This window comes from Bufo gargarizans, unplaced genomic scaffold (assembly GCF_014858855.1).
Source record: "Bufo gargarizans isolate SCDJY-AF-19 unplaced genomic scaffold, ASM1485885v1 fragScaff_scaffold_281_pilon, whole genome shotgun sequence".
NCBI lineage: Eukaryota > Metazoa > Chordata > Amphibia > Anura > Bufonidae > Bufo > Bufo gargarizans.
In genome coordinates this window covers 182296-254384 of record NW_025334079.1, presented here as the reverse complement: position 1 = coordinate 254384, position 72089 = coordinate 182296, and the positions used below count along the sequence as shown (strand labels likewise).

Below are 72089 nucleotides of genomic sequence, written 5' to 3'. Positions count from 1 at the left end.
GTTGTTCTAGAGATGTGTCTGCTGCTAGAACTCTGGGTGGCATTGACCTGGTCTCTGATCTGAGCTGCTGTTAACCTGCGATTTCTGAGGCTGGTGACTCGGAGGAACTTCTCCTCCGCAGCAGAGGTGACTCGTGGTCTTCCTTTCCTGGGGCGGTCCGCATGTGAGCCAGTTTCTTTGTAGCGCTTGATGGTTTTTGTGACTGCACTTGGGGACACTTTCAAAGTTTTCCCAATTTTCCAGACTGACCTTCATTTCTTAAAGTAATGAAGGCCACTCGTTTTTCTTTACTTAGCTGCTTTTTTGTCTATTCAGTAGGACTATCAGCTGTGCATCCACCTGACTTCTCCACAACGCAACTGATGGTCCCAACCCCATTTATAAGGCAAGAAATCCCACTTATTAAACCTGACAGGGCACACCTGTGAAGTGAAGACCATTTCAGGTGACTAGCTGTGGAAGCTCATCAAGAGAATGCCAAGAGTGTGCAAAGCAGTAATCAAAGCAAAAGGCGGCTACTGTGAAGAACCTAGAATATGACATATTTTCAGTTGTTTCACACTTTTTTGTTATGTATATAATTCCACATGTGATAATTGATAGTGTTGATGCCTTCAGTGTGAATCTACAATTGTCATAGTCATGAAAATAAAGAAAACTCTTTGAATGAGAAGGTGCGTCCAAACTTTTGGTCTGTACGGTATCTATGTATAATAGAACGTATACACCCTAAAATCTGTATTATCAGGCCGCAATTTTACCCCAATAAGACAACCAAGGATTAACGGATTGAATTATATATAAAAGAACATGAACACCCTAAAATCTGTAGTATCAGTCCTCAGTTTCCCCCCAATAACAGAATCATAGATTACTGGAATTACTTATGTATTAAATAATGCAAGCAACCTAAAATCTGTAGTACTAGAACACATTTCAACCCCAATCTTTGCAGCTCAGGTGTAATAGTATTGCTCCGATTAGCCTGGCTTTACACTCTTATTGGTCCCTGCTCTCTTCCCAATAGTGTGGATAATGGCTCTCTATTATATCCCTACACTATCTCTAAGCTGTCCCTGCACTCTCCCTATACTGTGGATAAAGCCTTCCTATTATATCTCTACACTATCGCTAAGCTGTCCCTGCACTCTCACTATACTGTGGATAAAGCCTTCCTATTATATCCCTACACTATCTCTAAGCTGTCCCTGCTGTCTCCCTATACTGTGGATAAAGCCTTCCTATTATATCCCTACACTATCTCTAAGCTGTCCATGCTGTCTCCCTATACTGTGGATAAAGCCTTCCTATTATATCCCTACACTATCTCTAAGCTGTCACTGCTCTCTTCCCAATAGTGTGGATAAAGCCTCCCTATTATATCTCTACACTATCTCTAAGCTGTCCATGCTGTCTCCCTATACTGTGGATAAAGCCTTCCTATTATATCCCTACACTATCTCTAAGCTGTCACTGCTCTCTTCCCAATAGTGTGGATAAAGCCTCCCTATTATATCTCTACACTATCTCTAAGCTGTCCCTGCTCTCTCCCTACAGTGTGGATAAAGCCTGCCTATTATATCCCTACAATATCTCTAAGCTGTCCCTGCACTCTCCCTATACTGTGGATAAAGCCTTCCTATTATATCCCTACACTATCTCTAAGCTGTCCCTGCTCTCTCCCTATACTGTGGATAAAGCCTTCCTATTATATCCCTACACTATCTCTAAGCTGTCCCTGCACTCTCCCTATACTGTGGAGAAAGCCTCCCTATTATATATCTACACTATCTCTAAGCTGTCCCTGCACTCTCCTTATAGTGTGGATAAAGCCTGCCTATTATATCCCTACAATATCTCTAAGCTGTCCCTGCACTCTCCCTATACTGTGGATAAAGCCTTAATATTATATCCCTACACTATCTCTAAGCTGTCACTGCTCTCTTCCCAATAGTGTGGATAAAGCATCCCTATTATATCTCTACACTATCTCTGCACTCTCCCTATACTGTGGAGGAAGCCTCCCTATTATATCCCTACACTATCTCTAAGCTGTCCCTGCTCTTTCCCTATAGTGTGGATAATGGCTCTCTATTATATATCTACACTATCTCTAAGCTGTCCCTGCACTCTCTTTATAGTGTGGATAAAGCCTGCCTATTATATCCCTACAATATCTCTAAGCTGTCCCTGCACTCTCCCTATACTGTGGATAAAGCCTTAATATTATATCCCTACACTATCTCTAAGCTGTCACTGCTCTCTTCCCAATAGTGTGGATAAAGCATCCCTATTATATCTCTACACTATCTCTGCACTCTCCCTATACTGTGGATAAAGCCTCCCTATTATATCTCTACACTATCTCTGCACTCTCCCTATACTGTGGATGAAGCCTCCCTATTATATCTCTACAGTTTCTCTTAGTTGTCCCTGAACTGCTCAATAGTAATATTTTGTGAATAACGTTTTTTCTGATCACGGTCCCTAGGGCCTGTAACGTCTCTCCCTGCACTAAATTCACTGGAAAATGACGGAGGTGGGGCAGGAGGAGAATTTTCCTAGGGCTCTGACATCACAGGGGCTGGATAGCTGCTGATTGGCTGTCTGCGTGGCATAATGGGTGCTCCCTCGTTCCCAGGCTTCTTATTTCCTTGTTCTAACATGTGCAGCAGCAATTTTAGAAAAAAATATGATTCTTTAACACGAAGGAAATTCAACTTTGGGACAAATCAAAATGTTCCTGATATTTTCCTGCCAACTTTGATTCGCTCATCTCTAATTAGGAGTGAAGCGCCCAGCGAGTGGTTCTCCAGTGTCTGGGCGGCTGCTGTCTTACCGACTGTCCAGCAATTCTCATGTTTTCAGCACAAACCTCTTCAATTCATTATTTCCAGCGTTAATCTGATTAACTGGAGATCGGATTCTGCATTCCTCTAATTCTCTATTAATGTCCAGTGTAAGCCATAGGAGAGTTAACCCTTTCTAACATTAACTTCTGGATGTCACGAACCAGAGGGTGTGAACCCACTGTGCCACGTGTCCTACCTCCTATAAGGGCGTTGTCTAAGTGAACCCCTCGATTCTTCACAGTACCCCTGATGGTGGGGGATAGACTTTCCCGAGGGCAACACCAGGTCGCTACCTCTTGAGGAGGATAGGCACACAAGGCGTGGGTACCAGGGAAAGGTACCAGAAGTACAGGCGTAGTCAGCAGGTGGAGTCGCTACCAGGAGCAACAGTGCAGGAATGAAGGATGAGGCAGAGGCGTAGTCAGACAGGCGATAGGTCAGGGCAGGCGGCACAGGTACAGGTTAGGCCAGATCAGCAGCAGGAGAGTCAAGGCAAGCGGCCAGGGATCAGACGGGTAGCAAAATCCAATAACACAAATACGAGTCAGGAACACAAGTGGTTTTCAGAAGCCTTAGGGACCTTGACACTGAGGCATCTGGGAAGGGGGCTGAGCCACTTATATATGCATAGGAGAGCTAGGATAGGTCAGCAAGGTCACATGACCTAAGCCACAAAGCCCAGGAAGTGACACGCGTCGGCCACAGGAACAAACAGCAAGCATGCTGTGGCCAGGGCTGAGAGAAAACTGTGGAGCGGATCCCAGAACAACAGCACCTGCATCGGTGCTGCCGCCACCGCATGGCATCCGCATCGGTGCTGCCGCCACCGCATGGCATCAGCATCGGTGCTGCCGCCACCGCATGGCATCCGCATCGGTGCTGCCACCACATGACATCTGCATCAGTGCTGCCACCACATGACATCTGCATCAGTGCTGCCACCACATGACATCTGCATCAGTGCTGCCACCACATGACATCTGCATCAGTGCTGCCCCCGCAAGACATCTGCATCAGTGCTGCCCCCGCATGACATCCGCATCAGTGCTGCCGCCCCCGCATGACATCCGCATCAGTGCTGCCCCATGACATCTGCATCAGTGCTGCCACCGCATGACATCCGCATCGGTGCTGCCACCACATGACATCTGCATCGGTGCTGCCACATGACATCTGCATCAGTGCTGCCACCACATGACATCTGCATCAGTGCTGCCCCCGCAAGACATCTGCATCAGTGCTGCCCCCGCATGACATCCGCATCAGTGCTGCCGCCCCCGCATGACATCCGCATCAGTGCTGCCGCCCCCGCATGACATCCGCATCAGTGCTGCCCCATGACATCTGCATCAGTGCTGCCACCGCATGACATCCGCATCAGTGCTGCCGCCCCCGCATGACATCCGCATCAGTGCTGCCGCCCCCGCATGACATCCGCATCAGTGCTGCCCTCGCATGACATCTGCATCAGTGCTGCCCCCCGCATGACATCTGCATCAGTGCTGCCACCGCATGACATCTGCATCAGTGCTGCCACCGCATGACATCTGCATCAGTGCTGCCACCGCATGACATCCGCATCAGTGCTGCCGCCCCCGCATGACATCCGCATCAGTGCTGCCCTCGCATGACATCTGCATCAGTGCTGCCCCCCGCATGACATCTGCATCAGTGCTGCCCCATGACATCTGCATCAGTGCTGCCCCATGACATCTGCATCAGTGCTGCCCCATGACATCTGCATCAGTGCTGCCCCATGACATCTGCATCAGTGCTGCCCCATGACATCTGCATCAGTGCTGCCCCATGACATCTGCATCAGTGCTGCACCCGCATGGCATCAATCGGGCTGATTAGCTCTTGGATCTGAGTTTTTGTACTTTTTGCTGTTTTCTCTCCTCCAGAGCTCCACGTGAGTCATCTGCATCCTGCAGCAGCGAGAGGTCAGGGTGAGGAAATTCACAAGTTCTTTACCGCAGACAATCAGCATTGGCGGATGGTGGTCACGCAGCAGAGGACACGTGCCACCAGAGCCACTTGACATTTTTAGAACAAAAAAGTTGTTAGCAAAAAACAGAGACACGTGCCAGGCGACATCATGTACAAAGACGCTGCTCGACTTATTATGGCGATTACATTTCAGGAAGACGCAGCTCAATGGTTTCACCTTGGAGTCAAGGCTGCCTGCTGTGTGCTCGTTACTTAAAGGGACAGTACACATAACACTGTACAGTCTACTGTCTGTCACCGGCCAGAGACCGACTGTCATATGGTCCCCAGTGTAAATGGACATTAGGTGGCGGAATACTATGTAAGTAAATGGTCATTATGTGGCGGAATACTATGTAACTAAATGGACATTAGGTGGCGGAATACTATGTAAGTAAATGGACATTATGTGGCGGAATACTATGTAAGTAAATGGACATTAGGTGGCGGAATACTATGTAAGTAAATGGACATTAGGTGGCGGAATACTATGTAAGTAAATGGACATTATGTGGCGGAATACTATGTAAGTAAATGGACATTAGGTGGCAGAATACTATGTAAGTAAATGGACATTAGGTGGCGGAATACTATGTAAGTAAATGGACATTAGGTGGCGGAATACTATGTAAGTAAATGGACATTAGGTGGCGGAATACTATGTAAGTAAATGGACATTAGGTGGCGGAATACTATGTAAGTAAATGGACATTAGGTGGCGGAATACTATGTAAGTAAATGGACATTAGGTGGCGGAATACTATGTAAGTAAATGGACATTAGGTGGCGGAATACTATGTAAGTAAATGGACATTAGGTGGCGGAATACTATGTAAGTAAATGGACATTAGGTGGCGGAATACTATGTAAGTAAATGGACATTAGGTGGCGGAATACTATGTAAGTAAATGGACATTAGGTGGCGGAATACTATGTAAGTAAATGGACATTAGGTGGCGGAATACTATGTAAGTAAATGGACATTAGGTGGCAGAATACTATGTAAGTAAATGGACATTATGTGGCGGAATACTATGTAAGTAAATGGACATTATGTGGCGGAATACTATGTAAGTAAATGGACATTAGGTGGCGGAATACTATGTAAGTAAATGGACATTAGGTGGCGGAATACTATGCAAGTAAATGGACATTAGGTGGCGGAATACTATGCAAGTAAATGGACATTAGGTGGCGGAATACTATGTAAGTAGGGTTTCCCAAATGGCAAAAATAGTTCTTTTTTGTAATCTATACAATGAATGTGAGATTTCCAGGAGTTTTATTTCGGAAAGGGGATAAAGGATATGTTAGCAGCAGCATTGACGGGGCAGCTGAGGCCTCTTTCACACGAATGATACGGATTGGCTCCGGATGCGTTCAATGAAAGTTCAGTCAGTTTTGTCTGCGATTGTGTTCAGTTTTTTACACACTGGTGCAAGACTTTTTTGCATGCGTTATTTACGCGCGTGATAAAAAACTGAAGGTTTACAAACATCTCTTAGCAACCATCCGGACTTGCTTGCGGATGCTATGCGTTTTTCACTGAAGCCCCATTCACTTCTATGGGGCCAGGGCTGCGTGTGTGAAAAACGCAGAATATAGAACATGCTGCTTTTTTCACGCAGAACTGATGTGTGAAAAAAACGGTCATGTACACAATGGTCCGGATTCAGTGCAGGTGCTATGCGTTCTCTTCACGCATTGCATCCACGCGGAAAACTCGCTTGTGTTAAAGAGGCCTAACTGTTGCGTGGGGAACTGAAACACAATGCATTCAGACATCTGCAGACCCTTTCACTGGTTCACATTTAGTTTTCTTGCTCCTTGTGATAAAATTAGAACAGTTCCAGTTTTCCCCATCATTCTGCACCCATTCCACATAAAGGGGTGCTCTCACTTCAGGAAATAGCATTTATCCTGTAGATGTGTGAGAGGGTGAGGATGTACCCTTAGGTGGACCTTCATGTGAACTGGGATTATTTGCAGGGTGCTCCTCTGAAACCCACATCTGCATCAGTTCAGTGTTAGGAACTTCTAGGCTGTTATTGCCAGTAGTACTAACTCCAGCCACCAGATGCCGCTGTGTCCATGGTGAGCTGGCTGGACGGTGTTCTGAGGCTGCAGGAAGTAAAGGACTCTGTGCTGCAGGAGTCAGAGAGATTATTCAGTGAAACGGATTGTTTTCTGAGGTGCTGTGCTGGAGTTCTGGATGCGTACAGCAATGGATACCAGTAGCAGGAGCTTCCCTCTTCAGGAAGGAAGAGTTCCGCTGGCACCGTGAGCCATAGCAGATCCGGATCTGGGGAGTCGTAAACAGCGTGTAAGCTAAAGGTAGCGGATCAAAGTATAGACTTGTAGGCTCTGCTGTGCACGCCACGCGTTAGGTTCGTCCGGTCGGACATGAACAGTGACTTCGCGTCTGGAGTGTAAGGTACTCTGTGTATCTCTGTATTGCTGTGTGGTGTTTTGGTCGATAGAGGTTTCGGCAGGTCTGGGTCTGATACTCTGCTGGGTTTGTGAACCCTGTGTTGTGCCCCCGGTGGATGGCTCTGCAGATGCTACAGCGGATCTATAACGCTAAAGGGAGATCATATAGTTCTGGCAGTCGTGCACACCATGTTGCCTATAGTTAAAGGGGTTGTTTTAGACATTATTATCTGCATAAACCTTTTCTATTTAACCCTGTAAGCTCCATTCAATACACTGACCTCCATCTCCCACAGATTGCAGGGGGGTTGTAACCATGGAAATGAGCAGTGTATAATGTGATGGAAAAAATGAATCCAGCCAGCAAAGGAAGCAACATGGAGGATCACAATACATTATTAAAGGGATTCTGTCATCAGAATTTAGGCCTATAACCTAAACATATGGCGAGGCCCCTACTAATACATGACCTTATCAAATGCGCCTGTGGCTCTGTAATCATATAAAACAGGTTTATATAACCTGTCACTCACATCGTGATGCAGGGTGCCCGGCTGCAGCCATCTCCTTTCTGTGCCCAGCGCCGCCTTCTGAATTGAAATCGCCGCTCTCCCTTTCATTAGAGCCGCCTACCTCAGTTCATCGCCGCCTCTCTAACGTCCGCTCTCCTCAGCCAGATCCCGTGCGTGCGCACTAGGTATAACCTAAGGAGAGCGGACGATTTCAGAGGCGGCTCTGACGTTAGAAAGGCGGCGATGAACTGAGGTAGGCGGCTCTAATGAAAGGGAGGGCAACTAATTCAATTCAGAAGGCGGCGCTGGGCACCTAAACGAGATGGCTGCAGCCGGGCACCCTACATCATGACGCGAGTGACAGGTTATATAAACCTGTTTTATATATTATAGAGCCACAGGCGCATTTGATATGTGTCAGTTTCCCCGAGCGCTCGTATTCCTTTAATTTGGATTCCAACAATCGTAGGGTGAAGGGCTATTTCCCTAACAAAATCTTGGCGCCCAACATGGGGCTCAACTAAAGGACACTTCATCTGGTCTTTGACAAATTGGACATTCCGGTCCAGGATTTTCAGATATAAGAAATGGAGCTAGAAGTTAAGAGACTTTATCTTACGCTATATCTGTATCTCCCCAAGTGCTTTGTCTGGTTCGAGGATCTGGTGATTGAATGTATGTATAATTCCTTTTATAGTTGAGCCTATTTTTGGTAAGAACCTGAAAATAACTATGACTGTTGGATTTTGAGACCTAAGAGATGGACAGTTTTCAATTGGGAAGTCTTTGGTTTAGTTTTGGTATATGCCTTATTTGTTCTTTATTGTAAGTGGAAAATCTTGGAGAAGTACAGGAAGGGCAATCAAAGCCCTTGGACTCCAATGTCTGGTTTGAGAGGGTTTGATTGGTTAAGAAACTCAGGACTAAGGACTGTCTGGGCCGACATACGTTGGGATCAAACTGGAAACATGGGAGAAAAACTGTTGACATGTGCATTCATGGAGGGGCTTCGACCCACCCTCCAGGCTAAGCTGAAAGCTTGTAAACCTGAAGGGCGTGTGACCCCTTTAACCCAATTATTGCTGCAGCCAAAGGGTTAGAACTAGACATGAAGAAAAACCTACTCCGGTTAAATACCTGGGGCAGGGCATATTGCAATATGTCGATGACTTACTTTTGTGTGCTGAAACAGAGACCAGCTAAGCCGCCACTCTGTCACTCCTAGAAAATAGGTGTAAAGCTTCTAGGCATAAACTGCAGTTTAGTAAAGACAAGGTGATATTTCTTGGACACTGCCTGTACACAGTGCCCGGCACCTCACTCCCGAACGAAAAGAGGTAGTGGAAAAGATATAGGTGCCCAAAGGAGAACAGAACTTGAGAGTATTTTGGGGTCTCGTCTCATACTGCCGCCCCTGGATACGGCACGCATCTATGTTAATGCCGCCCTTCTATGATGGTTTGTCCTCTGATCCCTTTTTATCAATAAAAGCACACAGAGCTATGGGGACTGGGTATTGCGGATGTGCTAGCGGCCATCTAGCAGCCCATGTCCTCAGCTCTATACACAAAATCCAGGTGACAGGTTCCCTTTAAGTCCATCTCTCCACCAGCTGAAGCTCATCAGAAGATGGGTGTTGCAACAGGACAACGACCCAAAGCATAGAAGTAAATCAACAACAGAATGGCTTAAACAGAAGGAAATCTGCCTTCTGGAGCGGCCCAGTCAGAGTCCTGACCTCAACCCGATGGAGATGCTGTGGCAGGACCTCAAGAAAGCGATTCACACCAGACATCCCAAGAATATTGCTGAACTGAAACAGTTCTGTAAAGAGGAATGGTGAAGAATTACTCCTGACCGTTGTGCCCGTCTGATCTGCAACTACAGGAAACGTCTGGTGGAAGTTATTGCTGCCAAAGGAGGTTCAACCAGTTATTACATCCAAGGGTTCACATACTTTTCCCACCGACACGGTGAATGTTTACATGGTGTGTTCAATAAAAACATGGTGACATGTAACTCTTTGTGTGTTATTAGGTTAAGCCGACTGTGATTGTCTATTGTTGTGACTTAGATGAAGATCAGATCACATTTTATGACCAATTTGTGCAGAAATCCATATCATTCCAAAGGGTCCACATACTTTTTCTTGCAACTGTATGTATAAACGCTGTACCTAAACATGCTCTATATTGAAGGGCCAAGGACAATAAATCCAGACCAAATGGTAAACCTCACGTAGTAGAGATGAGCATCTCCAATAAGATTTTCAGCACCTTGTTCTTGTACCCCATGGTTCGGAGGGTGGTTCACGGGAAATCTCCAAGCGATTGTCCAAGTCGCCATAGTTATCCTCATAGTATATGTATGGCTCAGGCTACTGTTTATGTGCACAAAGTCTGTACCAAGAGAAGAGCTTAGAGAGACTATTGAGAAAATCCTCTGTCCGACTGCAGAACTGCAGCGATCTCAAAATGGGGGGAATTGTGGGAGGTGGAGGTCAGTGTATTGAATGGAGCTTAGGCGGAGTGATCCGGCGGGCAGTTCTGTCGCCAACTGATCAGGATCCTGATCCGTCTTACAAAGGCATTGAAATACCGGATCAGTCTTTCCGATGTCATCCAGAAAAACGGATCCGGCATTTATTTTTTTCATCTTATTTTTGGTCTGTGCATGTGCAGACCGGAAGGACAGGTCCGGCAATCCGGTATTTTGAATGCTGGATCCGGCACTAATACATTCCTATGGAAAAAAATGCCGGATCCTGCATTCAGGCAAGTCTTCAGTTTGCCGGAGATAAAACCGTAGGATAATGGAATCAACACCTGTGACCACATGCTGGGTATAATGACCTCTGAGCCCATGCTGGGTATAATGACCTCTGAGCCCATGCTGGGTATAATGACCTCCGAGCCCATGCTGGGTATAATGACCTCCGAGCCCATGCTGGGTATAATGACCTCCGAGGCCATGCTGGGTATAATGACCTCCGAGCCCATGCTGGGTATAATGACCTCCGACCCCATGCTGGGTATAATGACCTGTGACCCCATGCTGGGTATAATGACCTGTGACCACATGCTGGGTATAATGACCTCTGACCCCATGCTGGGTATAATGACCTCTGACCCCATGCTGGGTATAATGACCTCTGACCCCATGCTGGGTATAATGACCTCTGACCCCATGCTGGGTATAATGACCTCCGACCCCATGCTGGGTATAATGACCTCCGACCCCATGCTGGGTATAATGACCTCCGACCCCATGCTGGGTATAATGACCTCCGACCCCATGCTGGGTATAATGACCTCCGACCCCATGCTGGGTATAATGACCTCAGACCCCATGCTGGGTATAATGACCTCCGACCCCATGCTGGGTATAATGACCTCTGACCCCATGCTGGGTATAATGACCTGTGACCCCATGCTGGGTATAATGACCTCTGACCCCATGCTGGGTATAATGACCTCTGAGCCCATGCTGGGTATAATGACCTCTGACGCCATGCTGGGTATAATGACCTCCGAGCCCATGCTGGGTATAATGACCTCTGACCCCATGCTGGGTATAATGACCTCTGAGCCCATGCTGGGTATAATGACCTCTGACGCCATGCTGGGTATAATGACCTCCGAGCCCATGCTGGGTATAATGACCTGTGACCCCATGCTGGGTATAATGACCTGTGACCCCATGCTGGGTATAATGACCTCTGACCCCATGCTGGGTATAATGACCTCTGACCCCATGCTGGGTATAATGACCTGTGACCCCATGCTGGGTATAATGACCTCTGACCACATGCTGGGTATAATTACCTGTGACCACATGCTGGGTATAATGACCTCTGACCTCATGCTGGGTATAATGACCTGTGACCCCATGCTGGGTATAATGACCTCTGACCCCATGCTGGGTATAATGACCTCTGACCCCATGCTGGGTATAATGACCTCTGACCCCATGCTGGGTATAATTGCCAGATATGGATTCAGTTACATATTTATTCCCAGAGAATTCGTGTACAGTCACTCAGAATTGAGAAAGCTCGTTGGAAGAACGAGTGAAACGTTTACAAGAAATCTACAGGACGTCCAGTTGCCTTGATGTATTCTTTACAGATTCCATGGGGCTATGCCTGATCAGTTCTTTTCCAGTATTGAGCCCCTAGGACGGAACTCCGTGCTGGAAAAGAAACCCGCCAGTGTGAAAGTGCCCTAACAGGGTAAAATAGAAGAGGATGTATGAAGATGATAATGACTAAAGACAAGGTCAGTTTATGTGTGCTGAACCCTGCTGATCGCAGACATGTCCCCGACACAGTATTTATACAGTCTGTGAAAACTAGTTTCAGTTTGAGCACTGTATACACTCTATATAATATATGGGCACGGGGTAGCAATATTTATCTGGGCAATGTATGGCCCTATTTATTTGGGAAACTATCTGTAAATCACTGCGAAAAGTGCCCCACAATGATATGCAACTGTGACCACACGGCTAATCCCTCAGGCTGATGTTAAGAACTGAGACTTTAGCCAATGTCATCCTGTCAGGAACACATCGGAGCCCTTTTGCACCACCGTCAAGGTATCTCAGCGTGGCAAGGGTCCTACCAATAGACTACCTATGGTGTGTGAGCACGGTCTGAGAGGTGCCAAGATACAACTTACAGCCAAGCTCCCACACACCTCCATAGTGACATCACTCAGACAGTGGGAGAGATAAGGCTGTAACAGGCCACGTGACACAGGCTACCACACATTATCCCATCTTGTGTAGGATGCCATTGTGGTACATGTGGTCCGCTGCCGACATCCTCCATTGTACGCATTTTTTGCTCGGGATTGCCGTTAGCAATGGATCACATGCGGAGGAATTGCTCCCCCAGTTATAAATACGCCACAGGGTTTGGGGTTTTTGATCATTTCCTCCCATTTAGGCCACTTTATTTCAGTTATTCTTCTCCAACTATTTATCTGGTCACAGTATAGCACCATTTATCTGGTCACAGTATAGTACCATTTATCTGGTCACAGTATAGTACCATTTATCTGGTCACAGTATAGTACCATTTATCTGGTCACAGTATAGCACCATTTATCTGGTCACAGTATAGTACCATTTATCTGGTCACAGTATAGTACCATTTATCTGGTCACAGTATAGCACCATTTATCTGGTCACAGTATAGTACCAGTTATCTGGTCACAGTATAGCACCATTTATCTGGTCACAGTATAGCACCATTTATCTGGTCACAGTATAGCACCATTTATCTGGTCACAGTATAGTACCATTTATCTGGTCACAGTATAGTACCATTTATCTGGTCACAGTATAGCACCATTTATCTGGTCACAGTATAGCACCATTTATCTGGTCACAGTATAGCACCATTTATCTGGTCACAGTATACTACTATTTATCTGGTCACAGTATAGTACCATTTATCTGGTCACAGTATAGTACCATTTATCTGGTCACAGTATAGCACCATTTATCTGGTCACAGTATAGCACCATTATCTGGTCACAGTATAGCACCATTTATCTGGTCACAGTATACTACTATTTATCTGGTCACAGTATAGTACCATTTATCTGGTCACAGTATAGCACCATTTATCTGGTCACAGTATAGCACCATTTATCTGGTCACAGTATAGTACTATGTATCTGGTCACAGTATACTGCTATGTATCTGGTCACAGTATACTACTATGTATCTGGTCACAGTATACTGCTATGTATCTGGTCACAGTATACTACTATGTATCTGGTCACAGTATACTACTATTTATCTGGTCACAGTATACTACTATGTATCTGGTCACAGTATACTACTATGTATCTGGTCACAGTATACTACTATGTATCTGGTCACAGTATACTACTATGTATCTGGTCACAGTATACTACTATGTATCTGGTCACAGTATACTACTATGTATCTGGTCACAGTATACTACTATGTATCTGGTCACAGTATACTACTATGTATCTGGTCACAGTATACTACTATGTATCTGGTCACAGTATACTACTATGTATCTGGTCACAGTATACTACTATGTATCTGGTCACAGTATACTACTATGTATCTGGTCACAGTATACTACTATGTATCTGGTCACAGTATACTACTATGTATCTGGTCACAGTATACTACTATGCATCTGGTCACAGTATACTACTATGCATCTGGTCACAGTATACTACTATGCATCTGGTCACAGTATACTACTATTTATCTGGTCACAGTATACTACTATGTATCTGGTCACAGTATACTACTATGTATCTGGTCACAGTATACTACCATGTATCTGGTCACAGTATACTACCATGTATCTGGTCACAGTATACTACCATGTATCTGGTCACAGTATACTACCATGTATCTGGTCACAGTATACTACTATGTATCTGGTCACAGTATACTACCATTTATCTGGTCACAGTATACTACCATTTATCTGGTCACAGTATACTACCATTTATCTGGTCACAGTATACTACCATTTATCTGGTCACAGTATACTACTACTATGTATCTGGTCACAGTATACTACTATGTATCTGGTCACAGTATACTACTATGTATCTGGTCACAGTATACTACCATGTATCTGGTCACAGTATACTACCATGTATCTGGTCACAGTATACTACCATGTATCTGGTCACAGTATACTACCATGTATCTGGTCACAGTATACTACCATGTATCTGGTCACAGTATACTACCATGTATCTGGTCACAGTATACTACCATGTATCTGGTCACAGTATACTACTATGTATCTGGTCACAGTATACTACCATTTATCTGGTCACAGTATACTACCATTTATCTGGTCACAGTATACTACCATTTATCTGGTCACAGTATACTACTACTATGTATCTGGTCACAGTATACTACTATTTATCTGGTCACAGTATACTACTATGTATCTGGTCACAGTATACTACTATGTATCTGGTCACAGTATACTACTATGTATCTGGTCACAGTATACTACTATTTATCTGGTCACAGTATGGCAATGTTTCGCTGCTGCACTAATTCTATACATATTTCACTGCACTATTTATAGCACTACTGATTGCTACTAAAGTAGTTCACATTTCTTGTGGTATGTAAATGCTTACCAAGTCTTGATGCTCTCAAAAAGAGAAACAGTATAAAATATTGTAATTTGATACCTTTTAAGGGATAACTAAAATACCTCATGTTACAAGTCGAGCCTCAGACCCTGAGGTCCCTTCTTCAGGCCAAAAATGATAAACCTCTAAAGAAACATGAATATAACAGGAAAAAAACCGAGAGGTGGAGGAATGAATAGCAAAACACCAGGAGGAGTCCTTAACTAGTTTACGGATGAGCTTACCATTCTAAGGGCCCTATTACACACTCCCTAGTGGAGGAGATGGCTGCTATTACATGCAGCGATTTCCTCCTCAGTATAGGAACGTACGATCGCTAATGCATCGCTCGTCCCTGTACTACCTCATTGCGGGCAGCAGAGTGTCTATTACACGACGCGATCTGCCGCTGGCACAACAGGGTTTATTAACATATTTAACAAGATCCCGATTTTCGGATGGACGAGCGTTTGCTCACTCATCGTGTAATTGGCGACAGTATTACACTGCCAGATGATCGCTAACGAGTGTATCATCTTAACAATACTCTGCCCGTGTAATAGGGCCTTTACCATTCATGTTACAATTCGCCCCTAAACGCTGCTCTTAAAGGGATTCGGTCACCTCGTTTTAGCCTAGAGAGCTGTGGAAATGCACGGCTAGATTGCCGCTAGCATGTCCGCAGTATACCTGACCCATATCTCTGAGTGGTTTTATTGGGTTTAAAATATGATTTTATAGATATGTAAATGAGCCTGTGAAGGAGCCTAAGGGGCTGTACTAACAGTTCTGGGGCCCAGCCGAGCCCCCCTGTGAAGGAGCCCAAGGGGCAGTACTAACCATTCTGGAGCCTAGCCACGCCCCCTGGTAAGGATCCCAAGGGGCTGTACTAACAGGGGGCGTGGCTGGGCTCCAGAACGGTTAGTGCAGCCCCTTGGGTTTCTTCACAGGGGGTGTGGCTGGGCTCCAGAACGGTTAGTGCAGCCCCTTGGGCTCCTTCACAGGGGGGTGTGGCTGGGCTCCACAATGGTTAGTGCAGCCCCCTGGGCTCCTTCACAGGGGGGCGTGGCTGGGCTCCAGAACGGTTAGTGCAGCCCCTTGGGCTCCTTCACAGGGGGTGTGGCTGGGCTCCAGAACGGTTAGTGCAGCCCCTTGAGCTCCTTCACAGGGGGGCGTGGCTGGGCTCCAGAACGGTTTGTGCAGCCCCTTGGGCTCCATCACAGGGGGGCGTGGCTGGGCTCCAGAACGGTTTGTGCAGCCCCTTGGGCTCCTTCACAGGGGGGCGTGGCTGGGCTCCAGAACGGTTTGTGCAGCCCCTTGGGCTCCTTCACAGGGGGTGTGGCTGGGCTCCAGAACGGTTAGTTCTTACCAGGCTGACTTACATATCTATAAAATTATTTTTTACACTCAATAAAAGGACACAGCGCTATGGGACAGGACATGCTAGCGGCGATCTAGCTGTGCATGTCCACAGCTCTACAGGGTAAAAAGAGATGACAGAATCCCTTTAATACAGCATGAAGGCTTTCTTAATGAACCTGATCCAGATCTTTGCTCGTCAGCTGCTTACGGACACTAGTGAGTGTGGCAATTGAGCAAGCACTGCCAGAATATCTGCTGGCCAGTAACCTCGTCCAGGCAGTCGCAGTTCACACTGTGAACTTTCCAAATGGTTATTAATAAACCTCATTCTGCAACATCTGATCTGTTCCTCTGAGTTGGGCGCTGAACGTCACTATGAAATCTATTTGAACCCATTATAAAATATGTGTCCACGTGTCAATGCCGCACACTCGGGGACATGTTGTAAGCTCACCTGCTGCGGATCTATTCTCTCAACTAGCCTTACAGTAAATTCCCGATAGAGATGGGAGCAGATGGCTGGAATACTGCCGAGCTGGCGGGAAACGATGAAGGAATATTTCAGCTGGATCCAGAGTCTGGATTTTTATGTACTCTCAAGCCCTATGATCGGAAGACAAGGGATCGTACACCGTAACGGTAACAAACCCAAGATGTATACGGCATGGCGGTCACGTGTGTACTAACTGAGATTTATGCAAACATACTGTATGTGGAGATGAGCGTCTCAGGAACAGATTAACCAAAAATAATCAATTCTCATATTCTGTGTAACATCGAAAGGCAGTATTACAGTAGTTATATTCCTGTCCATAGGAGGCAGTATTATAGTAGTTATATTCTTATATATAGGAGCAGTATTATAGTAGTTATATTCCTGTCCATAGGAGGAGTATTATAGTAGTTATATTCTTGTACATAGTAGGCAGTATTATAGTAGTTATATTCTTGTACATAGGAGGCAGTATTATAGCAGTTATATTCTTGTACATAGGAGCAGTATTATAGTAGTTATATTCTTGTACATAGGAGCAGTATTATAGTAGTTATATTCCTGTCCATAGGAGGAGTATTATAGTAGTTATATTCTTGTCCATAGTAGGCAGTATTATAGTAGTTATATTCTTGTACATAGGAGGCAGTATTATAGCAGTTATATTCTTGTACATAGGAGCAGTATTATAGTAGTTATATTCTTGTACATAGGAGCAGTATTATAGTAGTTATATTCTTGTACATAGGAGGCAGTATTATAGTAGTTATATTCTTGTACATAGGAGCAGTATTACAGTAGTTATATTCTTGTACATAGGAGGCAGTATTACAGTAGTTATATTCCTGTCCATAGGAGGCAGTATTATAGTAGTTATATTCCTGTACATAGGAGCAGTATTATAGTAGTTATATTCCTGTACATAGGAGCAGTATTATAGTAGTTATATTCTTGTACATAGGAGCAGTATTATAGTAGTTATATTCTTGTACATAGGAGCAGTATTATAGTAGTTATATTCTTGTACATAGGAGCAGTATTATAGTAGTTATATTCTTGTACATAGGAGGCAGTATTATAGTAGTTATATTCTTGTATATAGGAGCAGTATTATAGCAGTTATATTCCTGTACATAGGAGCAGTATTATAGCAGTTATATTCTTGTACATAGGAGCAGTATTATAGCAGTTATATTCTTGTACATAGGAGCAGTATTATAGCAGTTATATTCTTGTCCATAGGAGCAGTATTATAGCAGTTATATTCTTGTCCATAGGAGCAGTATTATAGTAGTTATATTCTTGTCCATAGGAGCAGTATTATAGTAGTTATATTCTTGTCCATAGGAGCAGTATTATAGTAGTTATATTCCTGTACATAGGAGCAGTATTATAGCAGTTATATTCTTGTACATAGGAGCAGTATTATAGCAGTTATATTCTTGTACATAGGAGCAGTATTATAGTAGTTATATTCTTGTATATAGGAGCAGTATTATAGTAGTTATATTCTTGTACATAGGAGGGAGTATTATAGTAGTTATATTCTTGTACATAGGAGCAGTATTATAGTAGTTATATTCTTGTCCATAGGAGCAGTATTATAGTAGTTATATTCTTGTACATAGGAGGCAGTATTATAGTAGTTATATTCTTGTATATAGGAGCAGTATTATAGTAGTTATATTCTTGTACATAGCAGGCAGTATTATAGTAGTTATATTCTTGTACATAGGAGCAGTATTATAGTAGTTATATTCTTGTACATAGGAGGCAGTATTATAGTAGTTATATTCTTGTACATAGGAGGCAGTATTATAGTAGTTATATTCTTGTACATAGGAGCAGTATTATAGTAGTTATATTCTCGTACATGGGAGGCAGTATTATAGTAGTTATATTCCTGTACATAGGAGGCAGTATTATAGTAGTTATATTCTTGTACATAGGAGCAGTATTATAGTAGTTATATTCTTGTACATTGGAGCAGTATTATAGTAGTTATATTCTTGTATATATAGGAGCAGTATTATAGTAGTTATATTCTTGTACATAGGAGGCAATTTTTATTGTAAAAAACAAAACAAGTACAATTTAAATTAAACACAAATTTCAGTTTAAAACAAAAATCACATTCAGGGCTCGTACAATAATTACTGTACTATAGAAAACACAAAGGAAGTTTTAACTTAAAGAGTCCATGCCTTTTAGAGAAAAATAATAAGATAATCATTTCTAATCCAGATGTACATTCCTCCACAATTTGTTGTTATGGTTCCTACTCATCTCCAATGACTTTATCCACCTGAGCTTAGACATTATTTGTCTGACTGCGGTCATATATTGAAAGGCCTCGCTGTGCAGGGACACCCGGGTTCCTGCATGCCAATGATAATACTTAAGGGTGGATATTATCAGATAGTGTACACCTGTCTATATTACCATTAGTAGATGGAACACCTTAGATGATGTCAGGATATTTCAGGGACTGCAACCACGAGATCTTTAAGCTGTCAGACACTTCCCTCCATATTTTCCTACCTCCCCTGCACTCCGTTATGAAATGTTTCATGGTCTCTTCTTGTGGACATCCCAGGGGACACTTGCTATCTGACTGAGACAAGTACTTTAAAATTACCTCTGACAAAGAGCCTCCCATGTAGTGACAGCCAGGCAATATCATAGAGTTTAGCGGGGAGTCGCTTCCCATTGAGGAACCTCAGACTTTCCTGCATAGTGGTGGTCGGACAATCTCTCAGAGCATATGGAGAGCTAAAGAAATCCCTACATATCTTAATGTACAGTCCTTTCCTTGTCTTACTCACAATGAAATACTTCTCTAGCCTCCACTTTCTGACACATTTCAGGGCATAGTCGGGGTACTGGGGGAGGTAGTCCTGCGTCCATCTCCTCCTCCCCGAGACTGCCGCCTCGCACCCAAGACTCTGCAAAAGGCAATATCCAGTCCCGGAAACTGTTCACCCACAGGGAGGTCTTCTGAGTCCAGGCAACCAAAATTAAACTTTTAAAAACATGGATTCAAACACCACCCTTGGATTTATCACATCCAGCCCACCCTCTCTCCTCTGCAGGTAGGTGATCCCTCTTTATCAGGTTCAACCTGTTCCGCCAAAGAAGCTGGAAGAACAGGCTAAAGAGCCTAGCCGAGAAAGATTCTGGCAAAGGAAAAATGACAGATATGTACAGGAAGAAAGGGACCAGGTAAGTCTTCAGCATTTTAACCCTTTCTCTATAGGTCAGCCTCCAGTTCTGAACCTTTGCATTTCTGGCTTCCAATTTATCCTGGCGTTATCATCCCTCCCAGATTTAACCCCTAAGATCTTAATATAGATGGAGACTTTCGCAAATTGTGGCAGATCAAAGTCTGGTTCAGAATTCAGTGTCCAGAAAGCTTGACTCTTCAAGATTGACCAGAGACCCTGAGGCCTCCGAGTAGCTTCCGATGGCTGCCGACAACATCTACACCTCACGAGGCTCAGATATCACCACAGTAACATCATCCGCATAAGCAACAACACTCAGAGGCAATCAGTGGGGGACCGGCACCCCCTGAAAAATCACACTCCTGCAGTGACCTCAGAAACGGGTCTAAGGCAAACACATACAGCAGTGGAATCAATGGGCAACGTTGTCTCACCCCTACCTCAACCCTGAACGTGTCACCCTGCCAACCATTGATCAGAGGAAAGCTCTCTGCCTCTCTATACAAGGTTTTCAGCCAATCAATAAATTGTCTCGGAATACCGTACTTTGACAAAGTGGCCCATAGATACTCGTGGTCTACTCTGTCAAAGGCTTTAGCCTGGTCAAGACCAACAACATATCTCCCACACCTCAGAGCTTTACATCTCTCAAACATCTCCCTTATCGAGATGACTGCTCCAGAGATGTTCCGCCCTTTCACTGTGCCAAACTGACAGCCTGCCAACAGTGCCCAGGACAAACAGACTAATCTACAAAACAGGATTTTTGCCAGGATCTTCCTGTCGACATTCAAGAGGGCAATCGGCCTCCAGTTCTTGATGTCACTAGGCTCCTTACCTTTAGACAGCAGAATTAATGAGGACACCCTCATGGATGGAGGCATCAGGTGATTTTCTAGACAATTTTTGTACACGTCCACAAGGATTGGAGCCAAGTGGTCTCTGAATTTCTTATAGAATTCTGCGGTAATACCGTCCGGACCTGGTGCCTTCTCCAGATGTAGCTGATCAATGGCCACTTTAACCTCCTCCACCATCAATTCTGCTTTTAAAGAAGAAAAGTCCACATTATTAGTATCAGGGCCTGGAGTTGCATCAAGTTTAAGTCATCTTATCTTTATCCAAAGCCTTCCTCTGAAATAAGTCAGCATAGTAAAATCTCACCACCCCCAGGATACCCTCCTGAGATTTCTGCAAAACACCCTGGGAGTCAGTGAGACCTGTGACCACCTTGTTTACTACACGCTCCCGGCAGTTCTCAAAGGGATCAGGTGACCCTAAGGACCCATAATCCCGTTCAAGAACCAGGGAGGTGTACCTGCTGTACTGATACTGCCTTATCTCAGATTTCAGTCGGTTTATCTTTTGTTGGTCCCCCCCATCTGCCAAATACAGTGACTCCAATTCTTTCCGCAGCTTGAGATACTGGCTGTACTTACTCTTCCCTTTCTTAAATGACAGTCTCCTTAAGAGGGATCTGATCTCCTCCTTGACGTCCTCCCACCAGTCAGCCATGCTATCATAAAAGTCCACTCTCTCTAGTTGTTGCTGAAAAAGAGAGTGGACACAATCCTGGGCATAAGGATCCTCCAGGAGACTGGAGTTAAGTCTCCATAGCCCTCTACCAACATCTGGATGCTCAGTGGCCCCTAAACAGAAAGACAAGGCCAAGCGGTCAGAGAACGGGACAATTTTCTCACACATCCCACTAACCACTTCTGAAGGGTTTACAAAAGCCATATCAATGCGACTACTTCTGTCTGCACAGGAATATGTACATTTTGGCTTCCTACCACCCTGTGTGAACACATCGCTGAGGCCTGCCTGCTGGATCATGCTATTTAGGACCTTGGAGTCCCGGGTCACTGCTCGGCCAGAGGATCTGTCATCCGATGTCCCAGTGACATTGAAATCTCCAGCCAACACCGCTGGGACAAAGGTAAAAATATACTGCTTAACCTCAATAAATAACTGGACCCTTTCCGCCACTGACTGTGGGCCATAGATATTAATGAGCCGGAGTCTTCTACCATGGATTGTGACCTCCTGGACAAGACGCCGACCCATAATAACTTCTGTCAGTCTGTGTACAGTCACATCATTGGTGGAAAACAATATAGCAACCCCGGCATAAGGCTCCACAGCCAGCGACCAGAAAGAAGGACCAGACCTCCATTCCCCCTCAGCCTCACGTAGAAGTCCTGATGTGGTCAGATGCGTCTCCTGTAAGAAGATGACATCTGCATCAAGAGATCTCAGGTGGTCATACACTATGTGCCTTGTCTTTCTTACTTTAATACTATTGACATTGCTGGAAAGCAATTTTAAAGAGAACCCGGCCATCATCACACAGCACAGGAAGAGCAGCGAGGTAATACCCATCATCATAGGTCGGACTCGCCCTGCTTACCACCTGTCTCCATGTCCGATTCTACAACATAGGGTTTCCTTTTGTTGGGGGTGTGTTGGAGCTGAAGCGTTTAGCCTGGGTTTCTTTTGTGATGTTTTTTCTTTCTTTCCTCCTCCCCTGATCATTCAATGAATTCACTTGATTCACATGACCATGGCAAGAGGAGACATTTAAAAAACCCCAGAGCTAGTCGCACCTTGAGGTTATGACTAAGACCTTAAGTTCGAAACATGTAAACCTGACCGGAGGTGGTGGGAGGTGATATCCACTGATTGTTTCCTATGATTATGAACATCAAATTAAAGACAAGCTACAAAAGATACTATCCAGTGCTGGAACCCCATTTATTCTTTCATATGCGAAAAAAGCCGACCTTGACTCGTTCCCTGCACGGACATTGGTGGGTGAGCTGGACTTATTCTATTTAGTTTGAATCCAATCTGGGAGGTCTTTTTTTGGCACCTTAATGTTTGAATCTTACTACAGTCCTCCTTTTAAAGGCCTGACCTGTATAGCGAGTGCCAGAGGAAAAAAATTCAGTGCCGCAGCTCCAGACATTACCGGGGGGGGGGGGGGGGGGGGGGACCTGGCGGGGTTCAGGGCCTTGACTTATTGGGGGGGGGTGACTGCACTAGAGGTGCCACTCACACCTTCTGTGCTTGAGGGTAAAGGTGGAAAATCACCCTCATTACTCTGCGGAGATTCCTCCCGCTCGTCCACCTCTATGCCATCCTCAGATATCTCCAATACAGACTGTACATTCCCCCCAGACACTGACCCCTCGGGTACATGTCCACCATCACCCCCAGTCTCTGCCCCCAGCAGTAGAGATCTGCTCTGCCACCCCATCACCTGTATGTACAGATAGATGTCCATTGTCCTGCTGCTTCTGCACTGTGCCTCCTGGGACTTAGTAGTAGTTATATTCTTGTACATAGGAGCAGTATTATAGTAGTTATATTCCTGTACATAGGAGGCAGTATTATAGTAGTTATATTCTTGTACATAGGAACAGTATTATAGTAGTTATAGTCTTGTACATAGGAGCAGTATTATAGTAGTTATATTCTTGTACATAGGAGCAGTATTATAGTAGTTATATTCTTGTACATAGGAGGCAGTATTATAGTAGTTATATTCCTGTCACCACCAGACATCTGAGAAGCTCTGACAGACGTCTAGAACATCCTCCTTGAGGTTCCTTTGTTTTGCTTTCATTTTCTCATCTCGTTAGCCTCTCTCAGCTGTCATGTAGTTGCACTGATTTCATCCCTTTAAATCCTTTTCCCATAGTGCATCACTTTGCAGTTTATACAACTTCCTGGAGTGTGTGCATGCTGTTCCTACTTCTCAGTCTTCTACATGATAAGTTTTGTTTTTCTGTTTGCTGGATCCCAGGTGACCCTGATTCCCTCCGTATCTAGTGTAGGGAGCCGGTGGTCGTGTCCCGTCACTATTATAGGGTGTTCAGGTGTTATACAGTCGAGGTACGAGGATATGCGATCATCTACCATTGGGATTTTCGCATAGGCTGAGCAGTCAGGGAGAGAGCCAGGTCTGATGCAGGACTCTCCCTTTTTGTTCCTTAGTTTTGGATCCAGTCAGTCGTATATTCATTTTGTGTTTTCTAGTTTCCTGCACACCTTCCGTGACAATTCCTGTACATAGGAGCAGTATTATAGTAGTTATATTCTTGTACATAGGAGCAGTATTATAGTAGTTATATTCTTGTACATAGGAGCAGTATTATAGTAGATATATTCTTGTACATAGGAGGCAGTATTATAGTAGATATATTCTTGTACATAGGAGGCAGTATTATAGTAGATATATTCTTGTACATAGGAGGCAGTATTATAGTAGTTATATTCTTGTACATAGGAGCAGTATTATAGTAGTTATATTCTTGTACATAGGAGCAGTATTATAGTAGTTATATTCTTGTACATAGGAGCAGTATTATAGTAGTTATATTCCTGTACATAGGAGCAGTATTATAGTAGTTATATTCCTGTACATAGGAGCAGTATTATAGTAGATATATTCTTGTACATAGGAGGCAGTATTATAGTAGATATATTCTTGTACATAGGAGCAGTATTATAGTAGTTATATTCCTGTACATAGGAGCAGTATTATAGTAGTTATATTCTTGTACATAGGAGCAGTATTATAGTAGTTATATTCTTGTACATAGGAGGCAGTATTATAGTAGATATATTCTTGTACATAGGAGGCAGTATTATAGTAGTTATATTCTTGTACATAGGAGCAGTATTATAGTAGTTATATTCTTGTACATAGGAGGCAGTATTATAGCAGTTATATTCCAGTACATAGGAGGCAGTATTATAGTAGTTATATTCCTGTACATAGGGGCAGTATTATAGTAGTTATATTCCTGTACATAGGAGCAGTATTATAGCAGTTATATTCCTGTACATAGGAGCAGTATTATAGCAGTTATATTCCTGTACATAGGAGCAGTATTATAGTAGTTATATTCCTGTACATAGGAGCAGTATTATAGTAGTTATATTCCTGTACATAGGAGGCAGTATTATAGTAGTTATATTCTTGTACATAGGAGGCAGTATTATAGCAGTTATATTCCAGTACATAGGAGGCAGTATTATAGTAGTTATATTCCTGTACATAGGAGCAGTATTATAGTAGTTATATTCCTGTACATAGGAGCAGTATTATAGTAGTTATATTCCTGTACATAGGAGCAGTATTATAGCAGTTATATTCCTGTACATAGGAGCAGTATTATAGTAGTTATATTCCTGTACATAGGAGCAGTATTATAGTAGTTATATTCTTGTACATAGGAGGCAGTATTATAGCAGTTATATTCCAGTACATAGGAGGCAGTATTATAGTAGTTATATTCCTGTACATAGGGGCAGTATTATAGTAGTTATATTCCTGTACATAGGAGCAGTATTATAGTAGTTATATTCCTGTACATAGGAGCAGTATTATAGTAGTTATATTCCTGTACATAGGAGCAGTATTATAGCAGTTATATTCCTGTACATAGGAGCAGTATTATAGTAGTTATATTCCTGTACATAGGAGCAGTATTATAGCAGTTATATTCCTGTACATAGGAGCAGTATTATAGTAGTTATATTCCTGTACATAGGAGCAGTATTATAGTAGTTATATTCCTGTACATAGGAGGCAGTATTATAGTAGTTATATTCCTGTACATAGGAGGCAGTATTATAGTAGTTATATTCCTGTACATAGGAGGCAGTATTATGCTAGTCATATCATTGTACATAGGAGGCAGTATTATAGTAGTTATATTCCTGTACATAGGGGCAGTATTATAGCAGTTATATTCCTGTACATAGGAGCAGTATTATAGCAGTTATATTCCTGTACATAGGAGCAGTATTATAGTAGTTATATTCCTGTACATATGAGCAGTATTATAGCAGTTATATTCCTCAGTGTACTGCTGGGGCAGAAGGCGCCGTCTTCTCAGTTTACTGCTCGGAGATCTCAGTTTGCATAGTGTGTGTGCGGTGAGATTAACTGACTGACCCTTTAGAGATGACATTTTGGAGATGAATGAATGAAAATACAGCGAGCATGTGACTGTTTGTTCCACGTCCTCTACTGGAAGTGCCGCTACGGATCTGCTCTTAGATGTCAGTACAAAACTTCCCACACCCTAAGGCTGGCAGCTAAAATGTCAGGCTCAAGATATAGGACCATTATAGCCTGCTAATCTCAAAGGCCGGCCTGTTTCATCAGTAGGTGATAGATACAGAGCACCATGTGTGCTGAGAGGTCTGCGGGGCCCCACAAGGCTCCACACCGGGATACTGAGGCCGAAGTATTGATTCCAAATTCCCACTGGTCAAAGGAAGGGTAAGGTCTAGATTTCCTCTGATTGCGGCCTGTGAATTGAGGACTGTGACCATCGTTCTCATTTATTCTTTAGGGTTAGATTGGAGACACGTCTGACGTCACAACCCTCGCAGCAGCAGTTGTTATCCAGATTTTCCTAAATTCGAGGACAGCAAATAATTTACACTAATGCACCTTGTATACCGCTGTATGACGCAGTAGAAGCCGGAGGGTATGTGTGACCTTGGATTCCTCTGACCATTTGTATCAGTTTGGAATCCTCCCGTGTCTTAACCCCATTCTATAGACCACGCACCCACTAATGGCACGTTTTTACCCATTGAAAACAATGCTGAGATCAGACAAATACAGAAAGAGCCCAAAATCATCAGTTGTCATCATTTGCACAATTTAGGGCACAGTACGTGAAGTTGTGCTTTATTGTCAATGGATGCACATCATCAATCTGACTATCCTGCATGTGGCGGTGGTTTCCGGCCGCTTTGCACTTGCTGCATGTCCTACCCCCATAGTGTTAGAAGATGACTGCAGAGCATTTCATAATTCTATGCATTTTCTCTATCACGTGCAGGCGTTGCTTTCATGCAGATGATCCGTTCCCAGAGAATGCAGATTTATGTTGCACAATCCTGGACAGTGAGAAGAACGTCTTCCAGATAGACAGGAGTCTGGAGCAGCGTCCCTACCAGACGGAGGCGACACCAGGACTGGAGCTGCCAGACGCAGGGAGTAGTGCAGCCCTGGAGGGAACCTGTTGAGGGCAGCATACATTGGTGCGATGCCCTGAGCCCCGGTCAGTAATATCTCTACTGGGCAGCCCAGGAATAAGAGGACGCCCCGTGCACTGAGTGGACTGCAGCGCGCGGCTGACTCCGGAGTCGCTCCATACAGATTTCCGCAGAGCGACTGGGTTAGTTCATGTGATCCAGGGTTCTGCTAAGAGAATCTCTCTCCAGTTTATACTCAGCGCGTAATATTGGTGAAAGGTTCGCCTTATAAAATGCAGATTTACTAATAAGATTGCACCTTGTGATAAACTGCACCAAAATCTGATGCAAATTGGCGCACCTTATTTTAAGAAAATCTTCTGCGTCTAGCTTGACAAGAGGGAGTGGCATCGTGGGAAAGGGGGCACTGCCAACGATGCAACGTGAAGGAAAGGAATTTGTAAAGAAGACTTTAGTTGCTACGGGTGCTTTCACACTAGCGTTATTCTTTTCCGGTGCAGAGTTCCGTCACAGGGGCTCAATACCGGAAAAAAACGCTTCAGTTTAATCCTAATGCATTCTGAATGGAGAGCGATCGTTTCAGGATGCAGCAGGACGTCTTCAGTTCAGCCCCTGCTGCGGTATTTTCTCCGGCCAAAATTGCAGAACACTTGCTGGAATGCTGGATCCGGCATGAATTTCCATTAAAATGTATTAGTGCCGGATCCAGTACCAGAAAAAAGCATCCAGTTACCCAGACTGCGCATGCACAGACCTTTAAAATGCAAAAAAATAATAATACCGGATCCGTTTTTTCTGGATGGCACCAGAGAGACGGATCTGGAATTTCAATGCATTTGTCAGACTGATCCACATCTGGATCCGTCTACAAACGCTATCTGGATTTCCGGATCCGGCAGGCAGTTCTGGCAATAGAACTGTCTTCCGGATCCTCACAACCCAAGTGTGAAATTAGCCTTAAAGGGGTTGTCCAAGTTATATTTATTGATGACCTATCCTCAGGATAGGTCATCAATATCAGATCGGCGGGGGTCCGACACCCGGCACCCCCTCCGATCAGTTGTTTGAAGAGAAGGCGTGCGCGGTGTCAGCGCTGCCTCCTCCTCACGGTTTACCTTCTAGCCGTTGTATCTGCAGTGGTGAGCAGGTGTAATTACACCCAAGCCGCCCCATTCATTTCAATAGGAAGGCTTGGGTGTAATTACACCTGCTCACCACTGCAGGTGCAACGGCTAGAAGGTAAACAGTGACGAGGAGGCAGCGCTGACACCGTGCGAGTCTCCTCTTCAAACAGCTGATCGGAAGGGGTGCCGGGTGTCGGACCCCAGCCAATCTGATATTGATGACCTATCCTGGGGATAGGTCATCAATAAATATAACTTGGACAACCCCTTTAATTTACATTTAGGAAGTGAGTAAGGCTACTTTCACATTAGCGCTTTTCTTTTCCGGCATAGAGTTCCGTCACAGGGGCTCTATACCGGAAAAGAACTGATCAGGCATATCCCCATGCATTCTGAATGGAGAGTAATCCGTTCAGGATGCATCAGGACGTCTTCAGTTCAGTCATTTTGACTGATCAGGCAAAAGAGAAAACCGCAGCATGCTACGGTTCTCTCTCCGGTGAAAAAAACTGAAGACTTGCCTGAACGCCGGATCAGTCTTTCCGGTCTGCACATGCTCAGACCTTTAAAAATGAGAAAATAAATAAATACCGGATCCGTTTTGCCTGATGACACCGGAAAAACGGATCCGGTATTGCCATGCTTTTTTCTGACTGATCAGAATCCTGATCAGTCTGAAAAATGCCTTATCAGTCAGAAAAAATGCCATGCGTCTGCATACAGTCTGCCTGCCGGAATCAAACACCGCAAGTGTGGAAGTACCCTGAGCGATAAAAAAGTGTTTAATGACAAGTTCTGCCACTTTCTACCATGCTCATTATATTCTCACTGTTTTCCATACCTCAGCTTCCTGTCAGTAGATGCGCATTCAATTTTACATCCAGCGGTTGAAAACGTATCTTAATCACATGTAAGGGATTGCTACAATTGTATCTGTCTGGACAACGCTCTCCTGCACTGTGATACATTGTAACAAACCGGGGTTATATCAGCAAGGCGTGGTCCGGACCCGGGATGGAAACCCAAAAGTTTCCATTCACTCACAACAAGCAGACATTTTGAAAATGGAACACACAGTATATTAGAAGAGTTACATAGCTTTCATTTTACATTGGTGACATTTACATAGGACTGGGCACCGGCCCTTCGAGCCCGAGTAAGAATCTTCGTAGAGCGAGCGTTTCTACCACAATTTACATAGGACTGGGCACCGGCCCTTCGAGCCTGAGTAAGATTCTTCGTAGAGCGAGCGTTTCTACCGCAATTTACATAGGACTGGGCACCGGCCCTTCGAGCCCGAGTAAGAATCTTCGTAGAGCGAGCGTTTCTACCACAATTTACATAGGACTGGGCACCGGCCCTTCGAGCCCGAGTAAGAATCTTCGCAGAGCGAGCGTTTCTACCGCAATTTACATAGGACTGGGCACCGGCCCTTCAAGCCTGTGTAAGAATCTTCGTAGAGCGAGCGTTTCTACCGCAATTTACATAGGACTGGGCACCGGCCCTTCGAGCCCGAGTAAGATTCTTCGTAGAGCGAGCGTTTCTACCACAATTTACATAGGACTGGGCACCGGCCCTTCGAGCCTGAGTAAGAATCTTCGTAGAGCGAGCGTTTCTACCGCAATTTACATAGGACTGGGCACCGGCCCTTCGAGCCCGAGTAAGAATCTTCGTAGAGCGAGCGTTTCTACCCCATTGCTGTGCGGTGACACAGACATCCATCAGGCTTTACGTGATGCAGAAAAGCAATGGACGAGTCCAAGCTCTGTCTCCGTCACAATCCGATCGCTGACCGCTTGTGAAGTCCCTTATTGTGGTACGCCCCCAAAACAATATGGAGAAAGGGGGTACTCACTGATCCTCTCTTTCACATGAGTGAGTTTTCCGTATGGGTGCAATGTGTGAAGCATCATTCCGTCCTATATTCTGCGTTATTCACGTATCTCTCGTTACATAGAAGTGAAAGGGGCTTCAGTGGAAAACGGATTGAATCACTTATGGCTGCTAGGAGATGTCGATTATTTTTCTTCAGTTTCTTTTAATGCACTCAAAAAACGCATCAAAAACTGAGTGCATCTGGGTGGAAAAAACTGAAACACTGAACGCAATCGCAGACAAAACTGGCTGAACCTGCACGCAAAACCATCCGTTTTTTTCAATCAGTAACGCAGTGTGAAGGAGGCCATACTGGGTCCTCGCTGGTCTCTGCTTCCTGGTCTGCTCGGAGATGCCTGCTCCACCAATCAGCTACGTCAAGGCTGGACCTGGACGGAAAGACCGGCCCGACCCGGGAAGCGCCACTTCTAATTTCTGACTTACGGGCAGATTATCATCTCTCTGAGGTTTCTTAAGGCTGGAATCACACGTTCCGTTTTTGGTGCGGCTTTTATGACTTTTTTTTTGTGCCAAAACCAGGAGTTAATTTGAAGGAAGGGAGAATATAATGGAAGGATTCACTTCAGATTATCCTCAAAATACCGTCCGTGTCATTCAAGCCTAAAGGCTGCGCGCACCTTTGGGGACAATTTTTATTTATTTATTTTTTGATTGCATTTGACTCATCTTGGGCTCAAAATCATTTTTTCAATTGGCCTTTAATAAAAATATTAATCCATTCTGTCACAAAGGGTTAACAGTTTTTAGCTGTGTGAATTCACTACAGTGTCCTATGGCCACAAACGCCCCAAAAGTCGCTCATGTACTTTTTGGAGCGTCGGGCGTTTTACAGCGCGATCGTACGCGCTGTAAAACGCCCAAGTGTGAACCATTCCCATAGGGAATCATTGGTTTCTCCTTGTTGAGCGTTTTACAGCGCGTAGGAACGCGCTGTAAAACGCTCAGGTGTGAACCCAGCCTAAGAGTCAGAAACACTTATTTCAGAGCGGAACCCGGACATACCCGTATTTTCCCCCAGGCAGCCCCCCTGGGGCTATGCTCGGAGCAGCTCATGCTCCGATGCACTCCCTTGCCCTGGGCTAAATTGCGCAGGGCACAGGCTCTTTTGTTTTTCAATAACACTTCCGCCCGGCAGTGTGTTCGGTGACGTCACCGGCTCTGAAGGGCGGGCTTTAGCGCTGTCCTAGCTGATTTACTGGCATTTACTGACATCAGAGCCAGTGATGTCACCAGGGTTCCTGGCAGCCCCATGGAGAGCCCGATACGTCACCGGATCTCCAAAAAATGCCTTTGCCCTGCGCGATTTAGCACAGGGCAAAGGAGAGCATCAGAGCTGCCGCGGTTGAACTAGAGGGATGTCCGGGTGCAGCTCTGAATCCAGACAACCCCTTTAAGTCACATTCTTAGGCCTCGTGCACACGACCTAAAAACGGGGTCCGTAGGTCCGTGATCCGTGACCGTTTTTTCGTCCGTTGGTCTTCCTTGTTTTTGGGGGATCCACGGACATGAAAAATGAAAAAAAAAATCTAAGTCAAGTTTGCCATTGAAATGATAGGAAAAAATGGACACGGAGCACGGATGCGGATGACAATCTTGTGTGCATCCGTGATTTTTCATGGACCCGTTGACTTGAATGTGTTCGTGAACCGCTGGCCGTGAAAAAAATAGGACAGGTCCTATTTTTTTCACAGCCAGGAAACACGGATCACGGATGCGGCTGCCAAACGGTGCATTTTTCAATTTTTGAAAGTCAATGGGTCCGCAAAAAAAAAACGGAAGACGGCACAATGGCCACGGATGCACACAACGGTCGTGTGCATGAGGCCTTAGTAAGATAAAGATTGAGCTTTAGGGCTGTTTCACACGATCGGATGCTGTGCGTGACATCCGCTGCGTGAATGACATGGCTTTTTTTTTTACAGCCAAATGTGACATTACAGTCTGGATTGCAATATAAAAAACACTGCAAACAATGGCTTTCTCATGTCGGCTTTTTTCGGCTGTTTTCACCACAGAACTAGAAAAGCACCAGAAAAAATCTATGTGCAAATTGTAATAAAACAAAAAAAAAATACATCAAAAAAAATTTTTTTTTTTTAAATGTGTGGAGTCCTGAAGGTTTTGGGTTAAATTTGGCGAATTCTCAGCGTACTACATCCCCCCCCAGCGACCCGCATTAATCATTGACAGTATTGCTGCAGAAGCCTTACGTTTGGCGCTAATGCGTCCAGAACGTCCGTGGATTCTCAGACGGGTGCGAGGCCTTTATTCCGCCTTTTCATTCGATCTGAATAAACTGCCAAAGCTCAGCCCTTTGCGCCACTCCAGGAAGGTCATTGCACTGCGCCCAGGACCAGCAGCTCACAGAGCAGCGTCCGCTAATGGTCCGCTCTGTATGAACGCCGTCCGACCATCTCCTGTGGCGCTAGAGATGAGGAGGAGGAATACGGGATTCGTTGTGATGGGAATCAGGAACTTGTCCAGTGGCTCTGATGGGGAAAGCATTCATTCTCTGGCATCGGAGAGAGGACCAGATCCCAGACGGAATGCGAATCGCTGCAATGGGTCCACAATCCGCATGACACGGAGAGGAAGCCCACAGAAGGACTAGCTCTACGGATCGCTTCTGTGGGATTTCGCTCTGTGCCTCCGCACCGCAGAGAGGACTGAGCCTTGCAGATCGTGGACCCATTCAAGTGAATGGGTCTGCAAACAGCGGGCAAACGGATGGTGCCCGTGCGCTGTGGACCGAGTGCAGCCAGCCAGTGGCACAGGGGCAACACGTGAGGTGCACGGTGGACGGATGAGGGGCCAAATAATATAACACACAGTTCATCAGTTACTCACGGTTAGCAGATAGCCCCCCTGGGCCGGCAGCGCAGTGTGAGGTGGACAGCACAAAATCCTCCGGGGCATGCTCTGTGGTAGGGAGCACCAGCCAAGATGGAGGTTGAGGAGCCCTTGATGTTAGGGGGGCTTAGGGTGCTTGTGGCGGCTGAGTCCCTTGGTGGTATTTGTCGTGACGCCAGTACCGTTAATGGTGGTACAACCAGTGGTGGTAATAGTGAGGTGGACAGTGGCAGGACACAGCTCACAGCTTCTACTGATGTTGGCTCCAGGGACCCTGCTGAGCCACTGTTAATAGGTTTGGCTGAGCTCGTGGCTCTGTATCGGTGCGATTTGGTGAGGTTGCCGGTGGCTATGGTGTCCTTCACCTGGATTCTGTAAGGCCTGGTGTGTGGCTTTTATCCTTTGGATGTTAATCTTGTCTTTTCTGGGCTAGACTTTATCCGAGCAGCGGATCTAGGTCTGCAGACTGACTACTAATCAGCATCCCCTGGTCTCACTAGGCCTGACCTAAGTATTCACCTAAGTGCTATCCCCCTCTAGTGGTGGGATGTATAAATGACACCCGACCAGCCTATGAACAGGGACACCGCAGGTCTTGTAATACAATATAACATGCCATACCGTAATGCCGTTCCCACGTGTCCTGAGGGGGCGCTGCACAAGGTACGCAAATTCATGTGCATGAGCCCTAACATTGCAATGGTTGTGAAGACGCAGAGCTCTGCTGAGGGTGAACCCCAGACCCAGCACCGCTCCCAGTCAGTTACTAGCTGGGGACCTGCTTCATGGAAAGGGACCCCACGTCCTTCTAACGTGTCATTAAATCGATCGGACCTGAGATTCTGGGAAGGACAAGTTATCGCTTTCTTCTTAAAGTGACAGGTCAGGGAGTAGCAGAAGGTGCAGGGCCCGGGCCCCCGAGTCACTCAGAGGACACATGGGGGTCCTGTTACTGATCAGCGAGGGGAGAGGACTCCACGCAATGTCTCATGATGTCTCTTTATTACACAGGGGTCTCTTACCTGTCACTAGTTGATGACAGACGCTTCAAACTGGTAGTTCAGGTGAAAGACATGGGCGACGATCCGAAGGGTTACGTAGCATCCGGAAGCCTGGACGTTGTCGTTGCAGGAAATACTTGGGTCCATCCAGGTCCGGCGTCCACTCCTGAGAACCAGAAAGGAAGTTGCCCTCATACGACTTCTAAAGTAAGTGAACAGAAAAGTCTCCGTAAAGTGTTTACAAAGTTTAGGCGCCCATACACGTCAAATGACCAGACCGGGGTTGTCAACCGTCCAGAAGTTTCCGGACAGTCCTCAAATACAGGAGAAATAGCTGTGTCCGCGCTGTTTGAGGCAGGCGCTTCTAGATGGTTTTGCTGGGGATCCTCAGTATTTTACAGCTCCCAGTAAATGCTGGTAACGAGTTCTTATCCGTATACCGCGCTCTACACCTGTGTTACCTGCATCATTCGTTATGCTTTACTATTTGTCCGTAAAATATATAAAAAATATTGACTGTTCGTGATTTTGGGATAAGTTGTCCATAAAAAAGAAAAATTCTGGTTGGGATCCCTGGACCATACCATCATGTGTATGGGGGTGTCCCGACTCTCAGCCTCAGTGCATATCAGGGGAAGAGGATTGGGCATGTCGCACGTCTCACCTGAGATTAGCCAGAGGTGGCGGCCAAGTTTGTATTGACCTGGAGCAGTAGATGTCGGCCAAACCCACTGATTCCATCTGGATTGGCCAACCATCTAACGCCTGTGGGGGTTTCCCAAATGATGTTGGTAGATAAAATATGGCAGGGTGGACAGCACACCAAATCAGCGGTGGGTGCGCGTCTCCCGGGAAAGTGGCAAGCGTCCCCCGTGCCAGGTAGGGTAATCCACATGTAAGGAGAAGAAGGAGGATGGAGACAGCACGTCAACACTTCAGCTGAGGAGCCTTTGTCAACTGTGCACCAAGTGGTGTGGGGTTTACAGTATCTCACAAAAGTAAGTGCACCCCTAACAAGTCTGTAAATATTTTCTTCTATCTTTTCCTGGGACAACACTGAAGATCTGACCCTGTGATACAATGTAACGTAGTCAGTGGACGGCTCGTATAACAGTGCAAATTGTGCGTGTCCTCAAAATAACTCAAACCCCAGCCATTAACTGTGCAAACCGCTGGCAACAAAAGTGAGGACACCCCTAAGTGAGCCTGTCAGTGCTCAGCGTCATATCCAGAGGCTGTATGAGTGCTGCCAGCATTGCTGCAGAGGTTACAGGGGTGGGAGGTCAGCCTGTCAGTGCTCAGCGTCATATCCAGAGGCTGTATGAGTGCTGCCAGCATTGCTGCAGAGGTTACAGGGGTGGGAGGTCAGCCTGTCAGTGCTCAGCGTCATATCCAGAGGCTGTATGAGTGCTGCCAGCATTGCTGCAGAGGTTACAGGGGTGGGGATCAGCCTGTCAGTGCTCAGCGTCATATCCAGAGGTTGTATGAGTGCTGCCAGCATTGCTGCAGAGGTTACAGGGGTGGGGGGTCAGCCTGTCAGTGCTCAGTGTCATATCCAGAGGTTGTATGAGTGCTGCCAGCATTGCTGCAGAGGTTACAGGGGTGGGGGTTCAGCCTGTCAGTGCTCAGCGTCATATCCAGAGGTTGTATGAGTGCTGCCAGCATTGCTGCAGAGGTTACAGGAGTGGGGGTTCAGCCTGTCAGTGCTCAGCGTCATATCCAGAGGTTGTATGAGTGCTGCCAGCATTGCTGCAGAGGTTACAGGAGTGGGGGTCAGCCTGTCAGTGCTCAGCGTCATAGCCAGAGGTTGTATGAGTGCTGCCAGCATTGCTGCAGAGGTTACAGGGGTGGGGGGGTCAGCCTGTCAGTGCTCAGCGTCATATCCAGAGGTTGTATGAGTGCTGCCAGCATTGCTGCAGAGGTTACAGGGGTGGGGGGTCAGCCTGTCAGTGCTCAGCTTCATATCCAGAGGTTGTATGAGTGCTGCCAGCATTGCTGCAGAGGTTACAGGGGTGGGAGGGTCAGCCTGTCAGTGCTCAGCGTCATATCCAGAGGCTGTATGAGTGCTGCCAGCATTGCTGCAGAGGTTACAGGGGTGGGAGGTCAGCCTGTCAGTGCTCAGCGTCATATCCAGAGGCTGTATGAGTGCTGCCAGCATTGCTGCAGAGGTTACAGGGGTGGGGGGTCAGCCTGTCAGTGCTCAGCGTCATATCCAGAGGCTGTATGAGTGCTGCCAGCATTGCTGCAGAGGTTACAGGGGTGGAGGGGTCAGCCTGTCAGTGCTCAGCGTCATATCCAGAGGCTGTATGAGTGCTGCCAGCATTGCTGCAGAGGTTACAGGGGTGGGGGGTCAGCCTGTCAGTGCTCAGCGTCATATCCAGAGGTTGTATGAGTGCTGCTAGCATTGCTGCAGAGGTTACAGGGGTGGGGGGTCAGCCTGTCAGTGCTCAGCGTCATATCCAGAGGCTGTATGAGTGCTGCCAGCATTGCTGCAGAGGTTACAGGGGTGGGGGTCAGCCTGTCAGTGCTCAGCGTCATATCCAGAGGCTGTATGAGTGCTGCCAGCATTGCTGCAGAGGTTACAGGGGTGGGGGTTCAGCCTGTCAGTGCTCAGCGTCATATCCAGAGGTTGTATGAGTGCTGCCAGCATTGCTGCAGAGGTTACAGGGGTGGGGGTCAGCCTGTCAGTGCTCAGCAGTCATATCCAGAGGCTGTATGAGTGCTGCCAGCATTGCTGCAGAGGTTACAGGGGTGAGGGGTCAGCCTGTCAGTGCTCAGTGTCATATCCAGAGGCTGTATGAGTGCTGCCAGCATTGCTGCAGAGGTTACAGGGGTGAGGGGTCAGCCTGTCAGTGCTCAGCGTCATATCCAGAGGCTGTATGAGTGCTGCCAGCATTGCTGCAGAGGTTACAGGGGTGGGGGGTCAGCCTGTCAGTGCTCAGCGTCATATCCAGAGGCTGTATGAGTGCTGCCAGCATTGCTGCAGAGGTTACAGGGGTGGGGGGTCAGCCTGTCAGTGCTCAGCGTCATATCCAGAGGTTGTATGAGTGCTGCCAGCATTGCTGCAGAGGTTACAGAGGTGGGGGGTCCGCCTGTCAGTGCCCAGCATCATGTCCAGAGTTGTATGAGTGCTGCCAGCATTGCTGCAGAGGTTACAGGGGTGGGGGTCAGCCTGTCAGTGCTCAGTCATATCCAGAGGTTGTATGAGTGCTGCCAGCATTGCTGCAGAGGTTACAGGGGTGGGGGGTCAGCCTGTCAGTGCTCAGTAATATCCAGAGGTTGTATGAGTGCTGCCAGCATTGCTGCAGAGGTTACAGGGGTGGGGGGTCAGCCTGTCAGTGCTCAGTGTCATATCCAGAGGTTGTATGAGTGCTGCCAGCATTGCTGCAGAGGTTACAGGGGTGGGGGGTCAGCCTGTCAGTGCTCAGCTTCATATCCAGAGGCTGTATGAGTGCTGCCAGCATTGCTGCAGAGGTTACAGGGGTGGGGGGTCAGCCTGTCAGTGCTCAGCGTCATATCCAGAGGCTGTATGAGTGCTGCCAGCATTGCTGCAGAGGTTACAGGGGTGGGGGTCAGCCTGTCAGTGCTCAGCGTCATATCCAGAGGTTGTATGAGTGCTGCCAGCATTGCTGCAGAGGTTACAGGGGTGGGGGTCAGCCTGTCAGTGCCCAGCATCATGTCCAGAGTTGTATGAGTGCTGCCAGCATTGCTGCAGAGGTTACAGGGGTGGGGGGTCAGCCTGTCAGTGCCCAGCATCATGTCCAGAGTTGTATGAGTGCTGCCAGCATTGCTGCAGAGGTTACAGGGGTGGGGGGTCAGCCTGTCAGTGCTCAGCGTCATATCCAGAGGTTGTATGAGTGCTGCCAGCATTGCTTCAGAGGTTACAGGGGTGGGGGGTCAGCCTGTCAGTGCTCAGCGTCATATCCAGAGGCTGTATGAGTGCTGCCAGCATTGCTGCAGAGGTTACAGGGGGGGGGGGTCAGCCTGTCAGTGCTCAGCGTCATATCCAGAGGCTGTATGAGTGCTGCCAGCATTGCTGCAGAGGTTACAGGGGTGGGCGGTCAGCCTGTCAGTGCTCAGCGTCATATCCAGAGGCTGTATGAGTGCTGCCATTATTGCTGCAGAGGTTACAGGGGTGGGGTGTCAGCCTGTCAGTGCTCAGCGTCATATCCAGAGGATGTATGAGTGCTGCCAGCATTGCTGCAGAGGTTACAGGGGTGGGGGGTCAGCCTGTCAGTGCTCAGTGTCATATCCAGAGGCTGTATGAGTGCTGCCAGCATTGCTGCAGAGGTTACAGAGGTGGGGGGTCAGCCTGTCAGTGCTCAGCGTCATATCCAGAGGCTGTATGAGTGCTGCCAGCATTGCTGCAGAGGTTACAGGGGTGGAGGGTCAGCCTGTCAGTGCTCAGCGTCATATCCAGAGGCTGTATGAGTGCTGCCAGCATTGCTGCAGAGGTTACAGGGGTGGGGGGTCAGCCTGTCAGTGCTCAGCGTCATATCCAGAGGTTGTATGAGTGCTGCCAGCATTGCTGCAGAGGTTACAGGGGTGGGGGGGGGTCAGCCTGTCAGTGCTCAGTGTCATATCCAGAGGCTGTATGAGTGCTGCCAGCATTGCTGCAGAGGTTACAGGGGTGGGGGGTCAGCCTGTCAGTGCTCAGCGTCATATCCAGAGGCTGTATGAGTGCTGCCAGCATTGCTGCAGAGGATTACAGGGGTGGGGGGGGGGGGGGGGGTCAGCCTGTCAGTGCTCAGTGTCATATCCAGAGGCTGTATGAGTGCTGCCAGCATTGCTGCAGAGGTTACAGGGGGGGGGGTCAGCCTGTCAGTGCTCAGCGTCATATCCAGAGGTGTATGAGTGCTGCCAGCATTGCTGCAGAGGTTACAGGGGTGGGGGTCAGCCTGTCAGTGCTCAGTGTCATATCCAGAGGTTGTATGAGTGCTGCCAGCATTGCTGCAGAGGTTACAGGGGTGGGGGGTCAGCCTGTCAGTGCTCAGTGTCATATCCAGAGGCTGTATGAGTGCTGCCAGCATTGCTGCAGAGGTTACAGAGGTGGGGGGTCAGCCTGTCAGTGCTCAGCGTCATATCCAGAGGCTGTATGAGTGCTGCCAGCATTGCTGCAGAGGTTACAGGGGTGGAGGGTCAGCCTGTCAGTGCTCAGCGTCATATCCAGAGGCTGTATGAGTGCTGCCAGCATTGCTGCAGAGGTTACAGGGGTGGGGGGTCAGCCTGTCAGTGCTCAGCGTCATATCCAGAGGTGTATGAGTGCTGCCAGCATTGCTGCAGAGGTTTACAGGGGTGGGGGGGGTCAGCCTGTCAGTGCTCAGTGTCATATCCAGAGGCTGTATGAGTGCTGCCAGCATTGCTGCAGAGGTTACAGGGGTGGGGGGTCAGCCTGTCAGTGCTCAGCGTCATATCCAGAGGCTGTATGAGTGCTGCCAGCATTGCTGCAGAGGATACAGGGGTGGGGGGGGGGGGGGGGGGTCAGCCTGTCAGTGCTCAGTGTCATATCCATATCCAGAGGTTGTATGAGTGCTGCCAGCATTGCTGCAGAGGTTACAGGGGTGGGGGTCAGCCTGTCAGTGCTCAGCGTCATATCCAGAGGTTGTATGAGTGCTGCCAGCATTGCTGCAGAGGTTACAGGGGTGGGGGTCAGCCTGTCAGTGCTCAGTGTCATATCCAGAGGTTGTATGAGTGCTGCCAGCATTGCTGCAGAGGTTACAGGGGTGGGGGTCAGCCTGTCAGTGCTCAGCGTCATATCCAGAGGTTGTATGAGAGCTGCCAGCATTGCTGCAGAGGTTACAGGGGTGGGGGGTCAGCCTGTCAGTGCTCAGTGTCATATCCAGAGGTTGTATGAGTGCTGCCAGCATTGCTGCAGAGGTTACAGAGGTGGGGGTCAGCCTGTCAGTGCTCAGCATCATATCCAGAGGCTGTATGAGTGCTGCTAGCATTGCTGCAGAGGTTACAGTGGTGGGGGTCAGCCTGTCAGTGCTCAGTGTCATATCCAGAGGTTGTATGAGAGCTGCCAGCATTGCTGCAGAGGTTACAGGGGTGGGGGGTCAGCCTGTCAGTGCTCAGTGTCATATCCAGAGGTTGTATGAGTGCTGCCAGCATTGCTGCAGAGGTTACAGGGGTGGGGGTCAGCCTGTCAGTGCTCAGCGTCATAGCCAGAGGTTGTATGAGTGCTGCCAGCATTGCTGCAGAGGTTACAGGGGTGGGGGGGTCAGCCTGTCAGTGCTCAGTGTCATATCCAGAGGTGTATGAGAGCTGCCAGCATTGCTGCAGAGGTTACAGGGGTGGGGGGTCAGCCTGTCAGTGCTCAGTGTCATATCCAGAGGTTGTATGAGTGCTGCCAGCATTGCTGCAGAGGTTACAGAGGTGGGGGGTCCGCCTGTCAGTGCCCAGCATCATGTCCAGAGTTGTATGAGTGCTGCCAGCATTGCTGCAGAGGTTACAGGGGTGGGGGTCAGCCTGTCAGTGCTCAGCGTCATAGCCAGAGGTTGTATGAGAGCTGCCAGCATTGCTGCAGAGGTTACAGGGGTGGGGGGTCAGCCTGTCAGTGCTCAGCGTCATATCCAGAGGTTGTATGAGTGCTGCCAGCATTGCTGCAGAGGTTACAGGGGTGGGGGGTCAGCCTGTCAGTGCTCAGCGTCATATCCAGAGGTTGTATGAGAGCTGCCAGCATTGCTGCAGAGGTTACAGGGGTGGGGGGTCAGCCTGTCAGTGCTCAGTGTCATATCCAGAGGTTGTATGAGAGCTGCCAGCATTGCTGCAGAGGTTACAGGGGTGGGGGGTCAGCCTGTCAGTGCTCAATGTCATAGCCAGAGGTTGTATGAGTGCTTGTATACCGTACTATAGTGTCACAATGCAGCCCCATTCACGTTCAATATGTTATGATGTACTGTACTATAGTTTCACAATGCTGCCTCACTCACGTCCAGTATGCTGTGATGTACCGTACTATAGTGTCATAATGCAGCCCCCTTTATGTCCACTATGCTGTGATGTACCGCACTATAGTGTCACAATGCAGCCTCACTCACGTCCAGTATGCTGTGATGCCCTGCACTATAGTGTCACAATGCAGCCCAATTCATGTCCAGTATGCTGTGATGTACCGCACTATAGTGTCACAGTGCAGCCCCATTCATGTCCACTATGCTGTGATGTACCGCACTATAGTGTCACAATGCAGCCTCACTCACGTCCAGTATGCTGTGATGCCCTGCACTATAGTGTCACAATGCAGCCCCATTCATGTCCATTATGATGTGATATACCGTACTATAGTGTCACAATGCAGCCCCATTCATGCCCAGTATGCTGTGATATACCGTACTATAGTGTCACAATTTTTCCCCACTCACATCCAGTATGCTGTGATGTACCGTACTATAGTGTCATAATGCAGCCCCATTTATGTCCACTATGCTGTGATGTACCGCACTATAGTGTCACAATGCAGCCTCACTCACGTCCAGTATGCTGTGATGCCCTGCACTATAGTGTCACAATGCAGCCCAATTCATGTCCAGTATGATGTGATATACCGTACTATAGTGTCACAATGCAGCCCCATTCATGTCCAGTATGCTGTGATGTACCGCACTATAGTGTCACAGTGCAGCCCCATTCATGTCCACTATGCTGTGATGTACCGCACTATAGTGTCACAATGCAGCCTCACTCACGTCCAGTATGCTGTGATGCCCTGCACTATAGTGTCACAATGCAGCCCCATTCATGTCCAGTATGATGTGATATACCGTACTATAGTGTCACAATGCAGCCCCATTCCTGCCCAGTATGCTGTGATATACCGTACTATAGTGTCACAATTTTTCCCCACTCACGCCCAGTATGCTGTGATGTACCGCACTATAGTGTCACAATGCAGCCCCATTCATGTCCAGTATGCTGTGATGTACCGTACTATAGTGTCACAATTTTGCCCCACTCACGCCCAGTATGCTGTGATGTACCGCACTATAGTATCACAATGCAGCCCCATTCATGTCCAGTATGCTGTGATGTACCGCACTATAGTGTCACAGTGCAGCCCCATTCACGTCCAGTATGCTGTGATATACCGTACTATAGTGTCACAATGCAGCCCCATTCACGTCCAGTATGCTGTGATATACCGTACTATAGTGTCACAATGCAGCCCCATTCACGTCCAGTATGCTGTGATATACCGTACTATAGTGTCACAATGCAGACCCACTCATGTCCAGTATGCTGTGATGTACCGCACTATAGTGTCACAATGCAGCCCCACTCACGCCCAGTATGCTGTGATGTACCGCACTATAGTGTCACAATTTTGCCCCACTCACGCCCAGTATGCTGTGATGTACCGTACTATAGTGTCACAATGCAGCCCCACTCACGTCCATTATGCTGTGATGTACCGTACTATAGTGTCACAATGCAGCCCCATTCATGTCCAGTATGCTGTGATGTACCGTACTATAGTGTCACAATGCAGCCCCACTCACGTCCAGTATGCTGTGATGTACCGTACTATAGTGTCACAATGCAGCCCCACTCACGTCCAGTATGCTGTGATGTACCGTACTATAGTGTCACAATGCAGCCCCATTCATGCCCAGTATGCTGTGATGCCCTGCACTATAGTGTCACAATGCAGCCCCACTCACGTCCAGTATGCTGTGATATACCGTACTATAGTGTCACAGTGCAGCCCCATTCATGTCCACTATGCTGTGATGTACCGCACTATAGTGTCACAATTTTGCCCCACTCACGCCCAGTATGCTGTGATGTACCGTACTATAGTGTCACAATGCAGCCCCACTCACGTCCAGTATGCTGTGATGTACCGTACTATAGTGTCACAATGCAGCCCCACTCACGTCCAGTATGCTGTGATGTACCGTACTATAGTGTCACAATGCAGCCCCCATATGCTGTCGATTTGGAGTCAGGGGCCCCAGCTGCCCGGAGGTAACACGTCACATTGGGGCACATACTGTTGCTGGATGAGCCCGCCAGGAGATGCCCCCTAAAGTCTGAGCCGCTGATCTTGGAAGGACAGAAGTGCCACACAACATTCCCAACTCTCCAGTGTCTGCTGCTCCACGTACAGGCGATGTCCGTGGAACTTGGCTGCCCTTCACCGTGGCTTCTGCATGGACTGGAGCGATGCGTCTCCTTGTGGAGATGAAAGCGGCCGGTAGAGTATAATTGAGGAACCTGCTCGTGAGGTTGAGGCACCGAGAGCCTCCCCAGCCATGTTATGAGATTCGCCAATTAAACCCCGCGCTGTTCTAGAAGACTCGCATGTCTGTCTGCAATCACTGACGGCGGCCCGCAGAGTCGCATCCACGTTCCCTCAACCATCTGCTGCGGAAAAACAAAGATCTATTATTAACTGGGGAACCTACATGGTCCTGTCCACACGTCTGCTGGAAATCACGCGCTGCAGCTCTAAGCGCCCTAACCGTATTGATCGCCATATGCACCTTCATCCATCTTTGGCGGGATATCACTCACGCCCCACTACAACTTCTCAACACCGCTCTTGGGAGCCCCTAGGACAGAGGTGGAGCACCCGGACAATTCCCCCCGCAATCCCCCGTGCACATCCCCGCAATCCCCCTGCACATCCCTGCAATTTCCCCCGCAGACACCCCGTAATCCCCCTGCACACCCCCACAATCTGCCCCGCACACCCCCGCACACTCCCGAAATCCCCCCCCCCGCAATCCCCCACTCACCTCTTGCTACCTGAGAGAAATTCTGCAGCAATTTTTTTGACACTAAGCCACGCCCCTAACTCCGCCCAGTGCAGAACTATACTCGCCTAGTCCCACTCACCTGATAAGATCTGTTATAGGGGACACAGTGGTATCAATACACCCTGGTCCTACCACATCCAGGGTGTCGCTGGCATTGACATGATGTCCGCTGGATCCAGAACAAGGTGCACATTGTGCAGCCCTCGCAGTGTTACTGCCCACATTGTGCCCCCTCAGTACTACTGCTCACATTGTGCCCCCTCAGTACTACTGCTCTCATTGTGCCCCCTCAGTACTACTGCCTACATTGTGCCCCCTCTGTACTACTGCCCACATTGTGCCCCCTCAGTACTACTGCTCACATTGTGCCCCCTCAGTACTACTGCTCTCATTGTGCCCCCTCAGTACTACTGCCTACATTGTGCCCCCTCTGTACTACTGCCCACATTGTGCCCCCTCAGTACTACTGCCCACATTGTGCCCCCTCAGTACTACTGCCCACATTGTGCCCCCTCAGTACTACTGCCCACATTGTGCCCCCTCAGTGCTACTGCCCACATTGTGCCCCCTCAGTGCTACTGCCCACATTGTGCCCCTCAGTGCTACTGCCCACATTGTGCCCCCTCAGTGCTACTGCCCACATCGTGCCCCCTCAGTGCTACTGCCCACATTGTGCCCCCTCAGTACTACTGCCCACATTGTGCCCCCTCAGTACTACTGCCCACATTGTGCCCCCTCAGTACTACTGCCCACATTGTGCCCCCTCAGTACTACTGCCCACATTGTGCCCCCTCAGTACTACTGCCCACATTGTGCCCCCTCAGTACTACTGTTCACATTGTGCCCCCTCAGTACTACTGTCCACATTGTGCCCCCTCAGTACTACTGTCCACATTGTGCCCCCTCAGTGCTACTGCCCACATTGTGCCCCCTCAGTGCTACTGCCCACATTGTGCCCCCTCAGTGCTACTGCCCACATTGTGCCCCCTCAGTGCTACTGCCCACATTGTGCCCCCTCAGTGCTACTGCCCACATTGTGCCCCCTCAGTGCTACTGCCCACATTGTGCCCCCTCAGTGCTACTGCCCACATTGTGCCCCCTCAGTGCTACTGCCCACATTGTGCCCCCTCAGTGCTACTGCCCACATTGTGCCCCCTCAGTGCTACTGCCCACATCGTGCCCCCTCGCAGTATTACTGCACACTGTCACCACCAGATCTTTGAGAAGTTCTTCAGTACCTTCTGCGTGATCTTCTTTTGTTTTGCTTTCGTTTTGACTTCTCTCCTCCGTCTCCCAGCTGTCATCTATTAGCAGTGATTGCCTCCCTATATATCTCCTCCCCATACTGCCTCACCTTGCGGTTTATACAACTTCCTGGAGTGTGCTCGTGCTGCAAGCTACAACTGATGCTTCTACAGATAAGTCTGTTCATTTATTTGTGTTTTCCTGTTGCCTTGATCCTAGGTGACCCTGACTCCCTCCGTATTAAGTGTAGGGAGCCGGTGGTCGTGTCCCCGCACAGGGAGTACGATTGCCCTATTAATCTCATCCCAGGCGCCAAACTGCCTAAATCTCGTTTATACAATCTCTCCCAACCTGAGAGGATCGCTATGCGTGCGTATATCTCTGAGAGTCTGAGAAAAGGACACATACGACCCTCGAAGTCACCTGTTGCTGCAGTTTTTTTCTTTGTTAAGAAAAAAGATGGTTCTTTAAGACCTTGTCTGGATTTCAGGGAGCTGAACAGTATCACAATTCGTGACCCTTATCCGCTTCCTCTGATCCCGGACCTGTTTAACCAGATTGTTGGGGCTAAAGTTTTTTCCAAGTTGGATTTAAGGGGGGCATACAACCTGGCCAGGGTCAGAGAAGGGGACGAATGGAAGACGGCCTTCAATACCCCTGAGGGCCATTTTGAGAATCTGGTTATGCCTTTTGGTTTGATGAATGCTCCAGCCGTCTTTCAGCATTTTGTGAACAGCATTTTTTATTATTTAATGGGGAAATTTGTATTAGTGTATCTAGATGACATTTTGATTTTTTCTCCTGATTTCAAAACTCATAAGGAACATTTACGTCAGGTCTTGCTCATTCTGCTGGAGAATAAATTGTACGCTAAACTGGAAAAATGTGTGTTTGCGGTTCCAGAAATCCAATTTCTGGGGTTTCTTCTCTCCGCTTCTGCTTTTCGCATGGACCCCGAGAAGGTCCGCGCTGTGCTTGAGTGGGAGCTTCCTGAGAATCAGAAGGCGCTGATGCGCTTTTTGGGTTTTGACAATTATTACAGGAAGTTTATTTTGAATTATTCCTCTGTTAAACCACTCACTGATATGACTAGAAAGGGGGTAGATTTTTCCTCCTGGTCGGTAGAGGCGCGTAAGGCCTTTTCTAATATCAAGGAGAGTTTTGCTTCCGCTCCCATCTTGGTACAACCTGATATTTCTCTACCCTTCATAGTTGAGGTTCATGCTTCTGAGGTGGGTGTGGGTGCGGTCTTGTCTCAGGGTCCCTCTCCTGCCAAATGGCGACCGTGTGCCTTTTTCTCGAAGAAGCTCTCCTCCGCAGAGAGAAATTACGATGTGGGACATAGGGAGTTGTTGACCATCAAGTTAGCTTTTGAGGAATGGCGCCATTGGCTAGAGGGAGCCAGACACCCTATTACCGTGTTTACCGACCATAAGAATCTGGCCTACTTGGAGTCAGCCAAGCGTCTGAACCCGAGACAGGCCAGATGGTCTTTGTTCTTTTCAAGGTTTAATTTTGTTGTCACGTTCCGCCCTGGGGTTAAGAATGTGAAGGCGGATGCCCTGTCACGTTGTTTTCCGGGAGAGGGGAACTTTGAAGACCCGGGTCCCATTTTGGCTGAAGGGGTGGTTGTGTCGGCTCTTTATCCTGAATTGGAGGCAGAGGTCCAGGCAGCCCAGGCAGAGGCTCTTGATCTTTGTCCTCCTGGGAGGTTGTTTGTGCCTCTCGCTTTACGACACAAGGTTTTAAGGAGCACCACAATACTGTCCTTGCTAGGCACCCGGGGGGTAGAGCCACAGTGGATCTCATTGCTCAGAGATTCTGGTAGTCGGCTCTTCGTAAGTCGGTTGAGGGTTTTGTGGCAGCCTGCAAGACCTGCGCTCGTGCCAAAGTCCCTCATTCACGGCCATCGGGTCCTCTCCTTCCGTTACCTATTCCTTCCTGTCCTTGGACACATCTGTCCATGGATTTCATTACGGACCTGCCTAGTTCCTCGGGGAAGACTGTGATTCTGGTGGTGGTGGACCATTTTAGCAAAATGGCGCATTTTGTTCCTTTTCCTGGCTTGCCCAATGCTAAAACGCTGGCGCAGGCATTTATTGATCACATTTTCAAACTGCATGGTATTCCTTCAGACATAGTCTCTGATAGGGGCACGCAATTTGTTTCCAGATTCTGGAAGGCCTTCGGTTCTCGCTCGGGGGTTCGGTTGTCATTCTCTTCTGCTTTCCACCCGCAGTCGAATGGCCAGACAGAACGCGTCAATCAGAATCTGGAGACATATCTGCGCTGTTTTGTGGCGGAGAATCAGGAGGATTGGTGTTCTTTTCTCTCCCTTGTTGAGTTTGCTTTAAATAACCGTCGTCAGGAGTCTTCTGATAAGTCACCATTTTTTGGTGCTTATGGGTTTCATCCACAGTTTGGGACATTCTCTGGAGAGGGGGCTTCTGGTTTACCTGATGAGGAGAGATTCTCCTCGTCTTTGTCATCTATTTGGCAAAAGATTCAGGATAATCTAAAGAGCATGAGTGAGAGATATAAGCGTGTGGCTGATAAGAGACGTGTGCCTGGTCCGGACCTGAATGTTGGTGATCTGGTATGGTTGTCTACTAAGAATATCAAATTGAAGGTTCCCTCCTGGAAGTTGGGTCCTAAGTTTATTGGGCCTTACAAAATCTTGTCCGTCATCAATCCCCTTGCCTACCGTCTTGATCTTCCTCAGACTTGGAAGATCCATAATGTTTTTCACAAGTCCCTATTAAAACCTTATGTCCAACCCACTGTACCCTCCTCTTTGCCTCCTCCTCCGATTGTGGTTGATGGTAATCTTGAATTTCAGGTCTCTAAGATTGTGGACTCTCGTATTGTCCGCGGTTCTCTTCAGTACCTCGTTCATTGGGAGGGTTATGGTCCTGAGGAGAGGATGTGGGTTCCAGTGGCGGACATTAAGGCCACTCGTCTTCTCAGGGCATTCCATAGGTCCCATCCTGAGAAGGTGAGCTCTGCCTGTCCGGAGTCCACTCGTAGAGGGAGGGGTACTGTCACCACCAGATCTTTGAGAAGTTCTGTTAGATGCTCTTCAGTACCTCCTGCATGATCTGCTTTCGTTTTGACATCTCTCCTCCGTCTCCCAGCTGTGATCTATTAGCAGTGATTGCCTCCCTATATATCTCCTCCCCATACTGCCTCACCTTGCGGTTTATACAACTTCCTGGAGTGTGCTCATGCTGCAAACTGCAACTGATGCTTCTACAGATAAGTCTGTTCATTTATTTGTGTTTTCCTGTTGCCTTGATCCTAGGTGACCCTGACTCCCTCTGTAATAAGTGTAGAGAGCCGGTGGTCGTGTCCCCTCACTATTATAGGGTGTTCAGGTGTCATACAGTCGAGGCGCGAGGGCATGCAATTTTCTATCATAAAGATCTTTGCATGGGCTGAGAAGACAGGGAGAGTTTCAGGGCTTAAATAGGGGTCACCCCTTTTTGTTCCTTAGTTTCGGATCAAGCCAGTCGGATCTTTATTTGTAACTTCTTGTTTTCTGTTACACCATCCGTGACACCCACATTCTGACCCCTCAGTACTACTGCCCACATTGTGCATCCCTCGCAGTATTACTGCCCACATTGTGCATCCCTCGCAGTATTACTGCCCACATTGTGCATCCCTCGCAGTATTACTGCCCACATTGTGCATCCCTCGCAGTATTGCTGCCCACATTGTGCCCCCTCACAGTACTACTGCACTGCCCACATTGTGCTGATGGTTGTGCGGGAGGCAGATCCCCAGGCTTTTACTGCTCCTCTCACAAGCCAGCGATGTGTGGCCTGCTGGGGACATCTCCATGGTCACATGCCCCGGCTGCCCCCCCCCCTCCCCCCTCGTCACGCCTAGCATAAACTCTAAACACAGCCTGGTCTTGATTTAGATTATTTGCTACATTCAGAATTCTGCACGTTTCTAGTTACAGTGCCTTGGAGAAGTATTCATACCCCTTGAACTTTTCCACATTCTTTTCTCGTTGCACCCACAAACTTAAATGTATTTTATTGGGATTTCATGTGATCGACCAACACAAAGTACAAGTCTGTGTGAAGTGAGAAGAAAATTATACTTGGTTTTCAAAATTTGTAATAAATTAAAATCTGAAAAGTGTGGCGAGCATTAGTATTCAGCCCCTTTACTCTGATCACCCTAAATAAAATCCAATGCGACCAATCACCTTCAGAAGTCTCCTAATTAGTACATAGAGTCCACCTGTGTGTAATGTCTTCTCAGTATAACTCCAGCTGTTATGTGAAGGCCTCAGAGGTTTGTTAGAGAACATTAGTGATCAAACAGCATCATGAACACCAAGGAACACACCAAACAGGTCAGGGGTATAGTTGTGGAGAAGTGTAAAGCAGGAATAGGTTATAAAAAAAAAATATCCCAACATCTCACGGTTTAGATGGGATGTTGGGATATTTTTTTTTATAACCTATTCCTGCTTTACACTTCTCCACAACTATACCCCTGACCTGTTTGGTGTGTTCCTTGGTGTTCATGATGCTGCTTGATCACTAATGTTCTCTAACAAACCTCTGTGAGAGGAGCACTGTTCAATCCATCAACTGAAAATAGGAGTATGGAAACTGCAAACCTACCAAGACATGGCCGTCCATCTAAACTGACAGCCCAGGCAAGGAGAGCACTAATTAGAGAAGCAGCCAAGAGGCCCATGGTCACTGTGGAGGAGCTGCAGAGATCCACAGCTCAGGTGGGAGAATCTGTCCTCAGGACAACTATTAGTCGTCTACTCCACAAATCTGAACACACCATCCCCACTGTGAGACACGGCGGTGGCAGCATCATGCTGGGGGGCTTATCTTCAGAAGGGACAGGGAACGTGGTCAGAGGTGATGGGAAGATGGATGGGGCTAAATGCAAGGCAATCCTGGAGGAAGACCCGGTAGAGGCTGCTGAAGACTTGAGACTGGGGCGGAGGTTCACTTTCCAGCAGGACAACAACGCTAAGCATCCAGCCAGAGCTACAAGGAAAGGGTTCAGATTACAGCATCTTCATGTGTTAGAACGGCCCAGCCACCGCCCAGACCTGAATCCTATTGAGAATCTGTGACAAGACCTGAGAATTGCTGCTCACAGACGCTCTCCATCCAACCTGAGAAATAATCAGCCTCTAGATGTGCAGAGCTGGTAGAGACATCCCGCAAAAGACCTGTAGCGAAAGGTGCTCCTATAAAGTACTGACTCAGGGGGCTGAATACAAATGCATGCCGCACGTTAAAAGATTTTTAATTTAAATTTTTTTTGAAAACCATTGATCATTTTCGATTCACCTCACACAGACTGGTACTTTGTGTTGGTCTATGAAATAAAATCCCAAGGAAATACAGTTTGTGGGTGTAACGTGAAAAAATTTAGAAAAATTCAAGGTATGTAAATACTTTTTCAAGACCCTGATGGTGCACTGTGCTTTAGTGATCAGACCTGTAATGTAGAGTACATTGTAGAGTCCAGACAGCACCGATACATTGTAGCAAACGTTCAGGACAGTAATGATGTGCGCTGACCATGGCTGAATCCAGCTGTAACAAACCCTCAGCTATGAGAAGCATTAGGTAAAGAGTCCTGATTACCTTGTGTATAGATGTGGTTTGGTGGTGGGTCCAGGTGTAGCTTTCCCACCGGGCCCCTAAGCTTCCACCTGCAATGTTACTGTTGTTTTTGTGATCTGTATGCAGATGCGCAGCCTCCACGTCTGTCTATATTCCATTCCCCGGATTTAGCGGCAGCTGTACGGCGATAACTGATGTGGTCGACCGGTTTTTGTGATGTATCAGGTAAAGGAGAATTTCATCTCCGATAATAACCTCCGTTAGTGAAGGTTATTGTGACGTGCGGTCGGTAAACTGATAACCCATAAGAAATGGACGCCCCTATTTTACAATGATTGTGTCCTGGTCCAAAAATATCCAAGCATACAGGGAAGAGGGCCCAGAGCCGGGATACAAAGGGCGAGGAAGAGAACGGAAGGGGCAGCTTCATACGTTCCCTCATTACATGAAAGACTAGAGGTATATGAAGACGTGTCTATTATGTATATGCTGTGTGGTGGTGCTCCACCCTGGAAGGAAGGGCTCCGAGAGGTAGAGTTACCCTACTGCTGTGTACACACAGAAAATTGTGAGCTATTAATTAATTGTGATGGGTGTAAAACCCCATCGTGGTATTACCATTCCTACACCCTGCTACTTGCTCTAATGGGCTGAACTTATTCCAGGTCTTTTGTCACTGTGCTTTTGATAATATTGCTCTGAAACTGTTATGTTCATGTAATATGCCTGGTTCACCATTCCATCTTCCCCCTTTTGGGCAGAAGTGGGCCAGTCCCATTTGCTACCAAGGGAGGGGCAGCAGGAAGTGTCTAGTCAGTCTAAGCCAGGGCAGCGTCAGATCTAGCAATGAAGGGAGGCCCCCTCCTGTAGCAGGAGTCCCTCCGGAGGGAAGCAGCTCCTAGAGCACCATGACTTCTTACAGATTAACATACAGAGTATTTTGAGGGGGTCAACAGCCAAAGGCACCCCACTCCAAAGGTACCAGAACAGTCCTAAAGTCCTGCTGCCAGAATAGAGCCGAATTTAGCACAGCAGAGATAAAGCAGAGTACTCAAGTTTGCCTGCCAGTTTATGCCAAAGCGTTTCATCCCATATGCAGCCCCCCATAACAAAGTTTATGTCTACAGAGAAATGTAGGGGGCTAATTTTTGGCAGGATGATCTGGAGTTTTGATAATACAATTCTAGGATGTGTATGACTTTTTGATAACTTTTTATTCAATTTTCTTTTGTAGATAAAGTGATGAAAAAACTTGAACCATTTTTTTTTTCTGTTACGCCATTCACTGTATTGGATAAAAAAATTTTTTATACTTTAATAGCACGGGCGCTTTCACACGCGGCGGTGCCCATGAGGTAATTTTTTTTTAACCCTTTCCTGAATACCCAATGTAAATTTACATTGGCAGCCGGAAGTTTGAAAATGCAGTAGGCGCCATAGGCTGCCGGGTGTCTGCTGTTTTAAACACCATGCACCCAGCACTAATGTCCGTGACCAGTGATGGACTTCACCTTTCAGATGCCATGTTTTAAAAAAATAAAATTCTAATCTCCAAAATGTAAACAATAAAAAAAATACACATCATAGGCATTACCATGTGCGAAAACGTCCATACTATTAAAGTATGAAAATATTTTTCCCATACGGCAAACCGGAAAAAAAAAAAGAGTAAAAATGGCCAATTTGAAAAAACTAGCCCTCACACAGCTCTGTGCACCTAATATGGCGATAAACATTTTTCAAAGTAATTTTGTTTTTGGTATTAAAACACCAAAAAAACTACACAATCGTAATCTATCGTAAAACTATGTAATCGCACTGACCTGGAGAATAAAAGTAACAGGTCAGTTTTACCACATAGGAAATTGTGTAAAAAAAAAAAACTCAAAACTGTGGCGGAATGGTGTTTTTTTTTTTTTTTTTTTTTTTTTTTTTATAATTCCACCCCATTTGAAATTTTTTTTAGTTTCCCACCACACTTTATGCAACCATAAATAGTGCTATTAGAAAGTTAATTTTGTCCCCAAAAAACAAGCCCTCATATAGCTGTGAATTTTTTTTTTTAAAAGTTATGTCTTTGGGAAGGCTAGGAGTAAAAAATGAAAATGTAAAAAAAAAAAGAAAAAATGTAACATTTCCTGGTCATTGAAGGGTTAATTATTTATTTTTGATTTGGGGGAAAGGGGGGTGATTTTGAATTTTTTTACATTTTTTTTTCAATACTTTTTAAAACTTTCTTTTTACTTTTTCTTAGATTCCCAAGTGGACCACAAGTTGTAATCATCAGATTGCAACTTGTACAGAAAGATAGAATTTGCTCTATTATTCTGTAAAGAAATCGCTATATCCTAGTTCAGTGCTGCCACCTGCTGGCCTGAAGTGGGACATACTAATAATGAGCCTGCAGGCCTAGTACATGCTCCGGCTCATTATTAGAACAGGGGGACAGTGCGCCTGAATAGGAAGCATGCACTTCCAGGTTTTGCCCTCTCAGACACCATGATCACATTTGACCACAGCATTTGAGGGGTTAAATGTCCGCAGTCAGCATTACTGTCAATTGCAGACATTAGCTGCGGGTGTCGGCTGTATGAAACTCTGTGCGCTCCAGAGGGGGCTTCGTCTTTAAAGACCGGACATCCGCCATACATGTTGGGAGGGGCTTAATGTGTAACGAAAGGAAGAGTAAAATTATTTTGTTGTAATCAACTTGGTCTCTGTTTCTGTAACTACTGTGAATAATGCGTCATTGTGCGGGCAGAGACATTGACATCAGACAGGGACACAACATCTTCAGTGGGAGATGGCCTTAAAGGTAGTCTGTACTTCCAGCAAGGAGGTGGAGCTCTAGAGAGTTCTAGGGCGAGTTAGCTTAGCAAGCCTGGAGTGATGGAGCATGTCCATCTGCTCCTCTGTGAGGACTACTACTCCAGGGTCCCAGGCCACAGAAGATCTGCAAGCTGCAGCATACTAAGTCAGCAGAGTGATCAGCATTACAGCTATACAGACTTCACTGCAGGTGAAGGGATAACAAGTTAAGACACCCATCATTTCAGGACATGCATGCTTGAAGTGGACACACAAGTGGACAGCTAATATCACTGCCAGCTTCTTGCTGTTAGTGGAGACAAATCGGGAGAGAGAGGACTACTCTAGAGTATTATAGTCTGCCATCTTGCCTTACTAATCACAGGATTGAGACTTTGCATCTTGTAGAGACTATAGCTGTATGTACTGAAACTTGTCCTTTCCACTCAGTAAAGAAAAACATTTGTTCCTCTACATCTGACTGATCCTTTCACGCCACCATTGCACCAAACCCCAGGGAGCAACAGCCTGAGGGAGTGCACTGCGCCACTCCTGTTCTCTGCACCGGCTCCCTGCAACAGCACTAGTTAGGGGCTGAGGAGAGCTTCCATTATCAGGAGTAGTGAGAATATCAACTTGTATTCTGCTCCTGCAAGTGCCCAGGAGGTGGACCTTTACTGTGAAGTGATCTCTGTCCTGAACTGCGTCACAGCCCATCACCTCTGCTCTGCACGAAGGCTGTAGCGTCCAACCAGAAGAGCATTACAGCTGTCACTCAGCGCAGAGGAGCCGGGAACAGGTCTCTGCAGAGAGTGATTCGCAGTGTAGCTCTGCCTCCTCGGCATTTGCAAGAGCAGAATCTGGCAGAATAAAATGTCATATTCTCACCATTTCTGATGAGAACAGTCCCACAAAAGGTATGTTTCTCCTGCTCTCCCCTGTCCCTACATAGTGAGGTCAGCAGTTTAGCATGGTCAGAACTGCTGACAGAGTCCCTTTAATATACTGCTAAGTTCCTGCTGCAATAGCTGGGGCTGGTACCCTGCCCCCCCTAAAACAAGAAAAAATAGCATCTCCCTCTTCCCGTAACATAATGTCTATGGGCCAAGAAATGCTAAATGTTATGTACAATGTAAGAGAAGCTGAAGCCATAGTGGTCTGTGATTCCGGAGAGCATTTCATGATTCATCCGCTCGCCTGGAGCGCCAGGTGCTGGGTACTTGAATCCAGGAACAAGATGTAACAGGGACACATCAGCCAGGCGCGGTAGCTCGCAACGCAGGTCATCTACCACTCATGTTGCTTCATTGATTTCTGCCAGAGAGGACTTCTTGTGTGAAAACCTCCTCCGCCTCATTTCTGTCTGTACTTTCATAATCACCTCATAAATACTTGTCTCGTTAGAGATCGTGACACATCGCAACGCGCCACCACCACCCAATGACTCTTACCAGCAGATTACCTCTCTATATTCAGGAAGGGGCTTTACTGGTCTGTGTGCAGCGTAAATGTATTTCATGAGAAAATCGGATTAAAGGCGGTTTACCTGATGAAAGACATATTTTGTGTGATAAAACCTCAGGATTCTCACTGAACTTTTGGCAACAAACATTTTTTTGCCACTTATTAAGCTGCAAACAGTGAGAACCTCGAGGAGTATATCGTAAAATATGTATTAATCAAGAATACCAGATGTAATACTTCATGGGGCTTATTCTTAGTGTTTCTCTTTTGTGTCGCAGCTTGATAAAGGGCGTCCAGAAACGCAGGATTCCTGAGTGCAGGTCTTCATTCTGGATACAACTGAAAGATCCTTATGACACGTAAAGCAGCCGCTGCTGATAGTACTGATGGATGCTCGTGATGTCAGAGGCGCGAGACGTAGACCTCACGTAGGTCAGGTGCACCCGTGGAGCAGGCTACATGTCTGGTACTGATGCAGGAGTCTCACTGTGTAGTGTCCCACTAGGTAAATGTGGGCACTACACAAGGGTCAATTGGGCCACGTGGTACTTCTACTCTTAAGGGACAGTGGCAGAGTATTTAACAGTCCATTTTAATGTATTTTTATATGCTTTATGTTCATTTCTTCCCTGTGATGTGTGCAGCAGGCCTATTAGGGTGTAGTTAAGCATCCTAGACACTAGAGGGGGATAGGGAGCCCCTAGTATATATATTCAGGCCCAGACAAGGAGGAGTTAGTCTGTAGTCAGGAGTCTGTGGAGACAGAAGTGAAAGGACACCAGCCAGAGAGAAGCTGAGGGCCTCCTCCTGACATGCAGCTAGACAGCCCAGGCTTCTAGTTGCCACCAGGAGGCTAGTGAAGGAGCATAGCCTGCCTGAAGTTCCTGAGCCTATGTTAGCTCAGAAGATTCACCCCAAGAAAAGAGTTTGCCTCCTGTGAGAAACCTGCAGATCCCACAAGCAGAGCAGAGCCAGTGTTCCAGTAAGCTGAAGGGCAGAAGGATTATTAATTTAAAGCAAGGGATATATACCTGAGGAGGATTGCTACCAAGGATTAAAGCTAGCATTAGGGCATACGGGCCTCGGGATACAGACAGGAGTTCTTAGGAACAGTGTACAGTATTTCTGAGGAGAAGGTACAGCCTGATCTGTGTGTGTTGTTGTTACCCTCTGAGTATCTTGCAAAGAACATTATACCTGCCATTGATGTGAAAGCCTGCTTGTGATGTGAACCTGCTATATGGATCTGAACTTACAAAGGACTGTATAAAGTTAACCGTTTCCAGTAAAGAAAGTTTGGTTCACCACAACACTGTGTTCCTCACTTATTACTACTACTAATCGGTGTGCCACCGTTACAGGCACTGGCATCACGAACCTTAAAGGGACCTTGCCTCAGGCACATTAAACACTGCAACATCCAGGGCACCTCACCCAACATCAGGCCTGGTCCCTATACACCGAGAGTGCTCCAGAGGACTTCTGTGCCAACCTCTCTATCACTGCTGTACGCCTGCCCAGGGTCTCCCTACAAGCTGTGAGTAACCCTCGTTTGCCCATTAACCGTGACCTCACATCGCAATACCCTGCAGGGCGGCATACTGCAACCGTCCCTTGTGTCAGAGGTCATGGAGATTGGAGCAGTAGTCACGACACTCGCTGCAACTGATCAGAACGTGGACTTGGAAAATAAACTCACAGACTTTGCTGTAGTGTCTGTGAATGAAGCCCAAACCTTTCACCGTCGTCCTAGAACAGGTAAGTCGGGGGCTCTGCATCTTTCATTACTGGTTTTAATTGTTTTCATTTCTACAGATGCAACACCTATATAAATGCCTACAAAAAGACACTAAGACCAGAGTCTAAATGGCTTAAATCGTCTTTATTACATGATTATCAGAGAGGAGAACGGTTCCCCTGAGGGACGGTGTGGCACTACATTAGTATTCTATAAATATTGTACAGGGCGAGTCTATAATATAAAGTCAACAATAGACACATCCTGTATATCATAAATAGATGCTACCACCTATTAGAGGCAATGCGGCTGTGCGGGATGGTAGGAATATGCTGTGCCTTCTTCCATGGCCGTGACCTCTCTCTTCTGCTACCTGCCTCCCTTATCACCATCCGCATAGGTGTTACTTGGCTCAATGCTTGACATAGAAGACCTGATTGTTACATATGTTAACAGTTACTTTGAGTAACTTTCAGGCTGCAATCTTCATTCCTTCATTTCTTTTTGGATCCCTGACATGTGGTGTACAAAATGCTCCTAGTTTCTTTCATATTTTTTATGTAGGGTATCCCACCCAATACCAGTTACTGGAAGAGGTCTGTGTGTCCAGAATGGTGCTGTATTCACTAGCTCTCATGTATCAGCACAGCTCACTTCCTGGACTGATTTCTCCTTCTATGGCCCATGAAGGATCTCTTCTCACTTGTACTGTCGGTCACTGATGCTGAGGATTGGGTGATCCCCTCCCTCTTCCTGCCGAGTCTGCCTTGGAGGCTTTGCTTTACTTTTACACTTGTACACAGCGAGCGTGCTCTATGCTGCTGCAATCTGCCTTGTGTGATCTTCTCTCCCCATCCACAGCCCGTGTGATCTTCTCTCCCCATCCACAGCCCGTGTGAGCTTCTCTCCCCATCCACAGCCCGTGTGATCTTCTCTCCCCATCCACAGCCCGTGTGATCTTCTCTCCCCATCCACAGCCCGTGTGAGCTTCTCTCCCCATCCACAGCCCGTGTGATCTTCTCTCCCCATCCACAGCCCGTGTGATCTTCTCTCCCCATCCACAGCCCGTGTGAGCTTCTCTCCCCATCCACAGCCCGTGTGAGCTTCTCTCCTCATCCATAGTCCATGTGAGCTTCTCTCCTCATCCATAGTCCGTGTGAGCTTCTCTCCCTATCCACAGCCCGTGTGAGCTTCTCTCCTCATCCACAGCCCGTGTGAGCTTCTCTCCCTATCCACAGCCTGTGTGAGCTTCTCTCCCTATCCACAGCCCGTGTGAGCTTCTCTCCCTATCCACAGCCCGTGTGAGCTTCTCTCCCTATCCACAGCCCGTGTGAGCTTCTCTCCCTATCCACAGCCCGTGTGAGCTTCTCTCCCTATCCACAGCCCGTGTGAGCTTCTCTCCCTATCCACAGCCCGTGTGAGCTTCTCTCCCTATCCACAGCCCGTGTGAGCTTCTCTCCCTATCCACAGCCCGTGTGAGCTTCTCTCCCTATCCACAGCCCGTGTGAGCTTCTCTCCCTATCCACAGCCCGTGTGAGCTTCTCTCCCCATCCACAGCCCGTGTGAGCTTCTCTCCCTATCCACAGCCCGTGTGAGCTTCTCTCCCCATCCACAGCCCGTGTGATCTTCTCTCCCCATCCACAGCCCGTGTGAGCTTCTCTCCCTATCCACAGCCCGTGTGAGCTTCTCTCCTCATCCATAGTCCGTGTGAGCTTCTCTCCCTAGCCACAGCCCGTGTGATCTTCTCTCCCTATCCACAGTCCGTGTGAGCTTCTCTCCCTATCCACAGTCCGTGTGAGCTTCTCTCCCTATCCACAGCCCGTGTGATCTTCTCTCCCCATCCACAGCCCGTGTGATCTTCTCTCCCCATCCACAGCCCGTGTGAGCTTCTCTCCCTATCCACAGTCCATGTGAGCTTCTCTCCTCATCCATAGTCCGTGTGAGCTTCTCTCCCCATCCACAGCCCGTGTGATCTTCTCTCCCTATCCACAGTCCGTGTGAGCTTCTCTCCTCATCCATAGTCCGTGTGAGCTTCTCTCCCTAGCCACAGCCCGTGTGATCTTCTCTCCCTAGCCACAGCCCGTGTGAGCTTCTCTCCCCATCCACAGCCCGTGTGAGCTTCTCTCCCCATCCACAGCCCGTGTGAGCTTCTCTCCCCATCCACAGCCCGTGTGAGCTTCTCTCCCCATCCACAGCCCGTGTGAGCTTCTCTCCCCATCCACAGCCCGTGTGAGCTTCTCTCCCCATCCACAGCCCGTGTGAGCTTCTCTCCCCATCCACAGCCCGTGTGAGCTTCTCTCCCCATCCACAGCCCGTGTGAGCTTCTCTCCCCATCCACAGCCCGTGTGAGCTTCTCTCCCTATCCACAGCCCGTGTGAGCTTCTCTCCCCATCCACAGCCCGTGTGAGCTTCTCTCCCTATCCACAGCCTGTGTGAGCTTCTCTCCCTATCCACAGCCCGTGTGAGCTTCTCTCCCTATCCACAGCCCGTGTGAGCTTCTCTCCCTATCCACAGCCCGTGTGAGCTTCTCTCCCTATCCACAGCCCGTGTGAGCTTCTCTTCCTGATTGTTTTACCCCCTCTTCACACATATCTGTCATCTACAACGTCCTTGGCTCCTTTGACCAGTCCACAATAAATGTCTTTTTCAAGAATTGTATTATTTGCCAGTGGGAATTTTTTTATTTTATTTGGTGAATGGGTTCTGCACCATGAGCTCTGTCCCATAAACATATTCTTCTTGAAGGACCATGGGGCTCACCCAGCTTCTGCTTATATTGTATGCAGAATATGTCCATTAGTTGTTCCCAAACCATTCTTTCCACCAATTTAAACCTGATGTTTCCGGTACAATTACAAGAATTGCCTGGATTTCTGCTCTGATTACTAAAAAATGTGGTCTGATTGTTATCTAAGTGGTAGAGAAACACAATGTATCTGAATGTACAACACACAATTAATTGTACCATTCATTAAGTGAACCGTCCACGTTACAGAGAGAAAGTAAGTGAACCTCTGACCAAGGCAGAAGAGACGAAGTGTGGGTTTCACAGGTGCTTTCACCGAGAAATAACCGCACACAAAGTCTGGTTACTGACAAATCTGTTTTTCTCAAGTAAGGCTGCTAAATGTGAACCAGGCCTGGAGACAACTTTCAGAAGACCTCAGAAGATGTGGTATGAAGATGAAGCTAAACACTTGGGTGTATGATAACTTATTTATGAATGAAGACAATTCCAGACTCCTCTTGCCAGGAGTTGGCACCCTGTTAGGACCAAAGAGCACAGAGGTGATGAAGAGCTCAAGGGTAACGGCATAAGACCCACAGACTACTGGGCAAACTGCAAAAACTTCTTTTAATGTCTCCACCATTAGAAAAATCAGAACAAGGATGGTGTTCATGGAAGGACATCACAAAGGAAGGCACTGCTGTCAAAAAAAACTATTGTGGCCTCTCTCGACTTTGCCCGAGACTGCCTGGATGTTCCAAGATGCTTTTTATGAACAGATGTGGACAAAAGTGGAAATTTGAGCCCAAATGACCATTTTTTGTTTAGTAATCAGTGCAGAAACTACAGAAGGCCCTTCTCTTCCATTATTCTGACCAGATATTGGCCGTAGTTCACCATCCATTCTGAGGAACACTAGGGTACATGGTGTCACGATTCCTTGAATCTTCTTTTCAGGAATATCTGATACCAGGAATAACACAGGCTGCGATAACGAACTGTCTTGTTCCAAACTGACACGAAACTGGCGAGAACCTCAGTGTGAACCGGAGTTTGTGAATGATATTAATGACTAGATACGTTTTTGCTTTGCCTTCCTGAGAAGTGGCTGCAAATTGATCACAGCAGGGAATGAGAGCCTTCGCTATCCACATGGCAGTGAGTCAGCCCCGTCACAGGAACCTGTACTACAGACGTCATCAGGTATGACGAGCGTCCCCAGGACACGGTAATAGCCTTTCCTCCAGGGACATGGACATTACATGTCTCAGCATTAGGCCATAATGAAAAGATTCATATAACAAAATCAAATCAAACCCTAACTGTGCAAAGGAAATGCGAAAGGACATTCAACAGGGTGTATAAAACGTCTCATTTACACATAAAAGGTATACGCTTATTTCATAGTAAAGTTTCCAAAACGTGGACCAAGTAGGGTGGAGAGTGGGTGGTGCAGGGCATGCATATCCGGTCCGGCCCATTCATTATAACCTAAGGAAACTGGCGTAATAGTACCGGAAATCCACACCAGCTCCCTTACTAGCGTCGATTTCAGCTCTGGTGCAAGGACCTGCACAGGACGTCACCATGACTAAGACCTGCGTGCCTCAATAATCGTGGAGCATCTGTCGCTGCAGAGGATTGGTCTTAAGAAATGTTCAGTGTCAGTAAGCAGCTACAACAGCCAACAAGATATTATAGGATAGATTTCATATCACGATCAAAAGCCGAGGAAAGGCAGGATGACAGAAACGGCAGCGGTCAAAGCGGACAACTATATTCCATTGTAGTAAACCATGAATGGAGAGATCTCATTATAGCACAATTCTGAAAAGTACCAGTTTGTCATGAGTCTGAGCCACACATGGCGGATATGCTGAGCATTTTCTGCAAAGTAGACAACATTAAAAAAAAACTCACTCGCACACTGCAGAAAATGCCTGCAACTAGGGCCGATTTTAAATTCTCCGCTGCCTGAGGTGAAAACTGAAATGATGAGGTCTTTCAGCCACGTCGCGTTCTGCAGAGTTTGCCTCCTGTCTTTACCCCCAATACTGTGCCCCCCAATGCCCCCAAATACTAGACTGCAGAAATAACAGTGCAGAAGGTGATTTGAGGGCTGAGACCCTTAATCGGCTTGAGGAGACTTATAGGTCATTCATGCTCATCTGGAATTCTGGGAAGAGGGTATGCAAATGAGCTCTTAGCAAGCTCCGCCTCTGATGCCACCAGATGTAAGGCAGCCAGCCTATAAGTCAATGTTCGACCTACAATCAAACATTCGGGCATCAGAGGCGGAGCTTGCTAAGAGCTCATTTGCATACCTTCTTGAAAGAAAAGTAAAATCATAAACTTTTGGGGATTTAAACATTACATTTTTGAGTTTTTAAAGAAAAATGTGGGGCACTGCTATATTCATTTAATACTATTGTACATTTAGTTCATGTTTAAAAGCGAAGCTCTGTCCTCATTATTTCGTGCCCAAAAACTGCCGAACACAAAATTTGAAAAATTAAATAAATAGTTTCAAATAGGATAAAGTACAGAGACAAGATGTCCTCTCCCAGACAAGGACGCAGCAACAGAAGCAAGAAATGGCATTCAGCTACCTCTCTACCAGGACACAATGGAAGATGCCGATTCCAAAAGATTAGTCAAATGTAATGCAAGTAACTGACATCAATGAGACATTTAAAGGGCAATGTTAACCCCATAACTGCAGGAAAGACCGCCATGTCATCCAAGAAAGATCATGTAAAAAATACATGTATTGTCTCTTATAGAAAAAAATATTATTTCTTCCATATTCAGTCAGGTCAATAAATATTGGGACACGGACACAATGTAACATGTTTGGCTCTATTCACCACCACAATGGATTTGAAATGAAACGGACAAGATGTGCTTTACCTGCAGACTGTCAGCTTTACCTGCAGACTGTCGGCTTTACCCGCAGACTGTCGGCTTTACCCGCAGACTGTCGGCTTTACCCGCAGACTGTCGGCTTTACCCGCAGACTGTCGGCTTTACCCGCAGACTGTCGGCTTTACCCGCAGACTGTCGGCTTTACCCGCAGACTGTCCGCTGTACCCGCAGACTGTCGGCTGTAATCTGAGGTATTTACATCCAGATCAGGTGACCGGTGCAGGAATTACAGCAGTTGCATCTGTGCCTCCCACTTGTTAAGGGACCAGAAGTAATGGGACAGAATAATAATCATAAATCAAACTGTCACTTTTTAATACTTGGTTGCAAATCCTTTGCCGTCAATTACAGCCTGAAGTCTGGAACGCATAGACATCACCAGACGCTGGTCTCATCCCTGGTGATGCTCTGCCCGGCCTCTACTGCCACTGTCTTCAGCTCCTGCTTGTTCTTGGGGCATTTTCCCTTCAGTTTTGTCTTCAGCAAGTGAAATGCTCAATCGGGTTCAGGTCAGGTGATTGACTCGGCCATTGCAGAACATTCCACCTCTTTCCCTTAAACTCTTTGGTTGCTTTTGCAGGATGCTTTGGGTCATTGTCCATCTGCACTGTGAAGCGCCGTCCAATGAGTTCTGAAGCATTGGGCTGAATATGAGCAGATAATATTGCCCCAAACCCTTCAGAATCCATCCTGCTGCTTCTGTCAGCAGTCACATCATCAATAAATACAAGAGAAGCAGTTCCATTGGCAGCCATACATGCCCACGCCATGACACTACCACCGCCATGCTTCACTGATGAGGTGGTATGCTTAGGACCATGAGCAGTTCCTTTCCTTCTCCATCCTCTTCTCTTTCCATCTCTCTGGTACAAGTTGATTTTGGTCTCATCTGTCCATAGGATGTTGTTCCAGAACTGTGAAGGCTTTTTTAGATGTCGTTTGGCAAACTCTAATCTGGCCTTCCTGTTTTTGAGGCCACCAATGGTTTACATCCTGTGGTGAACCCTCTGTATTCACTCTGGTGAAGTCTTCTCCTGATTGGTGACTTTGACACACATACACCTACCTCCTGGAGAGTGTTCTGGATCTGGCCAACTGTTGTGAAGGGCGTTTTCTTCACCAGGGAAAGAATTCTTCGCTCATCCCCCCGAGTTGTTTTCCGTGGTCTTCCGGGTCTTTTGGTGTTGCTGAGCTCACCGGTGCGTTCCTTCTTTATAAGAATGTTCCAGACAGTTGTTTTGGCCGCGCCTGATGTTTTTGCTATCTCTCCAATGGGTTTGCTGTGTTTCTCAGCCTAATGATGGCTTCACTGATGGTGACCGCTCTTTGGAGCTCATCTTGAGAGTTGACAGCAACAGATTCCAAATGCAGATATCAGACTGGAAATGACCTCTGGACCTTGTATCTGCTGATTGTAATTGGGATAATGAGGGAATAACACACACCGGCCATGGACCAGCCGAGAAGACAATTGTCCCATTACTTCTGGTCCCTTAACAAGTGGGAGGCACAGATGTAACTGCTGTAATTCCTGCACCGGTCACCTGATCTGGATGTAAATCCCCTCAGATTACAGCTGACAGTCTGCAGGTAAAGCTGACAGTCTGCAGGTAGAGCTGATAGTCTGCGGGTAAAGCACATCTTGTCCGTTTCACTTCAAATTCATTGTGGTGGTGTATAGAGCCAAAAATGTTAGAATTGTGTCCATGTCCCAATATTTATTGACCTGACTGTACGAGGATATATGTACAAAAATATAACTACTATAATACTGTCTCCTATGTACAAAAATATAACTACTATAATACTGCCTCCTATGTACAAGAATATAACTACTATAATACTGCTCCTATGTACAAGAATATAACTACTATAATACTGCTCCTATGTACAGGAATATAACTACTATAATACTGCTCCTATGTACAAGAATATAACTACTATAATACTGCTCCTATGTACAGGAATATAACTACTATAATACTGCTCCTATGTACAAGAATATAACTACTATAATACTGCCTCCTATGTACAGGAATATAACTACTATAATACTGCCTCCTATGTACAGGAATATAACTACTATAATACTGCCTCCTATGTACAAGAATATAACTACTATAATACTGCTCCTATGTACAAGAATATAACTACTATAATACTGCTCCTATATACAAGAATATAACTACTATAATACTGCCTCCTATGTACAAGAATAATAACTACTATAATACTGCCTCCTATGTACAAGAATATAACTACTATAATACTGCTCCTATGTACAGGAATATAACTACTGTAATACTGCCTCCTATGTACAGGAATATAACTACTATAATACTGCCCCTATGTACAGGAATATAACTACTATAATACTGCTCCTATATACAAGAATATAACTACTATAATACTGCCTCCTATGTACAAGAATAATAACTACTATAATACTGCCTCCTATGTACAAGAATATAACTACTATTATACTCCTCCTATGTACAGGAATATAACTACTATAATACTGCCTCCTATGTACAGGAATATAACTACTATAATACTGCCTCCTATGTACAAGAATATATCTACTATAATACTGCTCCTATGTACAGGAATATAACTACTATAATACTGCTCCTATGTACAAGAATATAACTACTATAATACTGCTCCTATATACAAGAATATAACTACTATAATACTGCTCCTATATTCAAGAATATAACTACTATAATACTGCTCCCTATGTACAAGAATATAACTACTATAATACTGCTCCTATGTACAAGAATATAACTACTATAATACTGCTCCTATGTACAGGAATATAACTACTATAATACTGCCTCCTATGTACAGGAATATAACTACTATAATACTGCTCCTATGTACAAGAATATAACTACTATAATACTGCTCCTATGTACAAGAATATAACTACTATAATACTGCTCCTATGTACAAGAATATAACTACTATAATACTGCTCCTATGTACAGGAATATAACTACTATAATACTGCTCCTATGTACAAGAATATAACTACTATAATACTGCCTCCTATGTACAGGGATATAACTACTATAATACTGCTCCTATGTACAGGAATATAACTACTATAATACTGCTCCTATGTACAAGAATATAACTACTATCATACTGCTCCTATGTACAAGAATATAACTACTATAATACTGCCTCCTATGTACAAGAATATAACTACTATAATACTGCTCCTATGTACAAGAATATAACTACTATAATACTGCTCCTATGTACAAGAATATAACTACTATAATATTGCTCCTATGTACAAGAATATAACTACTATAATACTGCCTCCTATGTACAAGAATATAACTACTATAATACTGCTCCTATGTACAAGAATATAACTACTATAATACTGCTCCTATGTACAGGAATATAACTACTATAATACTGCCTCCTATGTACAGGAATATAACTACTATAATACTGCTCCTATGTACAAGAATATAATTACTATAATACTGCCTCCTATGTACAAGAATATAACTACTATAATACTGCTCCTATGCACAAGAATATAACTACTATAATACTGCTCCTATCTACAAGAATATAACTACTATAATACTGCCTCCTATGTACAGGAATATAACTACTATAATACTGCTCCTATGTGCAATAATATAACTACTATAATACTGCCTCCTATGTACAAGAATATAACTACTATAATACTGCTCCTATGTACAAGAATATCACTACTATAATACTGCTCCTATGTACAAGAATATAACTACTATAATACTGCTCCTATGTGCAATAATATAACTACTATAATACTGCCTCCTATGTACAAGAATATAACTACTATAATACTGCTCCTATGTGCAATAATATAACTACTATAATACTGCCTCCTATGTACAAGAATATCACTACTATAATACTGCTCCTATGTACAAGAATATAACTACTATAATACTGCTCCTATGTGCAATAATATAACTACTATAATACTGCCTCCTATGTACAAGAATATAACTACTATAATACTGCTCCTATGTGCAATAATATCACTACTATAATACTGCTCCTATGTACAAGAATATAACTACTATAATACTGCTCCTATGTGCAATAATATAACTACTATAATACTGCCTCCTATGTACAAGAATATAACTACTATAATACTGCTCCTATGTACAAGAATATAACTACTATAATACTGCTCCTATGTACAAGAATATAGCTACTATAATACCGCTCCTATGTACAGGAATATAACTACTATAATACTGCTCCTATGTACAAGAATATAACTACTATAATACGGCTCCTATGTACAAGAATATAACTACTATAATACTGCTCCTATGTACAAGAATATAACTACTATAATACTGCCTCCTATGTACAAGAATATAACTACTATAATACTGCTCCTATGTACAAGAATATAACTGCTATAATACTGCTCCTATGTACAAGAATATAACTACTATAATACTGCTCCTATGTACAAGAATATAACTGCTATAATACTGCTCCTATGTACAAGAATATAACTACTATAATACTGCTCCTATGTACAGGAATATAAGGTTATCTTGACACATTCATGTTCAGGTTTATTCTGCCCAGTTTATTACATTTCTCACTTTTGCATTTCCCTTATTTCTTTTTTTCTCCTTTTAAAGACATGACCCTTTCAGGCACTCAGTGACGGTATTATTATGTTGCTTCAAGCCTGCTTACACTATGGGCTTTCCTTCAACCTTTCTACAGCTAAGGGTACATTCACACGACCATATAAATGGATCCGCATCCGTTCCACAATTTTGCGGAACAGGTGGGGACCCATTCATTTCAATGGGGCCGCAAAAGGTGCGGACAGCACACGGTGTGCTGTCTGCATCCACTGTTCCGTTCCGCGGCCCCGCAATATGGAGCATGTCCCATTCTTGTCTGCGCTTGCAGAGAAAAATGGGCATTCTCTATATAGCGCCGGCGATGTGCGGTCTGCAAAACACGGTTGTGAGAATGCACGCTTAAAGTCATGGAAGCCTTTCTTCTGCGCTCTCCGCGTCCTCCTGCCAGGTTTATGAAAGTGCTATGGATTTCGATGTTTTTTTAAGCGCTTCGATCCTTTTAGGGCTCCCGTCAGTTTAGCTTCCCTGCTGCCCTAAATTGGCACTTTGGCGTTGCGAGGGGGCGGATGGATGAAGCCTCTAGGTAACACGGAGGTGTTTTAGGGAAAATGCTGTACTTAGTGAGATTTACTGCATGTGTCGAGAGCCTGTCATACAGACTTATTGAACGCTAGCGCAGAGTAATGCACCTGTTTGATTGGAAGGCGCCGCTGATCGCTCGGTGTGGCGCTGGGTTAAAGCTTCAGTCTCCATCTTTGCACAGTCAGAAAGAGGTTGAAATTCTGACATTTTTCCCACGCAACAAAAGGAAAGCACAAAGCCAACATTTCCAGACTGAAGACTTTGTAACCAGTAACATCTGCAATAGTGACTCCCTAATACTCACTGCAGCATCAATGTGGTCCTAGTGTGCGTGACCCTCAGGTAACTCTTCTGGGCAGGGCAGAAGGCGAGTTAAACAGTAAAACTCTGTTACTATTTTGTATCTTCATTGCATTTCAGATTGGCTCCATTAGAGCACAGCCATGGTCAGTCACCATATGTCTCATCAGAGCATTAGGCTGTCCTTACCTCTGTGCTTTACACTGCAGCTCTGCTTGTTTAGATTTGCGGCAGTGTATAAGCCATATTTGCCAACATTGAAAAACTGTTGTCCTGGAAAAGTGAGTGTTTGGCTGCAAAGTATGCTGCTGATTTTTTTGGGGAGAAAAGAGCCCTTTTTCAAGCCACGTCCCTTAGAGCAGATATGGTGGTGGCCCGTGAATATGGATTTAGAAACTGGGGCTCAATCCGATGATGCGGTATCTGAGCACCCCTCAAAGTGCTGCGTTTCAGGAGGCGTTTGCACCACCTGGAATATTTGCCAGCTCCTTTTTGGGAGCCCCGTGGAGGTTCTGGGAGAGTTGGCACGCATGGAATGATCTCAGAAGCAAATTAAAAGCTAGCAATAATTAGTGGAAGCTGTAGGTGAGCGCTGAGGCGCCTCTGTTAAGTGTGAGGAATCCCCTCTACGCATCACATTTAGTTTGCAGTGCTAGCTATCAGATCATTCTCTGATTATCACTGGGTGACACATTGTCTTCATGTCTGTTGAAAAACTGGTTTTTCATCCAAGAGGATTGTGGTCAGATTCAGCTTCTCCATTCATTGGACAGGGCGCAGTGTGGAGACACCTATCACATGCGGTCATAGCACCAGGTGTCACACATAAGCTGCCACTTGCTAACGTTGGAGTTACACAGGGGAGTGCTCCTGTCCGCCTGCATCATCAAGAAATAGTTTATGGCCTTCTTCTGCTCATATAGTCAGTCCAACATGTCCAAACGTCGCAAATGAGGTGGGGGAACGCTATTCTGTTTTGCAGTGTAGGAGTGGCTGAGGTGCATGCACAGTTTCCTGGCCATTTTCAGGATGTCTTTCAGATAGGTGACAGACTTCAGGAACCGCTTTACAACCAGATTAAAAACGTGCGCCATGCAGCACCGGCACGATATTCTTCCAGTTGTCGGTTCCATGGTTACAATTTTTAGTTTGGCGAGTAGACAGCCAGGATTCGATTTCTTGATGAAGAACAAAAAGCAGTTGCTCCCCTGTGTGACTCTGTTCGGGCAGGCAAACCAGGTGCAGAACAGCTTGACACCGCTATGCTCTGCGCAGGTGGTATGCTGGAGGAGCACTCCGAATTATGGGATGCTGATGACAAGGTGGAGGATGAGGAAGCAGAGGAGGACATTGGCGCAGGACTCACAGCTTGAGAACGTGGAGGTGCTAGTGCCGTCACCTGGCCAAGTTGCTTGGACTACATTTACCCAGTGGGCCGTAAAGGACATATATTGTCCTTAACCGTAGTTACAGCTCCACACGTCGGCACTGCTGTGAACTTTAGAAGAAACCGACAGGCTCAAGGACTGGCCCACATTCTGTTAAACATACGTGTGCAGGGCTGGTACAGAAGTAATCACGGCTTGGGACTCTCCACCTTGGTACAAGCCATCAGTTCTCTGAAAGGTGCAGAGTCCACCACATGGAAAGGGAGGGACTGTAGTACCAGAAACTTGGCCAGGAGCATGTTCAGCTTCTGCACCGTTGGATGAGTGCAGACATACTGTTGTTTTTTTGCAATTGCATCAGTGATCGATTACTGATGAAACAAGTGACGAGGAGGAGGTGGAGGAGCATCAGGACCAGTAGATGATGGGAAGGAAACACGGTTCCGTCCTGCTGAGGTGGTGGAGCCTTGACTGCTAGAGAATGGATGCGGGCCACTGGGTGATGTAATGGTTGGTGTGTCAGGCTATACCACTACATAAGCACCATGGTTTTCCCAGTCCACACTTCACCTTCTGCCCACAGATCCTACAAATGGCCATGCTGATGTCCTCTGATGACTTAATTAAAAATTCCCACACCGCTGAGCATGGCATTTTCCCTTCACCACTCCATGCTGATGCCTGCTACCGCTGCCTCCGTGAACCCATGCACCGCTACTTCTTTCTGGACAGGTAGGTTCCTGCATAGCAGACGGTCTACCCCGGGCATGTCTGGCTCCAGACCTCACACTGCTGTCACCCTGCCGGCACAGCCGCTGCCTCACACGTAAGCTGCCACCCTCTTCTCCTCTTCACCCGGCTCCCACGTGCGATTGGCTACATCATCATCCACTACCGTCTGCACGTCACTGATGTCACACTCACCAGTCTCAGGGCCACATGCCTGACCGCTCGCAACACCAGCTCCCATGCGACTCATCATCGCAACTTGCTCACCTACCGGAGGTAGCGGCAGATTTCTCCTCCAGATCTTGGCTGGGCGGTAGCTGCTGACTGTCCTCTAGCAGCTCGTCCTCGCTGAAAAGTGGAGCCGATGGCATATAATTCTTCTCGAGCAGAAGGAACTGAAAATGAAAGAGGTAGGTTCAGGACAAAGCTTGTTCCAGGGCCAACTAAGCATGGTGTCAGAGGAACCCACCGACTACTGGCTGGGGCTGTCGGATGTCACTTGCTGGGTTGCAGGAAGTATTTCCCTGCTGAAACCTGTCATCCCGAATAGTTTCGTCAAGAAACCTGTCTCAGCTCCTGTTGCGGAGGGGTGAGAACGTCTGTAAGGTGAAAGCTATTCTGGGCATGAAGAAGAGTAGAGCTAAAACCCTGTTCCTTGTGGATTGGAAGGGGTTTGACCCTGAGGAACGATCTTGGGAACCTAGAGAGAACATCAATGCCCCTCTTCTTCTTCTTCTTCTAAAAAAGCCTGAGGAGAGGGGGTGTAAGGGTGGGGGGTACTGTTAGCCTGGCACTCCGTGCGTGTGCTGCTGGCCCTACACGCGGGCATGGGTCGCCGGGCTCCCTCTTTCCCTCCTGCTGCCATGCGCCGTGCTGACAAGCGTGGATTGCAGGTAGCTTTACTGTTGTATCTGTGCTCCATGCCAGAGTTTACTTCCTGCTTTAGTCTTGTACTGTTCGGGCGTGCACGGGCGTGTCCCTCCTCCCTTGTGAGGCAGCACGCACACGCCCTCTGTCTCCCCAGCCTATGGCTGGGTTGCAGGAAGTATTTAAAGGCTCTTCCGGCCCCAGGAAGATGCCTGAGCAATCTTGGTCACTAGCTTGTCTAGTTCCAAGTGTGAAGGTGTTTTGGAAGTTTCTAATTTTCTGTGTACCGAACCCCGCTTCTTGTTTAACACATTTTGCTTGTTTTTTGCCTGCCTCTGACCTCGGTCTTCGTTTCTGAACTTTGTTTTCTCGCTGCCTGCCCTGACCCCAGACTTCCTGACCACAACCTTCACCTCAGTGCTTGCACCGCTATCCATGTTCCTACCACTGACCCGGGGACTGGAGTGGCACCTGGTGACTACCCATGCCCAAGCCTATCCTCACCATCAGAGGCTCTAGTGAAGACCAGGTAGTCACTTAGTCCCGCCCCTCCAGGGTATCGCCAGTCAGTGGCGCAGTGGGTCCACACCCGCTTGCATAACACATGTTCTATATTGTCAACCGATTTCCTTTCATTTCCCATTAAGGATATTTTAGTTTCCACACCGCACCCCCATTTTTATTAAAGGAAATCATTCATTCATTGAGAACATCCGCATTTTATCTCCTCTATTGTTCCAAAAATACCTGATTGCTTCATATTTCATTTTCAGCAGCTGACTCACCGCTCGACCCTAGCCCTCTTGACACTGAGCATCTTCCATCAGCTAGTCACCGAGCGTTGTGGGATGTCAGCCTCGTCTCACTGACAGCAGCTAATACTCATTGTGGCGGTGGCTGGGCATGCAGGGGTTAACGGGGACCGCTGGGCTGGTGTCATCATTTGAAGAGGATGATGATTGTTTATTCCTGCGAGGATGATGAATCGCACCCCCCCAATGTCATTCAGAGACAAAGACCCCAGCCGAGCGCCTGTCGGCTGATGGCGGGGTCTTTTCTTATCTTGGATTGTGGGTAGGGGGTTTAACGGATAAAGCCCGTCATGGATCTGTCCTCGTCGTTTAGTCAGTGCTCAATCGTTAGGAAGAGGGATGTTGGGATAAATCCTAGGATATATTATTCGTAGAAACAACTTTAAAGGGGTGGTCCACGCCTTTACTATTGATGGACTTTCTTCAGGATGGGCCATCAATATCTGGTCAGTGGGGTCTGACACCCGCACCCTCCCGATCAGCACAGCTCCGTCCGTTGTGTAGTGGACGCGGCTGGTTAGAGCAGCGCTGTCCTCATTGAAGGTAATGGCAGCAGCTCTGCAGATCCAAGATC

At 46.6% G+C, this 72089-nt stretch overlaps 1 long non-coding RNA gene across 3 annotated transcripts; it reads left to right on the top strand.

Moving 5' to 3' along the window:
- The first annotated feature begins 16740 nt into the window (after positions 1 to 16740).
- Positions 16741 to 55509, top strand: LOC122922361. 3 transcript variants are annotated; one of them, XR_006387128.1, is made up of 4 exons: positions 16741 to 16941; positions 26889 to 27227; positions 33927 to 34123; positions 55088 to 55509. It is a non-coding gene; the product is annotated as an uncharacterized LOC122922361 (long non-coding RNA). The 3 variants fall into 3 exon arrangements; XR_006387129.1 differs by lacking the exons at positions 33927 to 34123; positions 55088 to 55509 and adding an exon at positions 26391 to 26528 and having other exon boundaries at positions 26889 to 27441; XR_006387130.1 differs by lacking the exons at positions 16741 to 16941; positions 33927 to 34123; positions 55088 to 55509 and adding exons at positions 26242 to 26317; positions 26391 to 26528 and having other exon boundaries at positions 26889 to 27441.
- The last annotated feature ends 16580 nt before the right edge of the window (positions 55510 to 72089 follow it).